A 61,383-nucleotide genomic window follows, 5' to 3' on the forward strand; every position below is an offset into this window, starting at 1 on the left:
TCTTCTGTGAACTAGGGATGAGCACAATGCCTGCCCTCTCAAATGGCTGTGGAAAAGTCATAAGTTGTAGGGCAATGGGCATTAAACTCTAGAGAGGTCTGGGAAGTTCCTCCTATAGTCTGGCCTCTCCCTGACACCCACAGTCCTGCCCACCTTGATAGTCAACATGATGTGTGTTTGGCCCTTCAGCACCTCCACGGCCTGGCTGTGGCTGATGTCGTCGAACCTGACACCGTTGGCCGCCAGGACCTGGTCCCCCACCTTGATGCCATTCTCCTCGGCCAGCCCACCATGATCCACTCTGGGGTCAGACAGGAAGCAGTCTGAGAGGCCACCTGGCCTGCCCTCCCTCACCCTAGACCAGACTCTTCCCTCGGATACAGGGATGCCCCAGCCAAACTCCTTGACCCTCTTCCTGGAGCCCCCCACTCCCCTCCAGACCCCACCCCTGACCTAGCCCTCCTTTGGACATGTAGTTGGCTGAGTCTCACTTGCCGACCCGTCCCCATTGCACGCCCGGCCCCAGCCCTCACTTGGACACATAGATGCCCAGGCCAAACTCCTTGCCCCCGCGGATGTTGAAGCCCAGACAGAAGTCGTCTGACGTGGTGTACAGGTGGACGATGCGCCGCACCCCGTCCTCCGAGCCGCTGTCGGACGGTGTCGAGCTGCACTTCTCCACTACCAGCCGCCGATTCACGACATCCACCCTGGGACAACAGCAAGGGGCTGTCAGTCTGGGCCCCCCCGCCCCGTCCACCACCACCCACCCCCTTTCCTTCCAGCATCTCGGACAACTGCACAGGTAAGGGGAGGTCGCCCTGGGGGACTCCCCAGTCCTGAGACCTTCTGTGGGATGTAGACTTCATTAAATTTGGGAAACCACCCCAATCTCCTCTTTTTATGGATTGGCTCCATTGGGCCAGGACCCATTTCGAATCCCCACAAGAACTCTGAGGGAGAGGTGCTGTTACTATGCCCAGGCTCCCAGGAGAGCATCTTTGGGGACAGGGCCGCCGGCGTCTGGAATAGAGTTGGGAGGAGAGCTAGGGGAGAGACATGGCCTTGTCTCATTTCAGCGTCAGGCCTTAGGATCGCTGTGCTTCCAGTGCCAAAGGACAGAGGGAGCAGAAGCCGTACATAGCTGAGTCTCAGGCAGAGCCCTGTGCCCTCAGCGCCTCCTGCCATGGGCTGGATAGGGTGGATGGGGTGGGGCAAGGTCAGGGCTGGGACCAGGCGTTCTCACCACGTGGTCTTCTCCTTGGAGAATTTGATGCCCGGCACGCGGCCCATGCGCCTCACCATCATGTGCAGGCGGCTGCTGCCCGTCAGCACTTTCACGGCGCTGCCCATGGTGGTGCTCTCCAGGCTCAGCCCGTTCGCCTCCGTGATCTTGTCCCCCACGCACAGGCCAGCCCGCTCTGCACCGGGGGAGGGGGCAGCTGCCATGGGCCCCTTGGGACAAGTCCCCCAGGGCAAAGCTAAGCCTTCCCCACCACACAAGGCTCCCTGGGGTAAAACTTCTTCCACGAGATTGGGGATCCCCAGGTGAGGTCTGGGTATTCCTTATTAGACTAGGGACTTGTCCATGAGCCCACTCCATCCTGGGAGGGGGCCTCCTTTCCCCATTGGATCAGGCCCTCCAAAGCTGAGGACCCTTGCCTGCCATCATTGATAATAGGCCTCCAGAGCCCCACCGAGGTGGGGGCTCATCTCCTAAGCCAGCACCCACTCCTGGGGGCCCTGCTCACCTGCACTGCTCCCCTCCTCCACTTTGCTGACGAAGATGCCCAGGCCATGCTCAGAGCCGCCCCGCACACTGAAACCCAGTCTCCCTGCTGGGCTCTTCTCCACCCGGACAGCGTGGATGATGTCGCTTTCATCACTGTTGGCTGTGTGGTGGTGGTGGTGGGGAGGGACACAGGCATGACTCCCGTGTCCTTTCTGGGCACAGAAGGCCCCTGGGTTTCCCAGTTTGGGTCAGGTTGCTCGGCACATATACCTAAGGCCCTACGGCCTCAGGGTAGCCGATTTCTGAGTTCCCTGTTGGGGATTTGAGAGTATGGGTCAGCAAGAGAGTATGGGAGCAGGCAGGACAGGACTCCATATTAGAAGATGCTGTTCTCCTTCCCTTATTATATAGGGGTGTGTGTGTGTGTGTGTGTGTGCACGCCCATGCACGTGTGTGTTTCTTATACTTACTAAGCTTCTCATGCCCACAGGCCCGGGATAGGACAAATTCCTAAAAACCCTGCCACTCTGAGGGTCAGATGGATAGAAAAGAGGTTCAAGATTCCATTCTATAGGGTGGAGTTGAGCAAGTTTGGGCTCTTCAGCTTGAGCAGAAAGGAGTATGCTCGCTCTATCTTCAAATAGTCAAAGAGCTATTATGTGAAAGGCATTAGATGTTCTTTTCTGTGTAACCCAGAGGGCAGAACCAAGCCCTCATAGTGGAGTTAGATGGAGGCCAATTTAGTAAGGAAAAACTTTTTAAAACCTTCAGCTATCGGACAATGGAATGAGGTTTCCAGGAGAGATAGTGAGTTCCTCATCTTTGGTGGCATACAAGCCAGCACTTGATAAATCCCTGTCTGGGATATTGTGGAAGGATCTCTGAGGCCCCTTCTATCTCTTAGACTCTGTGATTCTGGAGGTAAGGGCTGTAGAAGCTACTTGACTATATGCGGAGAGAAACCCAAAACACCACTCTGCTACGGTATATGTCCAGAGCCCAGAGTGGTGCTCTCCATCAGTGCTGGGGAAAGTCAGAGAAGCAGGGTCCCTAGGAGCTGCAGCTGATAGGGAAGGTGTTTGGGAAGACAAGATGGGTGGGATTTCAATGGGTGGAGCAGAAAGGGAGGGCACTGATGAGGAAGGGGAGGGAGTGAGCAAGGCTCTGAGAGGGGTCCTTGAGAAGGCCTTTGGTTAGAAAAGTTAAGAAGACTGGAGAGGGAAGCTGGGTCCCAGGTGAGAAGGTGAGATTTCTTCTTGGACAAGGCTTACTCCAGAGATATTTGAGAGGGAGAAATCTCTCTCTCTCACACACGCACACACACACACACTTCTGTTTGATCTAAGAGAAATCAGGTTACAATGCATGACCAGAGCAGCTCAGGAAGAAATCTCCAAGGGCAGCCTGTGAGTAGGGATGGTGCAGGACAGAGTTGTGGGGCATCCTGAGGCTTCCTGGCTGATTCTGTCTGCACACATCTCAACCCAGCCAACGAGTCTGTTGCTCTCCTGTCCCCCAACCCTCTTTCTTCTCAGTCCTTCCCTGGGGCCTTCCTAGGGCCCTGGGCCAGGGGGATGCCGATCTGGGGTTTTGAGCATAGGAGCTTGGGGCCTCTGAGGATGGAAACTTTTCTACCTCTACTGCCCTACCCCGGGCCACCAACCTCCCCCTCCAGGAGCTCACAGCCTCCTCACTGTCTCTCCACTTCCATTCTTGCCCCCTTTAGGCCATGCTCTACACAGTGGCCAGAGTCAGCTTTTATAGCAGATCATGCCTGCTTATTAAAAACTTCAATGCCTGCTCCTTCTTCTAGAAGGAACTCCACAGTCCCCTACGCCCAGTAAGGCCCTCTGTGGGCTTTCCTCTGCCCACCTCTCTCCCTTCACCTCTGGCCACCATCCCAGCCTCACTGAGCTTTGGCCACACTGACCTCTCTCCTGTTCCTCTCACAGGCTAATCACTTCAGTGTCCCCTCAATCTGTGATACCCTTGCCCACACCTTCGTAAAGCCAGCTCCCAATCTGCAGCCCCTCTTGGCTCTGACACCACGTTCTCTGAGAAGCCTTCCTGGACTACCCTCCCTGAAGTCCCTTCCCTTCTTCCCAGGTGGCCTCTATTAGAGTGGTTCTCAAAGTGTGCCCCCCAGACCACCCATGCAGCAACACTCAGGAACTTATTAAAAATGTGTATTCTTGGGGCGCCTGGGTGGCTCAGTTGGTTAAGCAACTGACTCTTGATTTCAGCTCAGGTCATGATCTCGGGGTCTTGGGATGGAGTCTTGCAGCAGGCTCTGAGCTCAGCGTGGAGTCTGCTTGTCCTTCTCCCTCTGCTCCTCCCCCTGCTCTCTCTCAAATAAATAAACCTTTTTTGAAAAAAGTGTATTCTTGGGGCACCTGGCTGGCTCAGACGGTAGAGAATATGACTCTTAATTTCAGGGTTGTGAGTTTGAGCCCCACATTGGGTGTAGAGATTACTCAAAAATAAAATCTTTTTAAAAAAGTCTATAAAAAATGTGTATTCTTGGGCTTCGCTGCAGATGCCCTGAATCAGAAGCTCTGGGTGTGGGACTCAGCAGCTTGTCTTTTCACAAGCCTCCCCCCCCCCCGGCAATTCTGATGTATTCCCACGTGTGCGAACCACTACTCTATCGTACCATCCAAATAAGTACCTCCAGGATTCTTACCATCCTTTCTCATTATTGGCTTACTCACATATTATTTATTGTCTGTCTCCTTTAGCTAGATTGTAAGTTCAGTCATGGTAGGGACTTTGTAATCCTTTTCTGCCAATATATCTCCAGCAAGTCGCACAGCACGTGATATCTGCCAAGGATTTTTTGAATAAGTAAAAGAATAAATGGATGAACGAGAGTGAGGAGGAAGGGCTGGTTTGGATTAGAGAATGCATTTTCTCTGGGACCAGCTGAGTTTGAGGAGCTGGTGGGAAGTCGTGGGGGTGATGTGGGTCCCAGTTTCTCCCTCCCCACTGGGTCTCCCTTATCTGTTCCTTTAGGCCTCTGGAATGGTCTAAATAGTAACAAGGGGGAGAGGTTCCAGGATGCGGCAAGTGGGGAGATGTTTGTGCTCAGGCAGAGGGGAAGATTCTGGGCTCAGAGGCTCTCAGCCCAGACAGGGTAGAGGCCATCTGGTGGAGGCCATGCCCCGATCCTCCCCTTGCTAGGAGAGGCTGCTCCCCTGGCTGCACTAGGGCTCTAGGGCGAAGCAGCGGGGCAGAGCAATCCCGGAACTTCTTCTGCAAGAGGATCTTCAGAGGGAGAGTGTACAGAGCCATCACATCATAGCTGGGGCATGGTCTATGTGGCTGTGTGAGGGGGATGTGTAAGTTCTTTTAATACAATGGGACCCAAAAGGGCCATGCCCCAGTGCCTTCCCTATCCTCTACCGTGTCTCCTACCTCCTCTGAGGACTTCTGCTTCATGACCCGAATGACAGTGGTGACTCTCAGCAGTGCCCTGCTGCTCACCCAGGGGGGAGACCCAGCATGGTAGATGATGGGAGTGAGCATGCTGGGCCACTGGTTCAAGAAAGCCTGCTCTCTGAGCAACCCAGCGGCCCGGGGAGGGGACCTGAGATGCCCAGCTGGGTCAGAGGGGAGGAGCAGGGTCTGAAAAGTCCTCTCTGGGATCCAGCCAGGGGAGTTCTGCTGGCTGAGAAACAGAAGGGGAGCTGGAGATATTTATGGCATCTGGCCCACAGAAAGCCCAGCCCCAGGGGGCGCCCACTCCCCCCCCCCAACTGGCACTCAAGGTCCTGCCTTGCTCACTGGCTCTTTGTCGCCTCACATCTGTCACTGCAGCCAAGCTGTCTCCTAATTGCACTCCTTCCCGCCCCCCCCCCACACCCTGTTCTCTTGGTTTCCACTTCCAGCCTTGTCTGGGATACCTCCACGCCAGCACCAGCTGTTCTCATTGCTCTGTCTCGAAGCCCTACTACACTGTAAGTTCCTGGAAGGTGAAGATTGAGCCTCCTTTTCCTCCAGGCCCCCTGCAGGACCTAACCAGGACTGGTATAGAACAGGTGTGCGATGTAACAGCATTAAACAACTATATAAGGTCAGGTAGCCCCCTCCTTTGGGGCCCAGGCCTGAGGGTCCCTTCCTGACCCTCAACCCTCCTTCTTCCCCCCCCCTTTGGAACATTTGCTACTCTACCTCTTTCCTTTCTTCTGCATCTGAAACCTTTTTTAAAAAATATTTATTTAGGGACGCCTGGGTGGCTCAGTTGGTTGGGCAACTGCCTTCGGCTCAGGTCATGATCCTGGGGTCCCGGGATCGAGTCCCACATCAGGCTCCCTGCTTGGCGAGGAGTCTGCTTCTCCCTCTGACCCTCCCCCTCTCATGCTCTCTCTTTCACATAAATAAATAAAATCTTTAAAAAATATATTTATTTACTTATTTTAAGTAATCTCTACACCCAGTGTGGGGCTTGATCTCAGGACATGAGCCAGGCGCCCCTGCACCTGAAGGCTTTAATTCTGTCTCCCCAACTGGGCACTGACTCTTCACAGCCCAGCACAGAGCTGGTCACACCACGGGTTGGTTGATGGAGTATATCCTTCTCCATCCTGCTCCCCCCAACCCGCAGGGCATACACAAAGGGACTGGAGAAAGGCAGAGTCCATAGGATGGAGCAGCCAATTAGCTACCCTGCCTTGCTTGGCTTGGGGGCTAGCATATCACACACACCTGTCCCTGCCTCCATACTCCTATCTCCCATCTCCGACCTCTCTATAGTCCTGCAACCCTAAAGCATTGGCCTGAACAGGAGGAAAGGGCTGATGAGGAAGAACTATGGCAAAACAGGGGCCCTCCATGCCCCACAGCCCCAAGACTCCCATCTCTCGAGTTCCTCCTCCCAGCTGGCCCTTACCCCAACCCTTAGCGCCAGGCCTAAGCTGGGCCCCGCCCCCACCTTCGATGGGGGAGTTGATGAGGATGACACGGCCCATGGGCGAGGAGGCTCGGATTCCGCGGGGGGGCCCGTTCAGCAGCCGCTGCTGCTTCTTCAGCAGGTATCGCATTGCGGAGCCCGAGTCGCTGCCCAGGTGGCCGCGGGAGGAGAGGGAGCTCAGGGAGCCCGAGCTGAGGTCTCTGAGGCCCAGTGGGTCGAAGCCCACTGCAGAACCCTGCGCCATCGTGGCGAGCCTGGAGCGGCGCCCTACAAGTCCAGAAGGAACCTGCTAGCCCTCGCGAAAAGGGCCCCGCGTGCTCCGGGCTCCATGAGCCTTCTGTGCGGAACTGGGGTCTCAGTGACTGGGAGCCCCCCACCTCTGCAGATTCTCAGGAGTGTGCGCTCCAGGCCTGTGGATGGAGAGCAGGGATTGGGACAAGGGTGTAAATGCTGCCCTGCTGCCCCCCAGAACTTCCACCCCCGCCCTGATTTGAGATCCTGTCCTCCCTTGCCTTAGGCCCCTGGCCCAGTCCAGGCAGCATCGTGGACTTTCGGAACCATTTATACAAGGCCAGTGGGAGCCTCTCATTCACCCGTCATTCCGGCTGTCAGCTGAGTCATCTACCCCAGTGTCCAGTCCTGGGTATATTGGAGATGGATTCTTGCGGGTCATAGGGCTTCAAATGGTGTAAGAGAAATTGGGGCCAGGACGATTCCCTGCACGCCTCTCCTTGCGTATGTGGGTAGGGGGCTCGGATCTCTAGGGCAGGGCTGCAGAACCTGGGACAGCTGCAGCCAAGGGTCCCAGAGATTCCCCGACCCCCAGAGATCCCCTGGTCCCAGGCTGCTGTCCCCTCCGTCCCCCCTCCTCTCCCGTCTAAAGAGGTTGCCTGAACCTCTCCCAGGCTTTGGCGGAGGACCTGCTGGCTAGAGTCCCACACAGCGCGCACAAAACCCGGAGCCAAGTCCCCCAGAGCAGCTCTTGGACTCAGCACGCAGCATCCCACCCTCGGGTCGGTCCTCTCGGCCCCCACCTCTCGAGCTTGGCTCCCCTCACCTGCTTGCTGGTGCGGCAGCCGCTCCCGCGGGCGCGAGCGCTCGCCGCCGCCGGGGGGAACCTCGCCCACGCTCCGCCCCGGCTGCTGGAATAGGGCTGGCCTGCGTAGCCGCGGGCCCCCATTGGCTGCGAGGGCCGCCAGTCACTGCCTCCGTCCCCTCCCTTGAGCGCGCAGGAGAGCCGTTTGTCACCTGGGCTGAGGCCGCTGAGTTCTGCCCGCTGCAGTTCGAGTTCTGATGCCCCTCCCCGCCCCACGAACTTAGGGTTTGGGTCACGCCTCGTCCCCTCCCGCTACCGGTTCAGCGCAGGGGAGCCCAGTACCGCGTCTTCTCCAGGCCGAGCCAGATACTAGGGCTCTTGGAATTGCCACCCCTCCGCGTCCCCCCCGAGGCCTCAGTGAGGGAATGCCACCTGGGCAGAGGGGGGGCGTAAGCATTCGGTGGGCAGGAGCGTGGACTGGCGCCTGGGTGTGCGGCAGGCGTGCTCTCTAAGGTGACTGGGTGAGTTGTGAAGTGTGTGTGTGTGTGTGTGTGTGTGTGTGTGTTGCCTTCTTTGACATGCATCCTCCTTCTGTGTCACTAAGTGTCTCTCTGGCCACTCAGTTCTGGAAAGGGCACAGGTGGAGCCGCTGGTTCCAGGACACTAGGGGGAGGAAGAATCTTTCTGATCCACTTGCCTGATGCACACAGAGGCACCTTGAGTCTTCTGCCCCTACACATCGCAGGGCAGGGACTAGGGCTAAGGTCTGTGGTGCAGGTGTAGGGATTGGGGCCGGAAGGAAACTGGGGACCCAATGGAGCTAGGGGTTACAAGAGGCGGGTGAGGAGGAAAAGGGTGGGGACATAGAGGGGGCACAGGCAGGAGGGAGACTGTAAAGGGCTGCGAGTGCCGAAGTGCTGTGACAAGAACTTGTGGGAACTGGGGTAGGAGCCCAGGGGGCCAAGGAGGCAGAGGCCACTGCCAAGGCGGCCATCTAGTAAACAAGCCGGGCGGTAATCCGAGACCCTCCGGGCGCACCATCAGAGGATGGCCCCTCCACGCCGCCAGCCTTCGTCCTGCGCGCTGAGAGCCTTCGCGCTGGGCACCTAGACCCGTTGCTGCCGAGGCCGGTGCCCCCCTCCCCGAGGCCAGCTAGGCCTCTGCTCTTTCTCCGGCTGGGGACTGGCCAGAACTGCTTCCCCGAGCCCCGATTGGCTCTGGGAGGCGGCGTTGGGCCAGGTCCCTGGAGCCCGGGCTGGGGGCGTCGCCCCAAATGGCACCCGCCGCCCCCAGGCTCTGCCAATCCCTGGGCACGCCCGGCGAACGCGCGGAGGCGGGGAGTCCCCGCCCCTCCGGCGGGTGAGCGTCACGCGTGACGTTACGCGTGATGTGTGGGAGGGCAGGAGCCGGGCGCCGCGCCTGGAGGAAGGCGGGTCTGGGAGCTGCAGAGGCCAGAAGCCCGGGAGCTCGGGGAAGCGTGAGTGCCGGCGGTCCGGGGCGGGGTTCAGCGGTCAGGGGAGTAGGGGATTGAGGGCTAAGAGGGAGGGAAGCCGGCCTTGAAGTGTGCTCTCTGTCCTCTCCGGATTCAGTATATTCGGTTCTAGGGAGGTTCTTGGGGCGCGAGGGGAGCTTGGTTGCGGGGAGGAATGTCAGGGTGGGGCCTTATGTGGTTACACATTCAGGTGTCTGCAGTTGATGGGTATGGGTTGTGTGTGTATGTGTGAGCGTGCAAGTAACGGTCTTTGTGGGCTAGTGTACGCAGGGCGTGTCCACTGTTTGTATGTCTGTGTAGGGCATGTATGTTTCCTTGTGTGTGGGTATGTTCGTGCGAGTGTGAGAGAGAGGGGAGGGTGTGTCTTCCAGGGAGGGAGGAAGTATGGTCGGAGAGGATTAGTCATATTGTAGGATTTTGCCTAACACAGCCAGATGGCTGCTTTGGGCTTTCCTCGATACTGGCTGGAGAGGGCACTTAATGACTCCTCCTTTCTGGCCGTAGGTGGCCTGGGGAGAGGTGGATGGGTGTTTGTGCCAGCCCTGCCCAGCTGGGGAACAAGGAGGGCCTTGGGCCATTCAGCGTGGGTTGAGGAAAATGCCCCTGAAGAGGAGATTGGTGCATGCCCCCTAGCACGCATGCCTGACAGGCATCAGAGTCCCTTACTTGAGATCTGGCATAGATAAGCCCTGGGGTGGCCAGTGAGCCCTTGCTCTCCTCCAATCAGGGGCTGGGGCGTGGGATGGCTTAAGCCATCTTCCCAAACAGCCTTGGGGGTTTGCAGCTAGGTCTCAAGGCAGCTGGGGCCTAAAGCTGACATGTACATATATAATGCATATAATATGCAATTTTGTGCATAGAGAGCACGAGAGTAGCTGCCCAGGATTAGTAGCTGCTCTTGCATCAACCACACACATGTAAATCCTCACTGATGAAAATCTGCACCAGGCCAGAGTGCAAAGGAGATCTGTTTCTCTGGTTGTGTTTCCCCCACCCCCCCTCCCATGGCTCTAGGTCTCTGAGCCAGAACATTGTCTGGAAAACAGCTCCTCCCCCCAGCCCTTGCTTACCTATCTGGAGTCACCTTGAGCTCTGGAAGGGATTGGTGAGAGGCCCAGAGACCAGGGCAGGGCTACCAGAGGTTCCCACAGGCAGAGCTCTTGGACCCCCTCCTCAGAGTCCTCAGACTCTGGTCTTTGCCCTGCAGAAAATGGGTGAGTTGCCCTTGGATATCAATATTCAGGAACCTCGCTGGGACCAAAGCACTTTCCTGGGCAGAGCCCGGCACTTCTTCACTGTTACTGACCCCCGAAATCTGCTGCTGTCCGGAGCACAGCTGGAAGCTTCCCGGAACATCGTGCAGAACTACAGGTAGACCGCTACCCCGTCTGACCCTGTATCCCAGGGCCTCATTCCCTGCCTTGAATACAGTACCTTTTGCATCTATCTTCCCAAACTTGAAAGTGACCCTGTCCCACTCCTCAACCCCCTTATTCCCTGGCCTTATGTGTTGGAATTACAGGTAACTATGGCACAGAGTTTTAATCCAGAGAATTTTAGGGTGTTTGGGTTGAGGAGGTGGCATTGATATATGTGGGCAGGGGACTGCTGTCCACTTCACAAACCCTCTAAAGGGGGGTGTCCCACTGCTAGGCCACCCTCTGCAAGAACAGATGGTCTCAGAGTTGAGCCCAAGGAGAAGGAGAGCATCCCCCTTGTCTCCAGGAGGAAAAGCCCTTGTGATGCCCCCGGCCATTTCAACCCATTGGGAACCATCATTACCCATGACCAAGCTTTGAGGCAGAAACAGAAGGGCACCCCTGTTTGTGTGGCTACAAGGAAAATAGAAATAGGAGCCCGCCTACTCTTCTGGGAAGATGTGGTTCTTCCCCCGAGACAAGGAGCTCCTTTATTCTGAGATTGGGGGCCAAAGTTCCTGGTCCTCTGTCCAGACTTCCCCTGGTCAGGGCTTGCAGGGGCAGATCTGCCGCCTAGAATTACCTGTCTCTTCCCTGTCATTCTCCACAGGGCTGGCGTGGTGACGCCTGGGCTCACCGAGGACCAGCTGTGGAGGGCCAAGTATGCGTACGACTCTGCCTTCCATCCGGACACAGGGGAGAAGATGGTCCTGATTGGCCGTATGTCAGCGCAGGTGCCCATGAACATGACCATCACTGGCTGCATGCTCACCTTCTACAGGCAGGTCCTGTCCCATGTGTCCCCTCCCTGAGCACTCTAAGCTAGAGTGTAGCTTGATGAGTAGGTGAGGCCCGCTGGGCAGAAAATAGTGGGCGGGTGAGAGCTTGTGTTAGAATCCCCTATACCTCTCAGAACTCAGCCCTGGGGTTCCTCCCAGCCCAGACACAGTGTGTGTGGCTGCATAAGTGGGGCGAGTGGGGAGGGTCGTGCGGGGCTCACCAGAGCATGTTCTAGGGTCATCAGCTGGGTCCCTCCTGAGGGTTTGGGAATAACCTCTGGGGTTTCCTTATCAGGGTTGGAGGATGAGGGACACCGTAGAGGGGGCAGAAGTAAGCATCTTTGTTCCCTCAGGAAGACCCCGACGGTGGTGTTCTGGCAGTGGGTGAATCAGTCCTTCAATGCTGTTGTTAACTACTCCAACCGCAGTGGCGATGCTCCCATCTCTGTGGGGTGAGAGCTTGTCCCCAGGGACTCCCCCGGGACCTACCATTGCTCCCTCTGGTTTGCTCCTATTTCCGGAGTGCTGCTCTCAGCCTGCCCCCCTCCCCGCTTTCCTGGCCTGAGGGCACGGCGTCCTCTCGCGTGTGCTACGGGGGCCCCTCTGCTCCTGAAAGGGAGGGATCGGAGCTTCCAGACCAGTCTACACTGTAGCAGGGAAGGAATTTCTCTGCCTTCCACGCCTCATGTATTGAGGATTTGGCATGTCCCTGAAAGCGAGAGCCGTTCACCTCCCACGTGTGTCCCGACTCTTCCGCCACAGGCAGCTGGGGACAGCTTACGTGAGTGCCACCACCGGTGCCGTGGTCACAGCCCTGGGGCTCAAATCCCTCACCAAGGTAAATGCCCTCCATTTCCCCGTCACTCGTCCACACCGACCTCCAGGCTCCCCACAGCCCTCCCCAGAGTTCCTCACCACCCCACGGCCCTTAGGGCCACTAAGTGGCGTCTTCCCTCCCGCAGCACCTGCCCGCCCTGGTCGGCAGATTTGTGCCCTTTGCAGCCGTGGCAGCAGCCAACTGCATCAACACCCCCCTGATGAGGCAGAGGTGAGGGGCCCCAGCTCCTGGCCCGCGCGCCCGCCGTGCGCACCGGCCCGGTCCTCGCCCTCCACAAACGGAAGTCTCAGTCTGACTCGGGGATCCTGGGCTGGGAGAGAGAGCCTCTGAGTCTGTGACACCTGAGGGGACCCCAGGGAATAGCTGCCCGAGAGGGCATTACCGGTAGGATTTAGGGCCCGTGGTCTGACCCCCACCCCCTTTCCTTTTCAGGGAACTGCAGGTGGGCATCCCAGTAACTGATGAGGACAGTCAGAGACTTGGCCACTCGGTGGCTGCGGCCAAGCAGGGAATCTTCCAGGTGGTGATATCGAGAATCTGCATGGCCATTCCTGCCATGGGTGAGGCAGAGGTGCCTGGGTGGGGCACGGGAGGCTCTCAGAGAATGGGGGGGCCGTTCTCCAGGGGTTTTGAGCACTCTGGGGGCTGTCACTCTGGGGGGAGTGGGAGGAGCTGTGAAGGGGGATCCACCCTCCTTAGGATCCCGACTTTCACTTCACTAACTCCCTCCTTTTCCGCCCTGCTCTCCCTGCAGCCATTCCCCCCGTGATCATGGACACTCTGGAGAAGAAGGATTTCCTAAAGGTAGGTCACTCTCACCTTTCCCATCGTGGAAGTGGTGGTGGCTGGAAGCAGAGGTGACCAGCCCCCGAGCCCGTTTCCAGCTTGGCCTGAGTCTGAGACGTGGCCCCTGTTTGCCCCACCTCTGTGCTGCCCCCACTCCCATCATTCATTCAGCGAGAAGGAATTGGGCTGGGGCGAAGGAACCATGAGGGAGCAGGAGGAAGAGATAAGGGAAGGAAGGAAATGGTTTCTGTTCTGAAGAGAACTGGTGTCACTCCAGAGGCCTCCGACACACACAGGGATGGACTACCGCGGTCACACCGAGCGTCACATTCATGCTGTCGCCTACCGACAGCCGTGAGAAACACAGGCTCACACGTGCACAAACAGAACAGAGACGCGAGGCGCAGGAGTACACGCTCACTCGCTGAGTCATTTATGCACAAGTATTTCCTGAGCACCAACTGTGCCAGTTGGAGGAACAGAATGGTGGTCCCTGTGGCTGGAGTGAATCGAGAAGGGACAGGTTCATGCACGCCACTGGGCCGGGAGGAAGTGAGTGGAGGGTTAGAGGAGGCTTCCTGAAGAAAGCAGCTCCCAGAGGAAGTGTGGAACCAATTCTGAGAGAATGGGTGATGGGACTCTAGGGAGGGTGTCAGCCAGCAGGCCTGGCCGACTGGAGGGTGGTGATCTGGAAATTCCTTCCCTCTTGTGGGCTTGGAAGAAATGGGGCACATACCAGAGGTTCAGAGGCAGGGTTGGAGGGATAGAGCTGTGGTAGGGGGAATGGGGTGGAGGGAGGGGACGAGGGGTCACAAGCCATTCCATTGTCTCTGTCTCCCCACAGCGTCGCCCCTGGCTGGGGGCTCCCCTGCAGGTGGGACTGGTGGGCTTCTGGTAAGTGTGTGGAGACTCAGCAAGGGTATGTGAGAGTGTCCTTTCCATGGTGGATGTGGTGGGTATTTATTGATTTTAAGATGTTTATGTACATCATTCATTCATACATTCGGCTGGTAGGGATCTTGGGCACTTGTAGGGCATGCTGTGTGTTAGGGGGTGATCTCCATCCTTGAGGGCCAAGAGTCCAGTTGAAGAGATTCTAGTCTTCGTCTTTGAGAGGAAAGCATGGAAATAGGCCTTTGGGTACATCCAGGAGTTTCAGGCACATTTGATTGCTGAATGTGGCACGCCCAGTCGCTGCTCTGGAGCCTCTTTCCTCAGCCAGAGCCTAATGTCAGCATTGGCTTTAATCAATTTCTACCCCTAGGGGCTGTCTCCAGAGATGGGGTGGGGTGCAGGGAGGGAACAACCTTGGGTCAAAACTTCACAAACCTTTCCAACGCTCTTCTCCCCAGCCTGGTATTTGCCACCCCCTTGTGCTGTGCCCTGTTCCCCCAGAGAAGGTAAGTGCTGCCCCCGGGCTGGCCTGGGGGCTCTGGATGGGTCTCCACATCTCTGGAACCAGCTGACCTTAGGGTCCTTCAGTGTGTTCCAGGAGGAGGCCTGGCCTGCCAGGCACTAAGCTTATTCTGGCGCAGGGAAATGATAGTGAGCTGGGCCTTCTGGCCATCCAAGGAGATTCTTCAGCCTGGGAGGAGGAAGGGCGGTGATCGCTTAGCCTGATGCAGGTTGGGTTCAGGGGATACTCAGCCCGCCTGTGCTGTTCTGTTGCAGCTCCTTACACGTGAGCAGGCTGGAGCCAGAGCTGAGAGCTCGGATCCGTGAGCAAAACCCTGACATCGAAGTGGTTTACTACAACAAGGGGCTTTGAGGGAGGGTCGGCCCCTGGCCCCCTCCCTCACCTCCTTGGGCTGCTGCTTTAGTGGCGCCTTCCCTCCCCTTACCTTGCCCATCTGCCTGGTACTGGGTGGGGGCTGCGTGGGGGCATGGCCAGTGAGACCAGCAATGCATTAGGCTGAGAGAGGTGCCCCCATCCAGGCTTTTTCTCTCCTCCCTGGTTTCAAAGAGCAGGGTCACATAATCCCTTTTTCCTGGGCTTCTCTGTCTACGTGCATACATACACAATACGTGTGCATAAGTGTGTGTGTGTTTACATGCTGTCCTGGAAGCTAGGAACAGACACGCTGTCCTAGGGTGTCCTGATATCTGGCTTCTCTCGGCATCTTGCCACCTGTCAGCCAGCCAGGCTACAGGACTTCCCTGCTCAACAGTTCTACCAGCCAAGTCATTTCTAGCAGCACCTCGCCCCTTCTGGACGCACAAGGAGCCCCGGGATCTCAGCACAGAGACTGAGAGACACTGGCAGGCCAAACTGGGCCGACTCCTTCAGATTTCTGGTTCCTAGCTCCCAAAGCTGACCCGGGAGCTGGGCTGGCAGAGGAAGACATATCAGGATAAGGGAAACAGGGTGGTTTAGGCATCCCCCACATCCTGAAATAGAGAAGTTCGTCTTCTCTCCTCTATGAGAACAAAGGGGCACCAGGATCCTGTGGCACTCCCGCCATCTTCCCGTCTCCCCGCACTGCAGGGTGGGCACCCTTATGTACAATCTTAGGAGTTCTTGGTCTGCTCTGACGTTATAACCTCAAATCTACACCTAGAGTCCCAACTCCCTCCCCACACCACAAAGCCATGAAGGCGAGCAAGCATTCCCCTTTAAGAGCTCCCACTGCCCCCTCTTACAGAGGGACACCGCTGTGGGAATGGTGCTTAACCTCCACAGGTATCTGAGTGGATGTAACTAGGACACCCTCAAGGGCAACTAGGCCCTGAGTGTACAACCTTAAGACAGGACATTTTGTGTTCTGTTGGCTCTTGTTAGACATTCAGCAGAACCCTGACCTTAGGTCCTCTTTTGTAAGGCTTAGCCCTGCTCCTACTCCTACTCCTACCCCCACCTCCCAAAAGGAAGGGCCTGGGCATCCATAGGTGGTCCAAAGGGGAGGTAGGCTTGGGAATGGAATATATGGTGGTACACTCATAGGATACAGGGCTGGACCTTGACTCTAACGCCCATGCACTCTGGCCGAAGCAGTGGGTGTTATAGATGAAGGCCCCAGTGGGATCCTCTAAGAGCACTTTCCTGCTTCCCCAGCTATCTGCCATAAGTGACTAAAACTATGATGCCGTTGTTACTCAATAAACTGAAAACCTGTCTACTTCCTTTTTTAAAAAATATTTTATTTATTCATTTGAGACACAGAGATACAGAGAGAGAGAGAGAGAGAGAAAGCATGAGCAGGGAGAGAGGCAGAGGGAGAGGGAGAAGCAGGCTCCTCGCTGAGCCAGGAACCCGATGTGGGGCTCGATCCCAGGACCCCGGGATCATGACCTGAGCCGAAGGCAGACGCTTGACGGACTGAAGCCACCCAGGCGTCCCAAAACCTGTCTACTTCTTGATCTTCACTTGATTCCATGTCCTGAGGGTCCAGGAAGAGCCAGCCTCCGGCCTACCCTTTGCCTTCCCTCCCCCCAAAATGTAAGTCTTAGTCTCTTCCCTCCCCTTCTGTAGGGAACTCCAGCTCCCAGCAGAGGGCGCTGTGAGATTAGAAAATCAGTCCATCAGCATCCTGAGTACTAACCAACCTAGGGGGGATGTAGATGCCTTCTATTCCCTTCGCAGATAGAGTCCTGGCTTCATTTCCTTGTTTGCTAGGAAGGCTGATCACACACCTGCATACCAACCCAGGCTCTGGGCTCAGGCATTTGGCATGGGTTGGTAGCTTCTGGTTCCCAGGGCAGCCTCTGGAGAGAGGAAGACTAGAGGGCTAAGGACTGTCCAGCTCCATCAGAGAGAAGTTGTGCACCAGCACACCCTCCATACCCCTCCACGCCCCCATCAGTGCAACACAGGAACAAGCCTGGCACAGACCATTTGCTAGTTAGCACCCCTCCCCCCCATCCCAGGGCCCTCCACCCTCCACTCCCTCTTTACGTAACCCCCCTTTTGTTCCTGGGAAAAATGAAGCCAAAAGTTCACGTCTATGAACAGATAACGAGAGCTACTATTTAACAGCTTACAGCTGTGTCTCTTACCCTAAGTCTTGGCTTTGGAAGATTCAAAAGAATAACCATGTATGAATCTACAATAAAATCCATTGCATACTCCTGGCAGGGCATACCCCTCATCTCCTCTTTTTCAGCTCAAAGCTCTCACACTAGGTGGTGGGGAGAAATCTTTAGGGCCGCATGGTCCCACAACAGCCGGAAGTGAACCTGGTACCTTGGCCTGGGCTTGCTCACGCCTCTTGGGCAGTAGAAGTTTACTTGTATGGGTGGTGGGGGTGACACCAGCCACTGCTCATTGAGCCTTATGTGTGGTGCCAGGCTTAATAAAAAGGCAAGTGCTTTAAGCCCATTATCTTTTATGATCTTCACAACCCACTGTGGGGCCAGACATGTTATGTCCACTCTGAGCAAAAACACAGGCCTAAAGACATGTAAAAAGTTGCCCACAGCTACACAACTAGGGAGTGGTGGAACCAGGATTCAAGCAGAGCCGTGTGACTCTGAAGCCACGATATTAAGCTTCTTCCTGACCTGCCAGCCCTCAGCCAAACTTGAAGTAGTTCTCCTGGTCCCTTTGACATTCTAGGGCATCTCCTCCCTGGGCCGTTTGTTTACAGGCCAGCAAAACTGAGGCCCACAAGTGTACTCAGACCTTTTACTAAAGCCACTGAGGAGTTTCCAAGCTTGAGGGTTTTATAGCTGAAGGAGCATGAGCAAAGATTCCTATTCTTTATTTTAAGATTTATTTATTTGAGAGAGAGAGAGCGCGTGCACACGCATGATGGGGGGGGCAGAGGGAGAAGCAGACTTCCCACTGAGCAGGGGACTCGGAGCCCTATGCGGGGCTGGATCCCAGGACCCTGAGATCATGACCTGAGCTGAAGGCAGCCGATGCTTAACCGACTGAGCCACCCAGGTGCCCCATCCTATTCTTGATTAAATATGCGGCAACATTTAGAGGGGGCCCCTAGCTGGCTCAGTCAGTATAGCAGGCGACTCCTAGTCTTGGGGTCATGAATTCATGACCCACGTTAGGCCTAGAGCTTACTTTAAAAAATTTTTTTTTAAGTATGGAGTGACATTTAGAAAACACGTTTCAATTCCATCCTGTCCTGCCAGTCTGGAGTGGTGCCTCCCAGCAAGCCCACGGGGCCCTGGGTCAGCTCTTCAAGCCTCTTTCCTTTTTTTTTTTTTTTTAAGATTTTATTTATTTATTTGACAGAGAGAGACAGTGAGAGAGGGAACACAAGCAGGGGGAGTGGGAGAGGGAGAAGCAGGCTTCCCATTGAGCAGGGAGCCCGATGCGGGGCTTGATCCCAGGACCCTGGGATCATGACCTGAGCCGAAGGCAGATACTTAACAACTGAGCCACCCAGGCGCCCCTCTTCAAGCCTCTTTCTGCAGGTACAGCTTTCCCCTTTGGTAATTCCCTTGAAAAGGGGCCTTGAACTTTTACTGGAAAATCCATATAAAATAAACCTACTTGGGGAGTGAGGTGCAGGAATCTCTGTTAAACAAAATCACTAAGAACATTTTATAACACACTTATTTGTGCTCTGCGGATAACACTAAACTGTATCAGAGAGACGACTGGCCAAGGCACCAATGGGGCCAGTTAGGAAGGAATGCTTTCCTGTCATCTTTCCTTCCTAGTTCTACCACAGCTTCTCAAAGCAAAAGTTAGCTTTAGGCACACTTCACAGGCTTTCTAGGGGCAAATCCTAGCCAGGTACCTTTTCCAGACTGCCTCCACATACTTGGACTTTTTCCTCAGAAGTCAGCACTTGGGCAGAGGTAGCACTTTTCTCGCTGGAAAGGAATCTCCCCCATTCTTGGGCCTCCCTTCCTCCTCTTCCTGCTCAGACTCTGGGAACCTTCTTTGGGAGCCTACATCTGCATCCTTGGTCTTCCTCCCCAGCCTTCTTCCCTTGGCCCGGCCTCATCTGCTCCAGAGCTCCCACCTTGCCCATTATGAAGACCACAGCCCTCCCTCTCTCCCAGCCCATGTTCTAAGGAGAAAAAGGGCTCCCGTCTGGCTTAGCCTGGCCAGAGGAAGGAGGCCAAGTGAGTATATCCTGTTCTTCTCTAGGGTCCCCTGCTCTTTTCTAGGGTCACTGAGGCCGGCATCTTAGGGGCAGTGGTGAGGGCCAGTTTCAGCTCCGGCCCTGTGGGCTCATGCCAAGACTAGGCTAGTCCCCGGTCCCCTACGAGTCACAGACAAGCCCCATTTCCTCCGTCAAGCTCTCCTCTCAACCCAGCCCCGCCCCGGGGGTGGGCGGGTGCCTGTCAGTCATGGTTAGGCCACGCCCCTCGGGGCGGGGCAAAAGCCAGTCTGGCGCAGAGTCCCGCCCCTGCTCTGGCCGTTGTCAGTCAAAGTCAGGCTCGGCCCCACCTCCTTCCCGTTTCCCAGGCAACGGCTTTAATCGCCGCTGGCCCGGAATGCAATTCATCTTCCCTGTCTGAGCGAGGGACTCAGATCCGCTTTCCTGGTGACCTCGGTCCCGGACCCTTAAATCCGCCAAATCGCCTCCCTCCTTTCCTGTTTCGAAGCCCACGGGCGCCTGAGCGCCCGCCCTTTGACTTGCTGCCCGGAAATCCGCGAGGTTTTCGAGGAATCGCGTGAGGCCTCTCCTTGGGTCCCAAGCCCGGGTTTTTCCGCGGCCTACGAGGTTATCGGCCCTGCCTCTTGCACTTGCCTCCCACGGTTCGGGAAACGTTTATTGAAGTCTGCTAAGAGTGGCTCTATGCCCGGCGCTGGGTAGAAATGTCTTGTTGGGTGAACCGAGGCCCTTCCCATCTGCAGGGACACAGCCTGTGCCCAGCAGTCATTAAGGTGCCTCTCCCTCCGTCCCCTCCACGTCAATCTCCCTGCCTGTTACAGCGATCTCGGCCCAATGCTGCTGCATTCTTTTGCTCGGAATTGTGGAGGGATCTTGACCCGGTTGCATCATTCCCTCCAAGGGAGCTTCCTGGGCAGCGCCCTCCCTTCTTTCTAAATGTACACACCTTTTTCCTCACGGGCAGTTGTCCCAACTCAGGCTGCCAGGGGGACAACAGCAGGCCCCAGCTTTGCGTCCCAGCCTCCTCCAGCTTCTCCTTCCTTTCTCCAATCTTAGACCAGCAAGGTTTTGCAACTGAATAACGACCAGGAGAACAGGGGAGGGAGGAACCCCGCATAGCTTGGGCCACACACACAACCCCTTCCTCCTCCCACCCCATACATCCAATAAGAGAGTAACCAGCTCCTGGTAACAAGCCACAAGCAGTTCCTTCAAGGTAGGGTGTTTGCTTATGGAACAAGAGTTTGCTATGTAAATCTAAAAACTAACCAATCAACCATCTATATTATTTTCTGACTGAAGACCTCCCTTCTTCTATCACCAGCAAGTTCTCAATCAGTTACAACTTTTATTTCCCAGAAGAAGCACTTCTGGTTTGGGTTTTAGTTCAAGTTATTTTTGTGGAAAGCAACAGAGAATGATTGTGGCTAGCTTCAGTCAACAGAGATGTATTGGAAGGAGTCTGCAGTAGCTCTCAGAACCAGAGGTGGGACTAACCAGCCTGGCTTTGGAACGAGCAGGGAGCTGGGCAGCTCTGGGGCCTCAGCAACTGGAGTTTATGGACACTGCCATTAAGGTAGCAGCTTCAACTAGCTCCAGTTTCCGATCTGTCCATTCATGTTTCAGAAATTGGTACAGATTAGATCAGTTGTCTCCTCCTAGGAGGTGGCCAGAGGTCAGGGTCAAGTTACAAGGACATTGGACGTCATTACTTCAGGTCTATCTCTATGATTGGGGCTGTTCCCAAAGTAGGGCAATTACTGTGAGCTGGGAATCTCCATGGTTGATATTTACTACAACATGTGTTATTATTGGTCCCATGCATCTGTAGTTCTCTCCAGTTTAAATGAAACCTCCCCTGAGGGCCAGCACCATATCTTCCCTTTTAAAAAAAAAAAGTGAAAAAAAAAATAACACAAAATTTACCATCTTGACCACTTATTAGTGTACAATTCAGTAGTGTTAAGTATATTCACATTGTTGTGAAACAGATGTTCATAACTTTTTCATCTTGCACATCTGAAACTCTATACCCATTAAACAACAGCCCATATCTTCACTTTTGTATGCCCACAACACCTATAATACTGCCCAAATCACAGTAAGTACTCAATACATGTTTGCTGAATAAATGAATGTGGAATGCAAAGTGCCCTAAGCCCCACTCATATGTTGGTCCTAGGGAAGATCACTAACACAGTGGTTCTCAATCTGTTTTACTCCTCAGCAAACCTAAAATATGTTACATATTCACAAAAGAAACAATGGCTCACGACTCTAGTGACTTTCAGCCTGGAGGATGGGAAAGTATATCCTCCCAGGGAGGTTTATCAGAACCTTGCGGCTTGAAAAGTCCCTCAGGCAAAGTGAAGCTGTCCCTAGATTGTCCCTACAGATGATGGCCAGTGAGAGGAGGAGCTCAGCCCCCTCTCTTCTGTGTCTCTCCATGAGTCCCAAATGAAAGGGGGTGAGGGAGAGAGTGTCTCACATGTAATCAGAGCCCCTGTCTGCAACTCTCTTGTCTGTTTCTCCGTGCCATGTCAATGCCTCTTTCCTGGGGCAGTTCGTGCCCCATGGTGCTGACCTACCCTCTACCTCAGCAGCTTCTTGGGGCTGGCACTGAGCTGCCATCATTTAAGGCATGCTGGAAAAGAGACACCTTCACCTTATTCTTGTCCAGTTCCCACTGAGTGGTCCCACAGCAGAACTGCTTGGGCCTCTGGCTGTATGGTTTCATTTTCATGGCCTGTTTTCCAGGGCACCAAGGCACAATGGGGTGGGGAGGTGCTGGGTAGTAGTGATGTAAGATTAAGCATCACCCTACAATATGCCTAAAAGAATTCCTTTTTATGATACTCAGGCCTTCTGCTGAGTCTTGCTCTTCCTGGCTGGACTTGCTTGTCACTGCTAGTGATTTTCTTTCAAGGCTCCATTTCTGCAAGCTGGCTTCCAACACCTAAACTAGCCTCAAGCTGTCAGACTCCCAGGCTTATATCTGACCCCTGAGTTGTGGATGAAATTCAAGTTCTTTTCCTTTGGCCAAATCAGATGACTTCCATTCAATTGTCCCAAACTTTCCAAGGCCACGAAAGAGGCTTGTTATGTAAAGGAAACAGGCAGACTCCCTAAATCTGTGGTTTCCAAACTGTGTACCGAGGCATCCCAGAGTGCCACAATGAATTCGCAGGACCACTGCAAGATATTTTCTGTTTTCGAGAGGACCCCCAAAATACTCCGCAATGGACATTGCACAAACTACTAACTCAAGTTCATGTTTTCAAAATTAGACTGTGCTGCATTATTTTCAGTGTCTTTGCAAAACTGAATTTTTGATGGTTGCTGTGACAAAAAGAGTCAATGTGGTACAGGCAATGAGGGTGGCAGGAGTCAAGCTGATTCTAAGTTTTGAGAAGTTATGCAGATCTCAATAGGTGCAACATCCCATTAGTAAGTAACAAAGGTTAAGAATTACATAAAAATGGGGGGCGCCTGGCTGGCTCAGTGGGTCATGCATGCAGCTCTTGATCTTGGGGTGGTGAGTTCAAGCCCCACACTGGGTGTGGAGCTTACTTGAAAGTAATAATAATAATAAAAAGAATTACATAAAAATATTCTTGGGGCACCTGGGTGGCTCAATCGGTTAAGCATCTGACTCTTGGTTCCGGCTCAGGTCATGATCTTGTGGGATCGAGCCCCACGTTGGACTCTGCGCTCGGTAGGGAGTCTGCTTCAGATTCTCTCTCTCCCTCTCCCTCCCACCCTCTCTCTCTCTCTCAAATAAATAAGTAAAATCTTTTAAAAAGTTCCCCCCCCCAATGTATGTGTATTCGTTTTTCAAACAGGTACAATGGAGTTAGGCCATAAATATGTACTAAATTGCTTGGACCTAACTACCTACAGGGAACTACTTGATATTTCTTTTGGCCTAGGGTACTGTGAAAAAATTACTAGAAAACTAAAGGTTCTGTAATTCTAGAAAGTTGGGGACCCTTGCCCTAAATGCACGAGGGAAGAAAAGAAGGCATGAGGAAATATCACTGGGGTGTATTGGGTCTCAGATCTACCCTCTGGAAACTCCAGGTACTGTGCCTTTGTAGGAAATTTTCTCATATTGAATTCTTAATAATTCTTTGTGGGAAGTTCTAACCTTGTTCACAATGTGATCAGAGGGTGGTAGAGAGTCCCTAGGGACTGGGGATGGTGGTGGGAACTTAGAAGCCACAGCCGCGTTGGCCCGGCCAGCTGAGATCAGAAGCAAAGGAGAGAATGGAGGCTGAGGACACTGGGGCCCCTCCACGTGGCCCGGCTCTGCTCTGCATCAGGGGGCTGGGCTGCAATCAGGTAGCCAAGTCTTCTTAGTAAACTCCACCCGGAGACCTGCCCCACGCTGCGGCCCCTGGAGGCCACACTGGGTGTGTTGGATCGGACCGACAAGCTATCGTCCGGCCACTGGAAATCTGGGGGCCTTTGAGCCCCAAGCCATCCCGTGGAAGGGAGGGGTGGCTGCCAATGGGGCCCCACTTAGGTCTGCGCTTCTCCCTCCTTCCCCACCCGCATCCTCAGGTGACTAGCGGACGCCTTCCCGGAGCGAGGACGGCGGAATCGGCGGGTCCCTAGCTCCCCGGCTCATACATTAAAGATGCGGACGCGCGGGGACTGCGGTGCCACAAGCATGAAGACAAATTTTTAATCCCGAGCAAGAAGATGCCGGGAGATGGGCGCGGGAGAAAAATGAATTAGGTTTTTATTATGTGTTTTATTATGCTGTAATTGAACAGGATTAGGTGAGAATACAATATATTTCTGAGGCGGCTGGAGGGGGAAGGGGGCGGGAGAGAGGCTGCCAGCGAGCGGGAGACAGCGAAGCCCGCAGAGCCGCCGCGGCTCCGGCACGCAGCGGTTCACAGGGGAGGGCAGGAGCGGCGCCGACCCGGCTGGGTGGGCCCAAGCGCTACCCCCACCAGCCCCCCTGGCAGTGTGGGCCACATGGGGGTGGGTGAGGCGAACTGTATTGGTGGGACCAGGTTGGCTGCAGGTCCTGCCAGGATATGCTGGTGGGGGGCTGGGGGGACGGACAGGAGAGGTGAGGGCTGGGAGCTCACAAACCCGCTCCAGAAGGGAAATTGAGTCGCCGAGGGGCAGGGGCGCGGCTACGAAAAGACAAGGCGCTCTGGAGTCATTAGGGTCCCGGAAGCCGGTGAATGCGCCCTTGCTAACGTCTCCGCCCTGCACACGTCGGGCACAGGCCTCGTGGGTCAGCAGCACTGCGGAGCGCCCACTTTGTGCCCGGCCCTCGCTTATTGCAGGGCGACCCCTCCTCCCCCCATATCCCGTCCAACTCCTGTCCCCTCTGCAAAGATCCGTATCTACTCAGGTCTAACCCAGCACCCTCCCCCAGCACTGCGCCCCCAGGAGGCCTCCTCAGGTAAAGGTGAGCCCCCGCGCGCGGCTGAGCCCTCCGCCCTCTCACCCCTGGAACCGCCTCCCTCCCGGGGGCTCGGGCCGCCCGGGCCCCGCGGCCTCATTAAGGGCCGCCGCCAGCGCCGCGTCTCACCTGCTGCAGCGGCCTCGCGCTCCGCCAGGGACCCGCTCCTGGCGGTGATGAAGAGGCCCATTAGCCGCTTCTACCTTTAGGGCGGACTGGGCCGCTCTCCGCACTTCCCAATTAGGACATTAGAAACCGTCAACCAAGATTAATAGTTGCCCGGCTCCAGGGCAGGGAGATGAGCCCAGATACCGCAGCAGCGCCGCACGCTCGGCTCGGGCCAACTTGGTGAGCGCCGGGCGGACCACCTGCCGCCGCCATCCCTCCCTCCTCCCCCCTCCCTCCGCCTCCTTCCCCTCTTGCCCCGGGCTCGCCCGAAACTCTCTCAGGTAAGCCGCACAATGGGGTCCGGGCTGGGCGCGCTCCAAGGCAAGGCGAGTTGGGGAGGAAGGGGCGCCCTCTCCGGGAGACTCCCCCAGCTTTCCCAAAAGACTCGATTGAAGGACTTCTGATCTTAAACGATGGACTGACCATCGCTTTCTCCGAGAGGCTTCCTTGACCCTCTCTTCCCCAAGTCAATTCCTCCTCTTATTCCCGCTCATTGCCCCGACATATTTTTCAGTATATGTACCATATGTGTGCTTTGGCCTTTATTTGTGATTATATCATTGCTATCTGTCGACCTCACTGGACTGTGGGCTCCAGAGAGAAGGGACCATCGTTTTGCTCACCATGGGCTCTGGAGCACCTTCAGGAAGTGTGTGTTGAATGAGTTAGTGGGCAACAGGCGTTCCCTATGTTTTTACTGAAACATCTGCTTCCTGCGCAATCTCCCACCGCTCCCTTCTTAAACAGCCTCATAGCACCTGCACTCTTCCTTCTCATTCATATCATAATTGTAACTTATTAATTATTTCCATGATTGTTCAATGTCTTCTTCCCCTTGAGGGCATAAGCTCTTGGGGGGCAGACAGGGGCTGGGCATACAGCTGCACCCCCTGAGGCCTGCCAGCCCGAGCTCAGCACTTTGTCTGACAGATTATTGCGTCTGAGGGCGCAGAAGCTTTAGAGCTCTTCCAACCCCATTCTTTTCCGGAGTCTGCAGCCTGAAGAGGCAAGTGACTTGCCTGAGGTTACACAGCTAGCTAGAAGCAAAACTAGGATGAAAACAACTTTTCTCTCTAACACGCTGTGATTTTTCTCCGAAGATCACATCATCTGGGACCCTGGGGAAGTCCCTTCTGAACTCTGAGGTTTCTAAGACTTGGGGGCCTTGGGGGCGATCCCAGGTATCTCTTCCTTTGGGGATGGTGGTGATCCAGAACTAGGCCGTTCCCACCTCCCTGCAGGGTAAGGGGTTTGGGGCCCAGGGACACCCTATACACTGTGTCGACAGGGGCAAATACTTGCGGTTTAGTTTCAACTTTAGTTTATCTTCCCCGGATGTAAAACTAGGGGAGTCCCCTCTACCGCCCTAGAGAGATGTGAACTATCTCTAGTCTCGGCCCCCCACCCCCCACCCCGGAGCATCGGGGAAAAATAATGATTTAGAAGAAGAAAATGAAAGGAACCTCAGAGGAAGTGCTAAGACCCAGAGAGTGGGGGCCTGAGGTCTTCCTCCACTTTGTCACACCCCCGGTGTCACCTCTCTAGAACCTACACACTCTAGAGGGAGGGCCTGGGACTGGGTTTGGGGGTAGGGGTAAGATCGATACTTCACTGGGTTTTGATGACCGCAGGCTTTCACCTTGCAGATAATGGGGTGAGCGGCGGTAAACTCTCACCGACCGAGCGGGCTCCCCCGGCCTTAATGAGATAATCAATACTTGTTCTCGGCTTAATTTCCATCTAATTGCTCTTTAACGACGCCGGATAATGGGCCGCCTCCTGTGAGGAGAGAGCTGGCTGGGAATCCGACCCGCCTCGGACTCCCGCCCCTCCTCCCCCGGGCGGGGTGCCCTCGCGCAGGTGGGCTGGGGGCGCACCCCGCTCCCGGGCGGGGCTGGAGCTCCCTCCGCCGGCCTCCTCGCCCCGCGCCGCCACCTGCCTGCGGTGTTCTCGGCCCCCCGCAGGGGGCGCACCAGGCCCGGGCTGCGGGATCGCAGGCAGGGCGCGGAGCTCTGGGCTCGCGCCGTTCAGCTGACTGGGCCACCGAACGGCGCGGTGCCCTCACCCCCTGACCGCGCCTCATCCCCCCTGCTACCCACCGGGCCAGGCAAGTCGCGGCTGAGCCCCCGCGCCGAGGTGAAGGGCCTCGGAGCGAGTCCTTTCCTCCCTGTCCTTCTCACGTCCTTGCACTGCAGGGGCTTGGTGGCCCTGAGGCGTTAGGTGAGTTGCTGCACCTAAGAAAGGCTCCAGGCCTATTTTTCCCGGTGAGGTAGCGGGGCTGCCTCCTGCAAAGGAACCTGGTTGGTTACCACAGACCACTCAGACAAGGCGGGGACAGGGGCAAGGAATAGGAAGGCACGGGTGGGACCCCTAAGCCCCATGGCTCAGAGGCTCCCATTGCCCCCCAGCTCAGACAGCCACCCGATTTCCGCTCAGCACAGCCCCCACCCCAAGCACCCATAGCCAGGAGAGTTCTGCCAGCGGCAGCGGGGGCGTCAGCCCTAACGCTCTCCGGTTCCAGCTGCCTGTCCTCGCTAGAGCAGCCCGAGCTTCTCCCCAAGGCCTCTCAAGGGTCCCGCCCTCCGCGGAGACTGACCTGCCTCCCCCGCAGCCCCAGCTCATCTCCCTTGTCTGCTCTAGACACTCACCACCAAGCACTTCGGCTTCAGGGGCCCAGATGCTATAACCAAGGATGTGCCCCATCACCTCCCACCTCCCACCTCCCACCTCCTGATTTTCTGCTCACTGGGTACACACTCACCTGCGTCTCTAGGACTTGGCTCGGAACATGGGGCATTAACACTCATAAACCGCCCGCCGCAGTTCTGGCGCTAGCCGCGCTGAAGTTAGGCTGACAGAGAGAACAGTGATCTCAGCGGGATAGTGTGATGGTTAGGATCATGCCTCAGACCTAGGCAGCCCCAGGTTCAAGTCTTGACTCTTGCTCACTGGTCAGTGTGACAGTGGGCAAACTTACCTACAGGTCTGAACGTCTGTGTTCTTATTTAGACACTAAGGTTAATGATCCTACCTTACAAGGTGTCCTAGGTCTGAAACAAGCTCATGTGTGTAAATTGCCGGCCGAAGACTGGAACCATTTGCTAAGTGTAGCTGTTGCTGTTGTTGTTGTTGTCGCCAGTTAGAGCCAAAGAACCATCTGGTTCAAGGATCATAATTGCAAAGGCTCCAGGGGTGGACAGGACTCTTAAATGAGGGAAGTTGGTCCCATCATCAGGACTTGGGGGAGGGGGGCAGACAGGGCCAGCCCCACTGAAAACAGCAACCAGTACTTATCTTCAGTGGTTGCTGGATGGACCAAATTCCCCAGGTTTTCTTTTCTTTCTTTCTTTCTTTTTTTTCTTTTGGCAGCAGCAGCAGCTTGATATTAGCTCTGACTTTTCTTACCTCCAATCTCATACTAAGAGCAGCTGGGAGTTCTCCCGCCTGCTTCTCTGAACATCCTGGCCTGATGACTCTGGCCCCCAAATTCTGGATTTTTAAATACAAATTCTCACTACAGAAATATTGGCAATTAGATAAAAACTCAAAAACACTGTGCCAAATACAACATGTCTGAAGGCTGAATTCACCCTCGTTCCTCAGAAGAAACTGAGGTTCAGATGGGTCGAAGCTGCTGCCAAAGCTGACTGGAAGCCCGGATTCTACATTAGAGTAAGAGCTTCTGTGAGGCCCTTCCTACCCTGTGGGGCCTTTTCAGCAGCCGCCCACTGCAGAGGTGGCCAGAGTTAGCCCTCGGCGTCTGCTGAAGCACAAGACCTGGGTCACAGCCGTCTTCTCTCTTGTGATAAACCCAAATTCTCTAAAAAATGTTGTAGAGGGCAGTGTGACATCAAGTCAAGTCTCGGGACCCTGGAGATCTCAACGTTGTTTAAAGCCCCATTTTCTACACATCTCTTGAGCCCAACTTCAGTGTGATTGTACTTAAACAATTCCCCACTTGGGTGTCCCTCAGTGTGGGGACAGAGCCAGCAGGAGGCTTGCTAGGCACAGTTCTCCTGATTGCTACCTCTTGGTAACTCTCTTCCTGTACCTTACTGCTGGGGAAAAGGACAGAATGCACAAAGTCATCTGGGGTTTCATGTGGCTGAGCATTTTGACATGTAAGACTTACGGGCTTCTGAACATGCTCAGAGGTTCATGCTGAGCCTCGTGTTTGTTCTTTATAGCCTACTCCTTCCTTCCTCTCTTTCTTCCTTCTTTCTTTTTTTTTTTTGTTTAAAGGTTTTATTTATTTGAGAGAGAGTGCACACAGTAGAGAGCATGAGTGGGGTGGGGGAGGGGCAGAGGGAGAAGGAGAAGCAGACTCCCCACTGAGCAGGGAGCCCACAGGGCTCCATCCCAGGCCCCTGGGATCCTGACCTTGGCCGAAGGCAGATGCCCAACTGACTGAGCCACCAGGAGCCCCTAGACAATTCTTTCTGACTCATCTGTTCAGTCAGTGCTGAGTTGCCCCCACTGACCAGAGAGGACAGCTCTTGTCTGCTCAGGATTATACACCCCATATTCTGATACTTGCCTAGGGCCCAGAGTTCTCTATGTGGTGAGGTTCTTTAAAAGCCAAGTAGTTCCTGCCTAATAGTGCTCTTTGTCTTCCCTAAGCCCTTGAGAAAACATCCCACCATTTCTTCCTTGGAGTTCTGAGCATACATTTTCCAGATTCTTCCTTGGTTTCAGGGAAATAGCCAGTTCAGAGGGGTCTTGGATGTTAACCTGTTGCCCAGCTCCTCACAGAAGCCAACACTGAACTGTTATATCTTAAAAGCAAAGGCTGAAAGTGGGATGTGAGCAAGGATACTGTCACAAACAAATGTAGTTTGGGGTCCGAGATCTTTTCCTAGTCATATGGTCTTGATGGGGCTCCCAGACGGATGACCTTTACAGGGGTTATCTTAGTTCTGGTTCCTCAGAAAGGACATCCTGGGACCGGGATTGAGTATAAATTGTTTGTTTGAGAACCCTCCCAGAAAACACAGTGAGGGAGATGTAAGGGAGGGAAGGGAGGAAAAGCAAATGAAGAGTGCATCAGTGAGCTAGGTACCACTGAGGGTAACTGGGGCTCAGTCCCACTGCAGCCCCCTGGAAGACTAGACAGAACACACCTCAGAATTATGCCATGGAAAGGAAAGGAAGCAGAGGTATTTATCCTTCAACTCCTGGCCCTCACTGGACATGGCTTGCTTTTGTGTTGACTCTGGCATTTTTAACCTGCCCTGCTACCCGAGCTCACTCTGGGGGCCAGAGGCCTCCCTCGGGCAGGGGGACCCATGAGATTGTACAGGAACTGCCTGCGGGTAAACTTTGGTGTGGCCAAGTGTAAATGGCTGGGACACTGACTGCGTCTGCTGCAGGGGGGGACTTGTGCTCCTGGATGGCCACGCGTTGGCCATGTCGTTAATTCTTGTTGAGCATATCACTCAAGCAGAGTCAATAAAATGTTACCCTGGATTTGATATACTGATGTGGTTTTTTTTTTTTTTTGTCCTGGGAGCCATAAATATATGCAGATGGAAGCTGTTTATGGCCTTCTTTCCTGGCTGCTTGGAAGAAAATATTAGAAGTGGATTCATCAGTTTGAATGTACTGGTGTGACATTCAGGAGAGAGGTCTGGGCCAGAGATAGAAATCTGGGAATCATCTGGACATATACAATCATGGTCAAAGGAACGAGGAATCACTGGAGAGGGGCCAGCAGGAAGTTATCTCATTGACCTCGCTTACAGAAAATTGTCTTCAAGTAAAAAGTAAGGCTAGACTGAAGGGCCTGCCACTTCGGAGAACATCACTTGTCATCACCAAATCATTCCTTCTGAGTGTGCCATAATGAACAGTGGACTTCAACCAGTGACCCTGGGGCTCTAGCCTTGCCCACAGCTGCCCCAACAGGTAGATGTAGACTGTGAAAATGTGTATTTAGCTTTCCCGACAACTAGCCTCCTTTCCCTTCAATGACTTTTTTCTTAAAGATTTTTTTTAAGTAATCTCTACGTCCAACGTGGGGCTCAAACAACCCCAAGATCAAGAGCTGCAAGCTCCACTGACTGAGGCAGCCAGGCGCCCCTCCCTTCAATGACTTTTGATAGTAATTTAAAAAGCAACTTATTGCCGCTTGGATGGCTCAGTCAGTCAAGCGTCTGCCTTCAGCTCAGGTCATGATCCCAGAGTCCTGGGATCCAACCCCTCATTGGGCTCCCTGCTCAGCAGGGAGCCTGCTTCTCCTTCTTCCTCAGCCCCTCCCCCCTGCTCTCTCTCTCTCAGTCTCTTTCTCAAATAAATAAATAAAATCTTCAAAAAAATAAAAAGCAACTTATATATTAAATGGCATTTGGTCTACTATTATAAATCTTTTTAAAAAATATTTTATTTATTTGAGACAGGAGAGCACGAGCTGGGGGAGAGGCAGATGGAGAGGAAAAGGCAGACTCCCCGCTGAGCAGGGAGCCAGATGTGGGGGCTTGATCCCAGGACCCCGGGATCATGACCTGAGCCGAAGGCAGACGCTCAACAAACTGAGCCACCCAGGTGCCCCTGTTCTACTATTATAGATTCTACAAGCTTTTCCCTTGGTATGAGATTTAGTCCCTCATACCCCAAAAGACCCATTTATTTACCTTATGGTCACACAAACCTATACATGTGATAAAATTTCAATTATAGGGGGGTGCCTGGGTGGCTCAGATGGTTAAGCATCTGCCTTTGGCTCAGGTCATGATCCCAGGGGCCTGGGATCAAGCCCCACATCGGGCTCCCTGCTCAGAGGGGAACCTGCTTCTCCCTCTCCCTCTGCCATTTCCCCCACTTGTGCTCTCTGGCTCTATTTCTGTCAAATAAATAAATAAAATCTTTAAAAACTTTTCAATTATAAACACACACACACACACACACACACACACACACACACACACACCATACAAATACATGTAAAAACTGGTGAAATCTGAATAACGTCCATAATTTGGTTAGTAGTTAATAGCATATGTAGCAATTTATGGGGCACCTGAGTGGCTCAGTTGGTTAAGCATCCAACTGCTGGTTTTGGCTCAGGTCATGATCTCAGGGTTGTTGGATCGAGCCCCGTGCTGGGCTTAGCGCTGAGTCTGCTTGAGATTCTCTCTCTTCCTCTCCTTCTGCCCTTTCTTCCCACCCACCCCTCCTAAAATAAATAATGTTTAAAATCTTGGTTCTGATAATCATACTATGGTTATATAAAATGTTATCTTTGGGGTAGGATGGGTAAGGGTACATGGGAACTTCCTGTGTTATTTGTGAAACTTCTAGGCAAATTTTAAATTATTTCAAAATAAAGTTTTTTAAAAATCCAGGGGAGGAATCCTTGTGGACTGGCCACGATCTCGGGGTCCTGGGATCGAGCCCCACATCGGGCTCCCTGCTCTGCGGGAAGCCTGCTTCTCCTTCTCCCACTCCCCCTGCTTGTGGTCCCTCTCTCGCTGTGTCTCTCTCTGTCAAATAAATAAAGTCTTTAAAAAAAAAAAAGAATCTTAGGCTCTAAAATATTTACTTAATGGCTAAAATTTAAAAGACTGACAATACCAAGTGTTGACAAGGATGTGGCACAATGGGAGCTCTCATTAATTGCTGGGGACTATAATTGATAGAGTCACTTTGGAAAAATGGTTTGGTAATAACTACTAATGTTGAGTGCATGTATATCACAGGAAGGAGCAATTCCATTCCTAGGTGTATCGCAATTTACATAGAGGTCAAAACCAGGTAAAATTAAAATACAGAATTAGAAATGGTTATCTGGGGGAAAAGGAGGGATTAATGGTTGTGATGGGACATGATGGGGGTTTCTGGGAGTTAACAATGTTCTATTTCTTGACCTGGGTGATGATCACATGAGTATTCATTTTATAATAATTAATTGAACTATATCTCTATTTTGTGCACTTTTCTCCTTGTCTGTTATACTTCAAAATGGAAAAAAAAGTTAAAACAAAAAGAGAACAAGAAATGTAGAAGGAGTCTAAATGATTTAAACATCCTTTCCGGGGCACCCAGTTGGCTCAGTCAGTTAAGCGTCTGCCTTCAGCTCAGGTCATGATCCCAGGGTTCTGGGATTGAGCCCCTCATAGGGCTCCCTGCTCAGCAGTGAGTCTGTTTCTCCCTCTTCCTCTCCCCCTCTGCCTGCTTGTTCTCTCTTTCTCTCAAATAAATAAATAAAATCTTTAAAAAAAATTAACATCCTTTCTAAGTTTATTAATACAAAAAACGGCCAAGTTATCAGGTCAGATGGAGCTACATTCTCCATCTCAAAGGTGGATGGGACACTGGAGGGTGGGGTGGGAGAGTTGACTCTTTGGATATAGGAAAAGTAAAGTAAAGAAATTTTCACCTGATTTTTCTCTGCATGCCTTAAAGCTCATTTAATCTGACTTAATGCCTACAGATATTCCAGACAGCTAGTCTCCTGGGTATTCCAGCTTTCATTTGGTAACATTATTTGTAGCTGAATTATGTTACTCTTCCCACCTGGCTGGCCCATCTTTCTAAATTTATCTCAACATCCTAATTTACCTATAAAAATAGCCTCTACTTTTTTATTATGGAAAATAATTTTACAAAATAAAGGAATAGTGAGCATTATACACAACCATTTGCCTCATTTCAAATTGTCTTTGGGTGGTTTTTTTTTTTTAAGATTTTATTTATTTAATTTTTTTTGAGAGAGAGCATGAGCCTGGGGGAGAGGTGGGAGGGAGGGGCAGAGGGAAAGGGAGAGGGACAAGCAGACTCCCCGCCAAGCCGGCTAGATCCCAGGGTTCTGAGATTATGACCCGAGCCAAAGTCAGACGCTTAACCAACTGAGCCACCCAGGCACCTCTGTCTTAGGGTGTTTATTGATGATATGTATGATAAAGAGTATCCATATACTTCTCCTTTTTACTTAACCTTACCTTTCCATACATATTTTTCACTTTGACTAAGTTCACCTATAGTAGGTATCTACAAACTATTCCATCTCAATTATCTACGTTGAGCTTTTTTTGACTTAAGTGATTCTAATGTTCACAGGAAGCACAGTTCTTCTGTGTCCATTTCTAATGGGTCGATTTGGACCATTTGTTTCACTTCCGCTTCTTCATCAAAATTGCAACCCCACTATTTTCACCAGCTGTGTCAAAACAGGGTTCATGAAGTGAATGTGTGGTCCTCCCAAGTAATTTTTTTAAAGATTTTATTTTATTTAAATATTTTATTTATTTGACAGAGAGAGAGAGAGCACAAGCAGGGAGAGCGGCAGGCAGAGTGGGAGGGAAAAGCAGGCTACCTGCAATTCCGGGCTCTATCCCAGGACCCCAGGATCACGACCTGAGCCTGAGCCACCCAGGCGCCCCCTTCCCAAGTAATGTCTTACCAAGTTACTCCCTGATCCTTTACACCTTTTTTCATCTTATGCTGTTCATCTGTGTAAGACCCATTTCATTCTGTCATTATATTTAACAATTATTTCATGGGTCAGCGGCTGAAAGAAGGTGAAGATATGATAACCTGTGAACTCCAGCCTATGATTCACAGTGGAAAGCAAACTACATTCTATATCTCATTCTCTCTCCAGTACAAGCATCTACAGTCAAGGGTGGGGAGGAGAAAGAGGCAGGACTATCTGTTCTTCAAGAAATTTTAACTTCACTCTCCTCATCTGAATCTAGTCTCCCTCACCTAGATGCAAAGGATTGCTGCCACCTGGCTTCTCTCCTTGCAGTACTCACATTATCTAAACTAGAGAATCCTTTTCTTGTGGCCCAACAGTCTTGCATGACCCAAACTGAGCCAACATTTTCAAAGTATGAATATGCAAAAATTGTATGGGAATACATGTTACTGAATGTGTTTTGCAGTCTGAATGGATAGTGTCAGATGATGGGGATCTGGGAACATATCTAGACTTTCAAATTGTCTTCTGCAAAAAATTCCCTTACAAAAATATTTTTACAATATGTGGTGTTTTTTACATATTTAAAAAATATTTTTATACTATGTGGAACAAATTTTTACTTAATAAAAGATCTGTATAGTCAACATCTTCGGTGCCTACTGTACGCACGGTCATGTTATTGTCACCAACCGCAAGCCCACCAGAGGGCGCTCGTTCCCCGTCTATCCAGCCTTCAATCAGCGACTCAGAAAACCCAAATTAAACTTGACTTTCACACACAGGAAGTCTTTCATATTTAATCCACAAATATTTACCGAGATTTTACTGTGCTGCCAGGCGCAGGGCTAGGTGCACAAGATACAGTGAAGAGTTAGGCACGATTCCTAATACCAAACGCTTAGAGCATAGCAAAGACTGAAAGTAAACAGACGGTACAATAAAGTGGGGTAAGTGAAGAGTTTCTAGGTCTGGGGAGTTTGTTGTTTTAAATACTGGCTCCAAGTCTTAGAAGCCGGTAACAATTCATTATGAGATGCCCGACGGCTTCCGCCTGGTATACTGGAAGTGATCTCCACCCTCAAGGCATTTTGTAATTCAGAGCCAGAAACATCCTTGAGTGGCTCCATTGGTCAGCTCCGCAATTTCATGTTCCTTCCTACCCCGCTCCCCCGTTTTGTTCAGGGCTTCCTGCAGTTCTCTTACAGTTCACTTCTGCTCTAGGTCAACGCTTCAGTTGACCCCAATGCCAAGGACAAGGGATTACCCACAACTATCAGCAATCGCTGGCTCCGCCCACTCTTTTTCCTGTTTGAAACCCGCGGGCCTTTCCTGCTTTGAATTCCTAGACTTCCTGTTCTGATTCTCGCGACAGTTGCGAGATCTCGCGTGAAGTTCGCTGCCTGTCTTTGAGTTGTGGAGACCAGGGGGACTGTGTGTATCTGCTTTCGCCCACCTCGTCAGAGTCCCCCTGGCCAGGAGTGACGTGCACGCGGCTAGGGGACCCCTAAGTGAAAGGGCTTGGCTGAGTTCAGGTCCGGAGGGAGAGTCCTGGACCGCATCCGGGAGTTTTGACTCTCCAGCCCTCCAATACGCATGCGGAGCCGATCCCCCTGGGCGGTCTGGAGGCCGTCGCCCGCCCTCAACTTCGCGACTGGTCAGGAGGCCCAGGCCCAGGTCCAGGCCGCTAGGCCGGGGGCCCGGTCCTTCTAGGACGAAACTGACTAAATACCGTCACCTCCCCGGCTGCAAAGCTGTTTCCGCCCCCTGCAAACTGGACTGCAGCGTGGCTTCTGTAGCCGCTTGGGGCAGGCTAGGGCGGGGCCTGGCAGACCCCCGGTAAGGCGGGCGGGCGGGCCTCCGGGAATGCTCTCCTCCCCGCCCCCAAACCAAAGTGCCACGGTGGCGCTGGTGGCGGCCGCGAGACCCAATGCCTCCGGCCCTGCCGGCCTTGCAAATGTAACCCGTAATCCCAACCCGGAGCGAGGTCGGCGGGGGAGGCGTCCCGCCCACCTCTCCCTGCGGCTGCTGGTCAGCTGGGACCTCTATAATCACTCGGCTCACCCGCTCACCCGCGGGCTGAAGCACCTGCCGGATGTGGGGAGGGAGGAGGAGGCCAGTTGTGGGGTGGCAGATGTAAGCGCCAAGTCTCTGGTCAGCGTCTTGGTAGGGAAGCTGGGTGGACAAGTCTGCAGTAGCCCCGGGGAAGCCGGCCCTGGGCTGCGGGGAGACTACGTTGGTTGGCCCTGCCCTCCAGGAGCACCCGGCTTGGCACCAGAGCTCCTGCCGCCTCCCCATTATGCAGCTGCTCTGGCAGAGCCCAGGGACTGTAAAGTCCGATGGAACAAGACCTCGACCTTCACTCAACTCTTCCAGCTTCCCAGCCACCCCCATATCCCCTACTCCCAACCCCCATCCCACCCTGTCCCTTGTCTTCTCCCAGCATCGGTGCCTGGTTACGGCTTCTCACTTCTCACTGTGACTTTGGCCCAGCCAGGGGAAGTGGCTCAGGAGGGTCCCGTGCGGCTGCATAAAATTGGCAGCTTCAGAACTGGAGGGAGGGGGTTGTGTGCGACGTCGAGAGGCGGGGAGAGGGGCGGAGGAGTTGCTCTCTGAGTCCAAGTCCGTGGGCTCTCTCAGAGATCCTCAAGCCGGAGCAGAGGTGGCTGGCAGGCCCAGCCGATTGTTGGCCTCTGTTTTCTTTCCACCGCCTGCTTCTTCCAACCGGAGACATAGCTGCTCTGAAGGGCTTAGTCCTGACACTAGGTGAGCACTCTGGGCCCCAGGGCATTACTTCTTCCCCATTCCCACCCTTGTTAACTCCTTAGTTCTGGGGCCATCAATTCTCATCCACCTCTAGGGCAGGAAGCTTCAGAGTGGGATGGTATGTGGTGCTGCGGCTGGTTGTGTGTGTGTGTGTGTGTGTGTGTGTGTGTGTTGGCGCTTGAGCTTTATTACTCTTCTCATCTCTCCCCCACCCCAGAAACACAGTCCAATCAATAACTGGATGACTCCTAGAGAGTCACCATGCCTCTGTGTTGAGGGTCTCCTTGACTCCAAGGCAGCAGGGGAGGGGGCAGTGCTCGGGTCAGACTTTGGTACCAGGAGCAGTGAGGTTGCTTCTGACCTCCCGTCCTGGCTTCCCTCGCCGGCAGGGTGCCACGATCGCGCTGATGCCCGGAGTGCTCGCAGGGCTTCCAGCTAACCATGCCACAGCCGCCCGCCGCTGCCCTGGCGCTGCCCTCGCTACTGCTGCTGCTGCTGGTGCGGACGCCGCCCCCGACAGGCGCGCCGCCGTCCCCAGGCCCCGATTACCTGCGGCGCGGCTGGCTGCGGCTGCTGGCGGAGGGCGAGGGCTGCGCTCCCTGCCGGCCAGAAGAGTGCGCCGAGCCGTGGGGCTGCCTGGCCGGCCGGGTGCGCGACGCGTGCGGCTGCTGTTGGGAGTGCGCCAACCTCGAGGGCCAGCTCTGCGACCTGGACCCCAGCGCCCACTTCTACGGGCGCTGCGGCGAGCAGCTTGAGTGCCGGTTGGACGCGGGCGGCGACCTGAGCCGCGGAGAGGTGCCGGAGCCTCTGTGTGCCTGCCGCGCGCAGCGCCCGCTCTGCGGATCGGACGGCCGCACCTACGCGCAGATCTGCCGCCTGCAGGAGGCGGCCCGCGCTCGGCCCGACGCCAACCTCACGGTGGCGCACCCGGGGCCCTGCGAATCGGGTACGCACGGCCCGCCCTACCCCCGGCACTTGGGGCACTTGAGGCACCCGAGGCATTGCTCCCCGACCTCCGACTGGATTGGTCTCTGGCCGGCGGAGAGAAAAAGATGAGGCCGGGGAGTCCTCGAGTCCAGTATAAGAGCCCGCTCTCGCCGCTGGTCCGCAGAGACCGGCGTCGCAAGGTGCGGGTCCGAGCTCTGTCGGCAAGCTGTGTGCCCCGAGGCACGTGAAAGCTCCAGACCCGGCTGGCAGGGACCAACCCTCTGAGGGAGCAGGCACAGAGCCAATGATTGGTCTCAAAACTGAGAGAGCGAAGAGACTCCCAGACTTTGCCCAGACCGCTGGAGCCCAGGCAATGAGACTTGGCTTCCAGAGAGATGCAATCGGGTTTCTCTTGGGCGGATTGGGATTCGATTCGTAGAGCAAGCTGTTAGCCCAGTCTCCCCACCTCCCTTCTGTTTCTTCCGTGCCTCAGGATTCGTGAAGGAGGGGGCTCTTCCAGCCCCTCCCTCCCATCCCAGGGGTCTGAGGGCCATTCAGGCCTCAGGTTTCCTTTGGCAGCGTTAGTCACTTTCACTTCCTGAGCCCCTTTGAGGGATTTGGCCTGGCTGGGGCTGCCAGGAAAACAAACACCGGCGGGGTCCCAACACTCTACCCCACAACTGCCGGCTTTCTGCCCGCTGCCCAGATCTGGTTTCAGGTTCTCTGGGGGAGGGCTGCTCTTCGGGTCCTTGGCAACTGGACCTGGTTAGGAAGGGGGGAGGGTAGGGGGAGGTTTTGGTTACAAGTATAGCAGGATAGGGGCCTAGAGGGTGGAATGAGGACAGGGGAGCTATGAGGGATGGAGTGTGGCTGCCAAGCTGTGGCATCTGTCTGCATGTACCTCGCCACTTCTGAGTTTGTACCGTGTGTGTACCTGTACCTACATTTATATGTACCCGTGTGTACCTGTCAAGTCACGTGTATGGATGTGCATACACCCCCGCGTTGATTGTCTTTCCCCACAAACACATGCATGATGGTTCATATATGGGCTGCTTGTGGGGCCGGATGTACCACCCCGTTCTCAGGCCTCCCACCTCCGTTCCCAGAGCCCCAGATCGTGTTGCACCCCTATGACATTTGGAACGTGACGGGGCAGGACGTGATCTTTGGCTGTGAGGTGTTTGCCTACCCCATGGCATCCATCGAGTGGAGGAAGGACGGCTTGGACATTCAGCTACCAGGGGATGATCCCCACATCTCAGTGCAGGTAGGAGAGAGGAGAGGCCTCCTTTGGGCAGCCCAGGGTCCCCCTAGAAGGACCCTGCTGACCCCTCCTCTGGCTCCAGTTCAGGGGTGGACCCCAGAGGTTTGAGGTGACAGGCTGGCTGCAGATCCAGGCTGTGCGTCCCAGCGATGAAGGTATCTACCGCTGCCTGGCCCGCAATGCTCTGGGCCAGGTCGAGGCCCCAGCTAGCCTGACAGTGCTCACACCAGGTAAGGGTGAACCCTGGACTCTGGGGACCTGTGGGGGCGGGGGGGACTGGTGGTGGAGTGAGGCCCTTGAATGTGTGTCCATGTGCGTATGTGCATGTGGGCGCACAGGCAAGTATGGCTTTCTCCCAGCCTAGGGGGACTGACAGCCCCTCTTTCCTTTTCTCTCTCCTTTACCCACATGTGTTTGCAGACCAGCTGAACTCCACAGGCATCCCCCAGCTGCCATCCCTGCATCTGGTTCCTGAGGAGGAGGCTGAGAGTGAAGAGGGCGAGGATTACTACTAGGTCTGCAGCCCTGGCCTATGGGGGTGGGTGAGTGGGGATAGTAGTCATCCCTGCTCTTGAAAAGACCTAAAACGGGGAGCAGGGCCCTTTCATTGCTTTAATGCCCTTAATAGGAGAGACATGGTGGTGGTAAGTAGGGAGACAAAAGTTGGTAGAGGGTAAGGAGAGAGGCAGAGGCTAGGGGAAGTGGGAAGCAAAGGGGCCCATGGAGGAGATGCCCTGGCTGGGACAGTCTCCAACGTGAAGCAACCAGGCAGAAGACAGCAGCTGCCTGCTGGACCCTAGGCTGGGTGGGAGTATGCAGGGGTGGGGGGGGGGGGAGTCCAGAGCAGACACAAAGAGGCGGCCGGGATCCTCCACTTTCCTGCCAGTCTTCCCTCCAGCCCTGCTCAGCCAGTCTTCCGATCTACCCTTTGCCACAACTCCTGCTGTGATTTTTCTAGTCCCTCACCTTTGCCTAGCCTCAGTTTACCCTCCTCGAAGCTCACCTTCTAGAAATTCCTCCCCTCACCTAAGTTCCAGTTGTACTTACGAACTGCAGTCCTCTTTGCTGTTGGCCATTTGTTGTCTGGAAAAACATAATGGAGCATGGTTTAGGTCAGTGCAGTAAGATGGGCATTTGGTCATGTCTAACTTCTGTCCTTCTGAAAAATTTGAGGCCAGGACTGTTTTTTATATTGGGCAGTTCCTAGAACAGGACTAGGCACAGTTGGTACGCAATAAAGATTTCTGAACAAACAGACACAGATGCACAGTGGTTCATGCAGGTGTGCACATGAAGACCACATTTCCCTGGGAGGCTTTCCATGGTAGAAGGGCACTGGTTTCCAGAAGCTGTAGGTCCTGCTCCCTAAGCACATGCCTGCCAGATGTATGGAGAGGAAGTTTGAGCTGGGGCCTACCCTGCCCTCTAGGGAGGAAGTCTGAAGCCATCTGTTTGGAGGGAGGGTATTCTCCCGGTCTGCACTCCATTTGGGCTGGACTAGAGTTAGATTGCCTGCCCCTGCAGGTGGGGAACCAGGTTGGTGTGGGTAGGGTCCCAGTGTAAAAGCACAAACTGGATGAAGGAGGGGAGAAGCTTGGCCACGAGTATGGGCTGCACCCTAGGATTCCCTTAGGAATCCACCCATTTTCTTGCTGAACCCAAAGTCAGGTAAGCCTGTTTCCTTATCTGCCAACTGTGAGCTGTCCTCTCTGGCTGGGGGTCACTGCCAGAGCCGCAGTTCCTGGCTCCCCACACCTCTCTCCACGCTCGCTGTACCTAGCCTACTGGGTGAAGCCCAGTGTTTATTGACTGAGTGAAGCAGAAAATGAAAACTTAAGTTCGGGAGGCCAAGATCTTGTGTGTGGATGGCGACAGTCTCCTACGCGCCCGGCCCCGCCCAGAGTCTGGCGCCACCGCAGGAGAGATTGCAGTTGGCTCAGTTGTCTGAGCTTGTCCTCTGGGGCCCAAGGCAGGGAGCCCGGGCTCTTGGGAGGGGAGTGGTCCGGAATCCCCACCCGAGGGCTTGGCCGCCCCTCCCGCGGGACTGTAGGGCTCCTCCAGAGGCTAAGCCAGAGGACAGCTCTCGTTGACTAGTCCTGTCTAGAGCCCAGCGGCCCCAAGACCTGCGCTCGGCAGCTCGAGCGGGTTCGATACTTGGGGTGAATTCCAAGACGACCGCGGAAGCGGAGTAGGGATGTGAGCGGTGTGCCAGGGATGGGGGGGGGGGGTCGTGGTTTTGGCGTCCGGACCAGAAGGCGGTCTACTCCGCACTGGAAGAGGGGACGTGGTATGGGTTGTTCGACCCTGGCTAGTTCTTCGCCGGGGACTCCCGCCCAGCTGTGCTCGAAGGCGCCCCCTGACGGGTCTATTGATACTACCGTGCCCACCTGCGGCGTAGAGGCTCCACCTGACCCAAGGAGGGTCACACGCACCCCCGGGAGTCCGTACTCCTTGATCGCTTTTGCAAACTTTGTAGAGTATTCGAGTGCCGGCTCCTTACAGCCTCAGTTTCCCCCTCCTGGCCCTGCTGGTTCCGGCCCCACAGCCTGGAATAGAAGGAATCCCCGCTGCTTCACACCCCGCCCCCTCCCCGCCTCTGCTCGGCAGACGGGCTTTAATAACGTCGCTGGAAAGTGACACGCGATTTATTATTAAAGTAATGCGGGGACGGGAAAGGTTTAATAAACGCGCTGCGATGCCGAGGATTATTCACCGCAAATAAATGAGAGCGCGGGCGGCGTTTTAATAAATAATTTCCCGCTGCTCCCAGGGGGAAGAGAGGGGAAGGGGAGGGGAAGCTGAGCCGCTACCAGAACTCCCGGCCTCGCCTCCCCACGGGTTTTCAAGCTTTCCCTGCGTCTTTCGTTCGAGGCTGCTCACACCCGAAATGTGAGGTTTCAGGAGAGCTGACTCGGAGTGGCCTAGGCAGGGAGGCGGGAAGACCTCTGTCCCATCCCCCTTCCCCCAGCTCCGGGATTTTAAGTGGTTTGCTTAAGATGAGCGAATGCCCTTCCTTTCGACTCCGAACCAGAGATCGGGAGTCTACACTGTACTGGTGCAGGAGGGGTTAACAGGGACCAGCCCCTCCCTAGCCGAGGGTACTAGGTCCCAGGGTCCGGTCATTCCCTCCGCTTTTGGCTGACCCCAGCTCGCCGTCCAGGGCAGGATGTCGGGAGTACGCCGGGGTTGGGGGGCTGTGTGTCCAGGTGTGTACGAATGACCCTGACTCCCTCCTCCGCCTTCGTGGGGAATCGGACTGCTTATTACTAAGAAGGCTCCTAGTAAAGGTCCTTGAGCCGCGCTGTTCTGAATCGAGAGAGTCTGGGTGAAGCCCAACTCTTGGCTCACTGATAAACACGGGTGGATTTGAGGGCTGAGCAGTACTGGGGCCCGGAGGGGGAGTCCGCCCCTCCAGCAGAAGCCTGGAGGCCCGAGAAGATTAGCCCGATTTGGGAGGGGGCCGAGATTGCAGATTTGGGGAACCAAGGACACGCCCACCGCCCTGCTGGGTAGGGGAATGAGAGGGAAGCTCCTGAGGTACACCGGCTCCGCAAGTTTTGTGCCTCGGCCGAAAGGGGCGACAGCTCTGGCGACACCCCTGGCCAAGCTTGGGAGCACGGGAAGTGGCAGAAGAGTGCCATCTGGTGGATGTTTCTGGTTGTGGCAGCCAGGCCTGGGCCAGGGGGCCTTAAGACAGTTAAATTGGAAAAATTTGAGTAAAAAGATGCTTCCGTTTATATTCATTTATGTATGTGAATGTGCACATGTATGTGTAGTATATGTGTGATATCTGTGTGTGACGTGTAATATCATTATGTTCATAGTAGTTCTGTGCATGTGCTTACATGTGTTGTATACGAGGTATGTGTACATTTATGTACATACATAACAACATGTGTTATACATGTGGATTATCTAAAAGCATATGTGTGTGTGTGGATAACCACGTAGATACATATATGTGCATAAGCATTGTAGAGATGACGTATAGTTATACATGTATATAGCTGTATGTATACATTTACTTGCAAGTATGTGTTCCATTATGTGCCCTTCTTTCAACAAATATTTGTCATGTGCCAACATTGTTGTAGGAACTGGAGATACATCACAGAAAAACACGTTGTCCCTGACCTTACAGAGCTTACATTCTGTTGTAACGTGTGCATGTGAATGTACATATACTTAGAATAATTATATATGTGTGTGTGTATAGGATTATGTGCACATGTATGTGTAACTCTTTCTACACATGTGAGGGGCAGACAGGCTTAAACCCTCCTCTGGTGGACTTGGAGATTCCTTGAGCTCTTTTTTGCTCAAAAGTTCAGGTCCCATCACTTAGGACTCTATTCTAAGTGTGCAGGCATCTTAAGGCAGAGAGAAAGAGGCTGGAGACATAGGCTGATTACCTTCTGGGATGTATTTTGGTCACTTCTTCAGCCCTCTGAATGACTAGATTCTTTCTAAACGGGTGAACATCTATGGAAGTCCACAGGGTAATGAGATGTTAATGATGTTATTCTCACATCTCAATGCAAAGCATCTTGGGAGGCAAGGATGATGGTTGGGATGAGTGGGAATGGGGTCTGGGAAGCTGGGGGTAGGAATGAGTTCTCTGAGGGCAGTGGTGGGGGCATGTAGAGACTAGGAGGGATCTGGTCTGGAAGGTAGTGGTGGGAGCTCTGGGAGTCAGTTGTGGATAATGGAGGGTGGTTTGAGGACTCTGGGAGGGATGGGCTGGTAGATAGAGAGAGAGGGGGCCCAGGGGGAGGAATGAGGTCAGCATCAGGGATGGTACAGAGATAGAGGCTCTGGTGGCAGTCTCGGGATAGAACCTGGAGGCCAGCTCAGATGGAGTCATCCCTGCCTTTCTCTCCAACCTTCCTTCTCCATGCTGGGGCCCCTGTGTTCTTTCATCTTCTCTCTGCTCAGGCTGGGTCCCAGATGTGCTGGTGGCAGAGGAGAACAGTGTAGGCTCCAGGGCTTGGCCTGGCTTAGGTGACTCACTGGTAGGCGAGGTGAGGCCCGGCTCCCAACACCACTGTACCATGAAACCTCATCCCAGCCACCTGGGCCACTGCCCGCCCCGTTGCCATTACCAGCTTTCAGTTTGGGCTCAGCGCAGGGGGTTCAAATAAGGGTGAGGCCTGGACCTGGAAAAGGTCACAGACTCCCCCTCCCCACATACACCCACACATTCCTGGGACTGAATTAGGAAAGGTGCTTCTGAATGATTTCTTCCTTCCTTCCCTCCTTTGCTAGATGTTTTCCAGATGCAGTCAAGACCAGAAGTCTTCAGGTACCATCCTCAGCCTTGGTCTGTGGCCACACCTCATTCCTGACTAGTTCACCCTAAAACCAGGGTTTCTGTCCCTTCATTGCCTCTCTTCCCTTCTTGCAGTCTCTCTTTTCTTCCCAGGGCTGAAGGCTTAGATCCCTGGGCTGTGTCCCCACTGGTCAGAGGAGTGGAGGAGGGGCTGAAGACATGGGTTGGCTCTTGGCCTGGATTTTTTGTTTGTTTGTTTTGTTTTTTGACATCTTCTCTGCCATGTGAGTGACTGAAGGCTCTCCAAACAGGGTGAACAGTTAGGAAAGCCAGTTTGGATGACAAATGCTACTCCACAATCAAATCTCACCTGTCCCTTGGTGGGTAGCGCCTTGGGAGGCAGCACGGGCTTGAGGGTGCTGAAGTGGGGTCTGGAGGTCCCTGGGAGAAGAGACAGAGTCTTTGTGAGAAGTGACGGGGTCTTCCAGGATGAGAGTTGAGGACCTAGGGACAAATATTTCCTACCTCCCACCCCCACTCCCATCCCAGATCACTGAAGCAGGGCTGAAGAAAGCCCCACAGGCCTCCTGGACTCAGCTGGCCCTGCAGGGACCCAGGTTCTAAGTCTGGCTCCCCCATTCCCCCTGCCCCTCCCCCACAGTGTGAACTGGTGTCAGAAGGGTTTAAGTTCTGGGGGTCCTGGTGGGGGGTCTCAGGGGCAGTGGTCTCTGAAGGCCAATGATAGGTCTTTGGGGGCAGAACTAGGGTTCGGAGGTCAAGGACAGCCTGGCCAGGGCACATCACTGACATTCAAACCTGTACTGAATGTCAGTTCTATGGCTTTCTAAGTGCATACCCTGGGTGATTTTCTTGGCTTCCCTTCTTCTGTGTCCTCCTCTGAAAAATAATATAAAACTTCCTCTGTAGGGGTTGTGATGACAGTAGAGATCTTATAAGCAATGTATCTGGAATACAAAAGGTGTTCAATAAATGGTCATTTTTCTACCACTGTTTCTGGGCAGGTAAGCTGCATGGAGATGGGGGTGGGGTACCTAGTACTGAGCTTTCTGCTGAAGTATGTGTTGGAGGATGGGGTGATCGCAGTCTTGGTGCCTGCCTGGAGGAGGCCTTAGGAATTGGGCCTTTGGAGGAGGGAAAAGGCTAAGGCAGGGTGGGGATGGGTAGGAACTGGGCTTCCAGAGAACTTGGCAGTCTTCACCCTCACCCTCAGCCCTCCTCAGGGAGCCCCTGTCACAGCCCAGGGCTCAAGCTCCGTGCTTGCAGGGAGGGGCATCCCCCAAACTCACCTCCATCCATCTCTTTTATCTGGGCTGCTGAAGGGCTGGAGCTCCAATGGGGCCTCTGATGGGGAACAGATACAGACCAGGCGGAAGCAGCCGGAACTGGGCTGAGCTGGAGCTGAGGACCAGGCCAGGGGGTCAGTGAAGACAGATAAAGCTCAGAGCAGCTGGGGACTCAGGGGACCTGTGGGGAGGGGCAGGCTATGTCCTGGGAGGAAGCAAGGGCCGGAAGCTTCTGATGGGGACCAGTGTCCATCAAGGAATTCAAATGTCCAGACAAGGCCTTTCATGACTCTTTGGGAGGAGGAAAGGAACAGAGCTTCCTCCCCTAGGCATGGCTGCAGGAAGGCCCGGGTGCCTGCCAGGGATGAGGGTTGGTCTCAGGGTGCACCTGAGCCTGAGAACAGGGGAGCCTCAAGTTCCTGGCCAAAGGCAGGGCTTCTGGGGGCTGCCTTACCTTTAAAGTGGAGATGGGAAAAGGGTTGGTAGACTATTCTGTGGTTTTAGTTCCTGTTTTAATTAACTTTGAAGGGCTTGGGGCCTCCCTGAACACCAGGGAGAGGAGCAGAGCAGACGTTTATTTTCCTCTTTTCCCCTTTAAAGACAATTTTATTAAATCACTTTGTTTTCATTCTGGCTTGAACATGGGGCATTTAAGTGGAAAAGTAATTATTTTACCTCGTTTGCTTATGGAGAGAAGAGAGTCAGGAAAGGGAGGGATGCCAGCGAGGCAAGAGACGGGCAGCTTCGGGCCAGCACGTGTGCGCACGCATGCGCACACAGACGCAATCGTGCTCACGTTCGCACCAACAGCAATGTCTACACACATCCCCTCACACAGGCACACATTGTGTACCCAGGGAAAGACGAGCCTTGTCCACACCCTCCTGGACATATCACCTCAGCACTTGCAAGCACACATCACACTGTCCTGAAGACCTCCTTCCCCACAGCCATGCCTGCAGGCCAAAGCTCTCCATCCAGGCACAAACATTCACAACACAGTGTGCTCACAGTACAGGCACTCTTGCAGATACCTGCAGACGCCCCTTAAGCATTGTGGTTTTGTGTGTGCATACACACACACACACACACACACACACCATATTCAAGTCCTTCCAAGCCTATGGAGTTACATCATCGCAAGTACACACAAGTTCAAACACACAACTCTCATTCTCAAACACCAAGCACACCCTGACCAGGACGCTGGGAACAGACTTGGGTGAAGGGGGGACATTGTCATGGAGAAGGTGGAGGAGTCCTGGAAGTCTCTCTCTCATTGGGGTTCCTGGGCCCCCAAATCTACCCATCCTCCAGGCCACCCCACGAGTCCCTTTCTCTGCACCTGTAGTGATCTTGGGATGACTGCTTGTGGCCTTGATTCTGCAGCCTCTGGGACAGAGAGAGCTACTCCCTGCCTCCCTTCCACCTCCCCTTCCCCCTCAGATGACCCTTGCAGGGCCAGAGAAGGCCAACAGGTCTCCGGGGCGCGGCGAATGGGCTGGGACCCAGGTTCTAACCCTGGCTTCCCCAACTCGCCCCGCCCCGCCTGGCTGTGTGGATCGGCATCGGAGGGGTTAAAACTTCGGTAGCGCACCCCCCCCTCCACTCCCACCCCTGGCTGGTACATGGAGGGCCGGGTTTGCAGAGCCGTACCTGTACTTTGTCTTCATCTGTCACCCCTTCTGACAGTCAGATACATCTTGTGGGAGGGGGCGTGGGGGCGGGGGAGCAATAATTAACCTCTCCCGCCTCATACCCCAAATGCCGCCTTCTTGGCCGTGGCTGCAGTGGGGTCTGCGGGAGGGAAAGAGGGAGGGAAGGGAGGAGATGGAGAGGGGCGAAGGGAGAAAGCAGGATAGGATTGAGAGGGAAGAGAGCTGAGAGGAAAGGCCCTGACATTTTTATCGCCCTGCCAACCTCTTTTCCACACCCTTCTTTCCACTCTCTCTTCCTGGGGAATGGTGGGCATTTGGGAGAGACCATTAAAAGAATGGGAGAGAGCCTAGTGTGCTCACCGACTCACCGCTCCCCCTCGTGTCCTCGAGTTCAGGCCCCTCGGGAAGCTCTGGGGGGCGGGATCTGGGGCACAGTGGTGTGGGGAGGGAGATTCCTCTGTCTGCTAGTTTAGCTCGGAGACCGAGACTGGGAGGATGAGAGGGCTTTGGGCCATGTAGCCCTGGGGGTGGCCATGCTGATATTTCACATTTATGGCAAATGGCTAGAGCTTATGTTAAGGATTAATTTTTGTTCTAATTAGTGAAGGGGGAGGGTCTTGTGTTATTCCTGGAGAGACAAGTGACTCCAATGCCAAGGGACCCTGGATTAAAAGCTCTCCAGATTTGGGGTGGGAGACAGAGGACGCTTCTTAAAAGTAAAAACAAAAAAAATCAAAAGCCTTAGGGTGGGGTGGCTGGAATCAGAGCTTAGATAAACAGAAGACAAATTTGTCTTGGGCTAGGTCCTCCCATGAAGCAGGTGGGACTCAGGGTCAGGCAAGAGTTGTCTGCAGCCAAGGAGATGAATTTGGATGTGGAGTATTCCCAGACAGACTGCTGTGCGTCCGAGGTGTCCCCAGGAAGGAGCTGGGAAACAGTCAACAGTCAGGACCGGAAGGAGAGGTGGTGCTGTCACTGCTGGCCTGCTGGGGGTGTAGAGAGACAGGGCCCTGCCTTTCCCCCCTGGCAGCCTGAGGGCCAGGGGAATCTAGCTTTTTCCATCTCTTTGAGAAGTTGTTAGTCAAATCTGTCATCTACAGTGTCTGAGAAATAGGACCTTTTCTCTAAAGTCTCTGACAGAACTGGGGACACGGCATTGTCCACGAGTCAGCATCCCTGGTTCTCATCCCGGTTCTGCCAACAGAACCAGTTTTAGCTAGCTGCATGATGGAAGATAAGGCATTTAACCTCTCTGGACCTCGCAGCTTGCTCATTTATAAAGTGGGGGCGGGGAGGACGGATGAGACAAACTATAGATACTGCCCATCCTGATGTCTCGTGATCTTCTAAGACCTGAGGACCATTAACAGGCTCAGACGCGCTCCCACCTCCCTTACACGTGCTCCCTCCTGCCCCTGAGCAGCATATAGGCAGCCCCAAAGGTGCTCACTAGCTGGCCTGCTCACTTGCTCTCCCTCCCTCTCCACCTCCCAGCCCTCCTTGCATCCCTGTGCATCCCTGGACTCCCAATCATCTATAAAATTTGCTGTGGTTGGGAAGGAGCCTGGGGCCAGGGCACCCCAACAGAAAAGCTGACTCTATGTGTTTCTGTTAAAAGGAAAAGAAGAAAGCCTAGCAGAGCTGGAGAGTGGAGCACTAAGGCAGAAAGCTAGCACTGGAAAAGACTTGCCAAATGGGGAGAGGGAGCATTGGAAACAGAAGAGAGCCAGGAAAGGTGAAGAGAGAGAAATAAGGCTCAGCTCAGCTGCAGGGGACTCATGTGGAGAGTGAGGAGTGAAACGTGCTGACAGCCCTGTCAGGAAATGGCCTCGAGGCATCCCACACCCTAGTCTGTCAGTTCCGTCTCCCCAGGGGAGGAGCCCCTGTGAGTCACTGCTGCCATTTGTCCCTTGGATTTCACCCCCCACCCCCCAAACACACAGCCCTCCTCCAAGAGGAAATTAATTCCTGGCTATTATTTTCTTCACCTGGGGAAGTGCTGGGCATTTTGGAAGCATGAGGGGAGAGGAGAGAAGCAGGAAGCCAGGGCCGCCTGGGCTGGGGCCACCTTGTGGGGGGCGCTGGGTCATCCAGAGCCATGTGGTGCCTCTGATTGAGCTGGTCTTCTAGGCAAGTGTGGCACTGAAGAAAGAAGTGGGCTTTTCTCTAACAGCATGGGGCCTGGAACAGCAGTAGGTCATCTAGGACACATCAGGGGCCCTGGAAGAAAGCTGGGCTCTTGTTTAAACTCAGTCCTGCTGAGGGGGAGGCTTGGAGTTTGGAGGGAATGGTTAGGCAGCCTCACGTGTGGAGTGCAGAGTCTGTCTCTCTCAGCCTTGGAGGTCAGAAATGAGTTCCACTTTCCCCAGGCACACTCTGGCCTTGCCTTCTTTCTCCTAGCTCCCTTTCTGTGGGTACAGTCCTCATGTTCCAGCCCCAATCCCGGCTCTCTCCCCCAGAGCTTCCCCCATCACCTTCATAAGGTACCTCCTCCTCTGTCTTTAAGAGTCCTTTTTATCGTTTTTATTTTTAAAATGTAATACATGAATATATGATTATAGGAATTTCAAACAATCGAGAAATGTGTAGAGTAAGAAGGAAAAACCCCTCTTCCCTCTTTCCCTCTAATCCTACCCTCTTCTCTATAAGTTACTGCTCTTAACAATTTGGTGTGTATTCTTCCAGGTCTTTTATATATTCACCACATACATTCAGTCAAACAGACACGTACACAAATTAGGTTTAAAAACAATTATTACATAGATTTATCATGCCATACTACTATTTTATTATTTGTTCTCTTCACTAGAGATATTTTCCAGGCCAGCATATAAGGATATACCTGAATGCATATAGATATATTTTACATGGTACTCCATAATAGATTTAACCAATTCCTTATTGGTGGGCCTTTATGTTATTCCCAAGTTTGTCTCTTACAAACAATGCCACAGTGAGCCTCCTTAAATATATGTCATTTTGCACAAGAATGAGTATTTCTGAGATTCAGATTTCTAAAAATGACATTACTGGGTCCAAAGACACTCACTGTATATCTAACTTGGACTTTTCTTTCAAGCTTGAAACCCACATTTCCAAGCAAGGGCCCATGGATGCTTGGAAGACAGTGATCTGCTGGTCATTTCCAGGTAAATGTCTCCAAACACTTCGAACTCAGTAAGTCCAATTCCAAGCTCATTATCCCCTCCCTTCTGTCCTGCCATTCTGCCTCCCAGACTGCTGGCTTGGTCAGCATCACCTGGTATGTCCTGTTGCGCAAGTGCCACACCAGGGGTCATCTCTGGCCAAGGCGTCTGTGTGTCCAGATTTGCCCAGGATTGTCTACTGTATGTCTACTATCCTAGTAAAATGATTAATAGTACTCTTTTCATGCTCAAAACCATTCTGGATTAGACAAATTATATGGCCATGCTATCCCTCCTCATCTCTGATTCCTGTTCAGCCCATCAGCAATTCCCACCAATGTCATTAGGCTTGAGGGACAACAGGCTCCCACACTAGCCTCCCTGCTCTGCATTTCTCCTCCCTTCAACTCCTCCTTCCACTTCTCTGCCACTCTTGTCTAGGTAGGCAATGACTTTTGTCATATTACTTTCCTGCTTCCCATTGCCTGTAAGACTGGGTCCACTGGAGACCCATCGTAATGCCATAGTTGACCGGAGCACATACTCCCATCCCCACAGGTCAGGAATCCGTGTCACGATATCTGAGGAAGGGCTAGTAATCAGGCACCGGAAAAACTGTTCCATGCCCCCCTGAATCTGCATGAGCTGGCCTGGCAAGAGGAAGACAAATTAATAACTGACGAAGAAAAAAGATTCGGTGTGATATGAATGAATCCTGTCAAGTGGCTTGGTGTCTCTCTGAATTTAGATCTGGGGTTGTCTGCAGAGAGAGATCCCTTGGGCAACACTCTCCCCTCCACCCCGATCATGCTTTCTCCCCCTGCTCACCTGCTTTTTCCCCTGGTTCCACAAAAATTCCAACCAGTTCTCCCCCATTCCTTGTTCCAGGGCTGGAGTCTTCAGGGACACCTTTTCATGTTTGGCCATTTCTGGTTGGCTCTCATCCAGCTGCTGCCTGCCTGCCACACTCCATGCCAACACCGAGCGGTATGGTACATGATCAAAGATCACAGGAACACCCAGTCCTTGGGTGAGAGGGAGGGTGGCCACATAGAGCCCATTATATGTATATGTGGTATTGTTAGAGTTGGCCTTCAAGCCACTTCAAGCTACATCCTGGGGGGAGCTATTCTAAGGAAACTGCAGGGTGGGATTGGTCAGCCCTCCCTATTCCTCCCCCACCACACTAACCCCCACCCACCTGAGTCTTCATGATAAGGCTCCAGAGTTCTTCACCAAAACTAAGGGCACCTGCAGCCTTTCCACTCCCTTCCCTGGCATCCCCTCCCCTCAGTCAGATGTTGCCAAATGGATGGTGAGCTTGGATGGGTCCTGGTGGCCAAATTCCAAACAAAGGGGGAGGCATCCTGGCCCCCTGCCAGTGTTCTGTCCATGGTAATTTGGCAGGAAAGCGCCAGCTGCATATTTCTGCACATCTGTTGATGCCTCTGGCTTGTTATTTATTCTCTGCCTTTCATGGGCAGGAGAGCCAGAGCACACCTCAACTCTTCCCAAGTTAGATTAACCAGGAAAGAAGGCTGGGACACTCAGTCACTGCAATTGCTGATGTTCACTGAAGGGTATGCCTTCTCTAGCAGCTGCTGCCACTTTTCATAGAGACACAGAGGAGAGCAGCAAAGGGGAAGGGAGGAGGAGGGAGAGGGTGGGAGGGGAGGAGAGATGAGGGAGGGCTATGGAGTTAGAGTTGTAGCTATGCTGGGGGTGCTTAAATCTGGTGGGCCAATCCCTGACCCCAGTGGAGATGGGGAGAGTTGGCCAGCCATTCTTTGAAACACAATCACTCTGACCTTCCTTCCTGCTAGACACCATGTTTCAGCGTGTGTGTGTGTTCTTGTATGGTGTGGGTGAGCATCAGTCCTGGGGATAAATAAGGCTTGTAAGAGAGGCTACAGAGGCTAGGCTTCTTGAGGTGCTTAAATAACTTTTCTTGAGAGATTCCTGGGGTGAAGTACTTGGTGGTGAAGAACCAGAGCCAGGCTCTGTCCCTGGGATTAAGAAGGAGAAGGAATGAGGAGAGGAGGAGGAGGGAGAGAGGGAGGGAGAGAGGAAGGGGAGGAGGAGGAAAAGGAAGGAGTGTTAAAGAATGGAGGAACATGTTCAGCAGGGAGGAAAGAGGGATGGGTGGAGGAGCCTGGAAGTTTGGAGATCCTTGGCACAGGTGCTATCCTTGGTCCTGACTGACAGGACGAGCCCAGAGTCCCTGACCCGGATAGGCCTCCAAACTCCCTACAACTTTCTTTGAAGGACACTGGATGATTTTGGAGTAGAAAGAAAGATCTGGAGCCTCATCTGGTGAGAACTGAGCGCACAGGTCTGACTTCTCCCACTATTACCCCATCTCCCTCTCCTGCCTTTTTCAAAGCAACTCCCCGTCCAGTCAATGCTCCTTGCAGGGGACAGATAGGTGTGGGCCCAGAGAAGCCTGGGCAGGGCTCCTGGGTAAGAGTGCAGGCATCTGAGCTCTGGGACCCTTGGCCTGAGTGGGGGAAAGTGGGGGTGCCCTAGGGTGGGGAGTGCTGGCCCGGTCAGATTTAAAGCAACTAGACCCTGCCGAATTCTGGACAGACATTTTGCTTCTACTTTCCCTCTGCTCCTTTGCAAAACCCAAATACCAACATCATTTTTTCCCTCCTTCAAAAAAATTACACGTAACGAGCTGTTCATAGGCAGTACTTGCACAGATGGGGGTTTAATCAGCTGGAGTCTAAGCGCTCGGGCATTCCAGCCTAATCCAATTCCCATCGGTTCATTAGGGGAAATAGTCATCACCCAGAGATTACAACAGGGCCAAAACTCTGAATGGATTCTAAAGAGCTGTCAGCAGAGCAGTAACTGTCCCGGCCAAGGCAGGAGGCCAGACTGCGCAGAGGGCGCCTGGCAGGCCCTGGCCACGCTCCGGGACCCCGGTCCTCTGAGGCTACTTCACAGTTCTTGTTTTTGTTTTTGAGAATCACTGTTCACAGGCCTTGGTGCCAGGCACTGAGGGGGAAGATAGAATGGAGATATCAACTGCCTTCGGGAATCCCTGTTTAGAGGGGAGAAACGTGGTCCCCTGCTTGGAGGGAACTCCCAGTTTAATGGGGGAGAAATGGCCTCCACCTTCTAGACTGCTCTCTGAAGAGTGCTAAGTTAGGAGTGACAGACATCTTTGTCCTAAAATATCTAGGAAGAGGAAAGAAACTGCCTCCTCGTGAAGGCACAGGGAGGAGCATGACTCCTACCAGTTCCTGCAGCAAATCAGAAACAGAAGTTGGGTGGGGAGGCAAGCTGCGGACTCCAGACCAGGGGACGTCATTACTTTCCTTCTACCATGAGGGGGAGGGGGTGGGGACTGGGACAAGTGAAGCCAGGGAGACAGGTAAGGGACATCTCCAAGGTTGCCTTCTCCCAAACAGATGGGACCCTCACTGGTGTCAAGTGACTTTCACCTTCTGGTGTTGAGAATCTTGAGTATTTCCCTGGAGTACCTGCCCACATCCTCATGTGAAGTTTGGGAAACCTGTTTGTTTATCACCACTGGCTTTCCTGGTGCCCCCTGTCTATCTGCCATTTTTGTCTCATCCATTCCCGGTAGTGTTGAAGGTTGTCTTGCCTTACATGGCACAAACTCATCCCAGGTTGAGTCTGACCCAAGGGCAAGGCATTCGAGGGCTAGACTTCGGTCTCAAAGCCTGCCGTGCTTCCCATCACCTTCAATCCTAGACATGGTGCTGTGGGCTGAGGAGAACCTGTCACCTGCATTGCCTGGGTCCTCTATTCTTCTGCTCACCCGGCCCGGGACAGAAGGAGGGGAGGGAGAGAATGGAGCATGTGGCCCACCCTCCTCTAGGGGTGGAGGAGAGCTTCCTGGAGGAAGTACACTGAAGCGGAGAGCTGAAGGGTGAGGGGAAAATGCCCAAGTGTGGGGCAGGATGGGGACTGTCATCCTGGTTGGCCCCTTCTGCTCCTTGCACCGCTTTTCTCCCAGACTTGTGGGACAACTTCTTGGCCTAGTGCCCTTCTGTGTGGTCTCTGTAAATCCTCCTCCACCAGCCACACCCTGCCCAGTGTCCAGCTTCCCCAGAGACTCCCCAACTCTGAGATTACACCAGGACACTTTCCTCCAAGGTTTCAGTTGAAAGACTTTGGACTCGGAGAAGATTCTAGAGGGATCTAGGTATTCCTCAAATGGAGCAACCAAGAAGGCACATGGCACTGCTGCTCCCAGGCCCACGTCTACGGGAGGGACTCAGAGACCTGGGACAGAGCGCTGGGGGCTGACAGGGATGAGATCCATGTAAGGGAGGAACAAGCAGCCGAGCCACAGGGACACTTGAGAGTTATAGGGTGTGGGGATCCACAGATACCTTCCCATTCGGGCACAGATGTAACCCACTCAGGACTTGAGACCTGGAGCCACATCCTGCTGCTGAATGGGAAGTGGTCATCTAGTCAGGTGCCTGGCTTCACACTTTGTTTTCGCACTTCCTAGCGACAGCATCCTGGGCCAGCCGCTGTTGTGTATCCGACTCCAGCTTCTTCGTCTCTAGAAGTCGGTCAGGTTGAGAACGCAGGACAGAGATTTATTATAAGGAAATTGGCTGATGTGATTGTGGGGGCTGGCAGCCTGGGTTCTCGATGCTCTGACTCCTTCTAAGGAGGTGGGCCAGAGAGAGGAGAGTGTGGATGTATTATAATACACATATATTGTATGCAGGAGATTTATTTCAAGGCATTGGCTTATGCAGCTCTGGAGGTCGGCTAGGCAAGTACAAAATCTGTAGGTTGGGCAGTCAGGTGGGAAAGAGAAAAGCTCCGGAATAAGCTGGAGCCCAGGGCACTGGCAAGGCCGTCCACAGCCCATCAGGAAGGGCAGTCTGGCGAGGGGAGAGCAATCGGAGACCCTGCTTCTGTTTGCAGTGTCCTGGGTCAGGGAGAATGTGTCCCTCTCAAGCATTCACCTGCTCAGGTCAGGCTCACCGGGAATACTCTCCCTAGTTTAAGGTCGACTAATTAGGGAATGTAATTACATCTTCCAAATCCCCTTTCAGCGGCCCTAGATGAGTGTTTCTTGAATAACCAGGGGAGGGTGTGTGTTTCCTATGAAGTGGTGGCTGCCTCCCTCCCATCCCCGTAGCTCAGCCTAGCCTGGTTGGCGCGTCCAAGAAAATCGTGCAGCAAAAATGATTTTTATGAAGATTAACTGTTAGGTACTCTTTGGGAAAGTTCCCGATGGCTAGGACTCTCTCCGTGTGCGTTCGTTGAACCGACCTACCAGGAATTTACACACTGAGGAGTTGAGGCTCCGCTTCTCTTAACAAAGGGAGGCTGAGGAGGCTCTGGCCTTCGCTGTCTTTGGTCAGAAGGGAGGGCGTCTCTATGGGGCTCCTGAGGTTTGTGGAGACAGTGCAGCCTGGGGAGGACCTCAGGGTCAACCAGGGCTCCGGAGATGCCCAGCCCCGGCTGTTGGGTCCACTGTAGAGCCACAGCAGCTGGTGACAGTGACGGCCTTCAGTGACCGGTGGGGCTGCAGCAGGTAATTACCGGGCAGAGGCTGGGAACTGACAGGGTAATTATTAGCTTCTAATTGCAGGGCAAACCCAGGCCGAGATCCTTCTCTCTAAAGCAGAGGGCATTACTATTTGCATAGCAATTAATTACTTTGGGAGCTACGGAATTTAATTACCCACTAGTCCGCAGGAGCCAATAATTAAATTACTCTCAGAAACAGGGTATTTATTTCCCAGTTAGGCTGAGCAGGTAGCTCCCACCTTGGGTGGGGAACCTGGGTGGTGACCCCTGAACCGATGATTGGCGCTTGGCCTGAGCAGGCAGAGAGGCAAGGTGAGTGGCCCAGGAGGGAGTGCCCACCTGAGGGGCAGACGGACACCCGACACGCACAGATGCGCCCTCGTGGGGCACACTCAGAGCTGGGGCCTGGCACTTGGATGCAGTAGCCAAGGGAGCTGGGCAGGTGCGCGCGTATGGAATCACGCACGGAGCAAGAAGGGCAAAGAGGGCTCCTGGGTGGCTCAGTCGGTTAAGTGACTGCCTTCGGCTCAGGTCATGATCCTGGAGTCCCGGGATCAAGTCCCGCATCGGGCTCCCTGCTCGGCAGGGAGTCTGCTTCTCCCTCTGACCCTCCTCCCTCTCATGCTCTATCTCATTCTCTCTCTCAAATAAATAAATAAATAAATCTTAAAAAAAAAAAAAAAAAAAGAAGGGCAAAGAGACCAAATAGGACACCTGAGCTCGGTCGTTTTGCCACAGTTGCTTGGTCTAACTAGTGTCAAAATGTAAAAATGTATTTTGAGGACCACATACTGGGGTCAACAGACTGATTCTGAGTCTGTCCTGGAATCTCTTTTCATCCTCGATGCCTCTCAGGGCTGAGTTGGGGACAGAGTGGGGCTTAAGGAGGGATTGAAGAGTGCCTGTTTTGAACATTACTTGATAATAAAAAAAATTTCAGAAAGTTTAATGTTCTGCATCAAAATGGCCATGTCAAAATGTCATATACTCCTGAGAGATGGGGGCCTCTGGAAGCTTCCAAATAGAGAGGGACCCCTTGGAGCAGACCTGCGTTAGATCCAGCCCTTACTTCTCCCTCGTCATAGAAAGCAAGGTGGAGCCAGGGTCATGGAGGTGAGAAAGAGCTGAGGGAAGGGGGATGCCACCGAGGGGGTGTCTGGGTCAGCTTGACCAGTGACTGGGATACCTGTCCCCCAGGCCTGAGAAAGCCTAGAGGTTGGGTAGCGCGCCCCGCCCTCCCCCCCCGCCCCCGCCATTGCTCGATGCTCTCCCCTAAGTCCAGCCGCCCTGCTCTCCACCTCCACCTTGGCTGCCTGGGTGGTCAGGAGCTAGTAGGCAGTCCACTCCATTTGGAGAGCGTGGGGTGATGTGTCAGGCCCTGAAGCTGGGTAGGGCAGACTGCTGCCTGGCGGTGAGTGGCCCTGTCCTTCTGGGCTAGCGGACCTGGGGTCTTTGTGCACCATCCCCCTCTGAGGAAGGAGGGAAAGAATAGGGCTCCCTTCCCTTCCTCTTCACTGTCTTTCCTGAGAAGAGTCTCAGGCGGATCAAGTGGGCTCTGGTCATTCTGTCCTTTTAGCTTCCTCCCTCCCTTTCTTCCAGGTGACATTAGTGAGCTCCTGCTGTATGCAGGTCCGGAGCCACCTCCCTGCCCCGCTGCCTTTGGGTGAGTTCTCGACGGATATGTGCTCCCAGCCCTTGACCCCTCAGAACCCCCTCCCAAGGCCTAGAGCTGAGCCCTGCCCCCACCCCTCCAGCTTGGCCTCAGGGCCTCCCCAGGTGGGATCCTATAGGCCCTTCTAATGAAGTTCTCCCTGACTCTGTTCAGGGCACCCACCACCCGTGGAAGAGCGGCGGGCCGGCCCTCAGCCCAGGCTGCTGACAGCAGTAATCCATCTCCATCACAGTAATGGCGTCCCCATTAATCGGCCATAAACTAATAAAGCAAGCACTTTCCACCCCACACCCCCCCCAACTTCATTAAGTCTTTAGTACATTAATATGTCTTACTTAGTGTCAGCTAAGCCTCTTTCTCCATTTGGGGTGGAGCATGGTGCGGTGGGCGCCTTGCCCGGTGGGTGGGTGAACATGACCCCTCCCCTGGCCTGGGCAGAGGGGCTGCTGACTCAGGGCCACCCACCCCCCTCTCCCTCCTCCTCCGTCCACTGCCCCCTGAGGGGCCCTAGAGGCCGAGGGAAGCCAGAGCAGGAGGAGCAGGAAGAAGTGGGGAGAAGCTGAGGCCAGGGGAGGAAAGGGAAGGAGGAGGAGGCAGGGCCGAGGAGGAAGGGGGCCGGCAGGAGAGGAGGAGACGGGGATGGGGGAGGAGCCGTGCACCTCCAAATTAAATTTGTGATTCAGGCATCAGATGGGCCGACAGCCAGAGATTAATTCGACTGATCGAGTTATAAAGAGCGGAAGGCCTGGGTAATCAATCTTGCAGCTGTCAGGCCGACAGGCAGCAGTATTAACCTGGCGAGACGGCACATACCGAGGACCTCTTCATTTCATTCACCCCACCCGCGTCCCTGACCCCCTCTGGCCCGTCTCTCCAAATAATAAGAATTGTGGCTGTTAACGATGACAGGGACAGGATGAGGACCCGGCTCCTCCACCAGCCTCCTCTCCCGTAACTGCTCAGTCTGACCAGAAGGCAGAGCAAGTACCAGCTGGGGGCCCTCTTTGACAGGTGGGGAAACCGAGGCAGGGACTCCAACAAGACCTACGGACAGGCCAACCTTGGGTTTGGGAAGGCACTTGGGGATAAGGGCGATGTCCTAGACCCCTCTTGCCCCCCAAGCAGCTGGCGCAAACCGTGGCACTTTCAGCTCTGGCCAAGGAAGCTGGGATCCAGCAGGTCAGCCTGACCCCTCCTCTGGCCTCTTCCCCCGGCCACGGCTCTGAGTGCTAGCCTGGTGGGTTGGCGGCCCCAGCCCAGGCCCAGGCCCCCCGGGCTGGGGCCACTGTTCTAGCTGGCAAGCCACCTCTCCCGCTCACTCTCCTTGCTCGACAGTGTCAGTCTACACCTGGGGCGGGGTGGGAGTCTCCCTGCAGAGACTTGTGGAAACACCATCCCTTGGGCAGAGATGGGGGGTGTGTGTGGGGGGGGATGCCGCCTTGAAGTTGATACCTCTCTCAGCTCCAGCTAATTTTCACATCCTTCAAACTCTAATATCTCTTTCTTCCTTGCTCCAGGGAAAGGAAGGGGGAAGGAGGAACACTGGGTGTGTGTGTGTGTGTGTGTGTGTGTGTGTGTGAGATGGGGGGCACGGAGAAAGATGTCATGGGGGACACCTTTAGGGCTTATCGGGAGTGAGCCGGACTGAGTCAGCCCTCTGAAATCCTCAGGCCAGGGTGGGCTATAGGTAGCGGGGCCTCAGATAGTCGAGGGAGTCCTCTCCTCCTTTCTCAGTAAGAACCAGGCATACGGGTTAGTGGAGGGGGTCGTGGTCCCTAAAGAGCTCTAACAATGTTATCTGTTATTATTGTTATTATTATTATTGCCAATCTAGGAACCATCCCACCCTGCAGACAACAATACAACTCTCGTTTATTGTGCTCTAAGTATCTCCAGATACTTGCTAAGCATTTTATAAATGTCACAACTTTACTGTTCACAAAAAGCTCTATGAAGTAGGTTCTATTTTTCAGCCCCATTTTACAGATGGAAAATTGAGGTTCAGAGAGGCTTGGAGGCTTGCTTAAGCTGGCACAGCCAGGAAACGATAAAGCCAGTACTTGGCCCTGCCCGGCACCTTGGTACGGGCTAACTTTACCCAAGGCCCCCCAGTTCACTGGCCCTCCACCCTGACCCCTTCTCAGCATTCCCTGTTGGCTGATTCTGGATAGCTCCAGCTGAGGTTACTGGGGCACCCAGATCCCTCTGGGTGTGAGGCAGGTGGGGAGGGTGGTGCTGTTTGTTCAGAGGGTGTGTGTTGGAGGGGGGGGCTTGGTGTCAGAGAACACTAATCCAGGGCAAAGAGAAGAATAGTGGCCCCACCTGGGGAGGACTCCAGTACCCTGCCCTAGAGTAACCCCAGGGAGTAGGATTGCCCCCTCCCCAGGCCCCATAGCCTTTTGGGAAAGGGGAGGGTGCTGACTTGCCCACATCCCCCCCCCACCCCTCCCCAGGGCTGGAACAATTGGAGAGGTGCCATGTGGGGTGTGTGTGGCAAGGAAGGATCCTGACTGGGATGGATCTAGAGAGAAAGCTCTCCCTCTCTCGCCTGACCCCAGCTGGGGCTGGGCCCAAGGAGGGGGTGGGGAAGTGGGTCTGACTTGGGGCGGCAGCCAGGCCAGCCCCTCTCCCAGGCTCCCTGGGACCCATTTCAAGTGGCTGCTTCCAGGCTGGGCCAGCCCGAGGGAGGGGGAGCGGGAACAGGCAGCCTGTTTCCAAGCAAAGGTTCAAGGGTCTCCCTTCCTGAGCCCCTGCCCCCTTGTGCAGGGCAGTCACTGATTCTTCCCTGTCAGTCTCCGCGTTCCCTCCTTACGCTCCGTCCGGTCTGAGGCTCCGGACAGTGTGTGCCGCCCCCACCCCGTCTTGAGGCAGTTCTTGTACTTGGGGTGGGGATGGATGAAGACCCCTAGCGTAGACTCTCAGGGAGCCGAATCCCCAAGTCTTCAGCTTTGGATCATGGGGGTAATGGAGGATTTAGCCTGCTGTGGTTGTCCTTGCACACCCCCGGCCCATCCCTCCTTCTGGTTCAGGCCAGCTCCTGGAGCAGGGCTTGGGCTCTAGCATGTCAGGGAACTCTTGTGGCCGTAGTGTTCGGGGGTGTTCTCTGGTTTCTAGCCTTCTCACCCCATCAAGGCGGGCGTGGGATGAGACCGACTAGGGCTGTCTTGTGATTCCCATCATGGTCCCTCGGATCTGCTCTGTGCTGTAGTTCCCCATCTAGGTAAATAGGGAACGGCCCCCATGATCTCTGCCTCTTCTGCCTTCAGAGGGGAAAGGTGGGCTGCTGGGGAAGGAGAGAGGAGAGATCTTTTAAGGCAAATCATGTAGAACACCTGTTTCAAAACTGGCTGTCTCTCCGAGCCTCTGTTTCTTCATCTGTGAAATGGGAGGAATAACGTGTACTTCCTTGGCTTGTGGTGATGCTCAAGTGAGATGTGAGAGCGGGCCTCGCACTGTCTCTGCCACATTGTAGATGTTGAATAAATATCAAAACCATCAGCCAAAGCAGGGGAAGAACCACGGGTGTGGTGAAGGCGTGGGCTTTAGGGGAGAATGACTCTTTCTCGCCCTCAGCCTTCCTTGCCTCCCAGCTCCTGATCCCTCCCTAGGTGACAAGCCCAGGCAGAGGCCCTAGACTTGGACGTCCCACTCTGAAGAACTCCTGGACAAGGCGGGGAGAACATCTGTGTGCTGGACAGGGTTGTGCTGGAGGACTGTGTGCAATTCCACATCCTCGTTTCGAGAAAGGAATTGTTTGGACATCAGCCAGGTGGGGTGTGTGTGTGTGTGTGTGTGTGTGTGTGTGTGTGTGTGTGTGT

The 61,383-nt window shown here is 54.0% G+C and overlaps 3 protein-coding genes across 4 annotated transcripts in view; 2 read left to right on the forward strand and 1 right to left on the reverse strand.

Moving 5' to 3' along the window:
* The window catches only part of PDZD7 (PDZ domain containing 7), an 11,413-nt gene extending 3,661 nt beyond the window's left edge, over positions 1 to 7,752 (reverse strand). Inside the window, exons 1-6 of the mRNA XM_032423470.1 lie at positions 7,699 to 7,752; positions 6,663 to 7,051; positions 1,752 to 1,892; positions 1,247 to 1,421; positions 534 to 710; positions 154 to 301 (exon numbers count right to left, since the gene is read on the reverse strand). Coding sequence (XP_032279361.1) covers positions 154 to 301; positions 534 to 710; positions 1,247 to 1,421; positions 1,752 to 1,892; positions 6,663 to 6,885 — 864 coding nt within the window. The 5' untranslated portion in view covers positions 6,886 to 7,051; positions 7,699 to 7,752. The remainder of the gene's footprint in view (positions 1 to 153; positions 302 to 533; positions 711 to 1,246; positions 1,422 to 1,751; positions 1,893 to 6,662; positions 7,052 to 7,698) is intronic.
* A 1,301-nt stretch (positions 7,753 to 9,053) lies between these two features.
* On the forward strand, positions 9,054 to 16,106 carry SFXN3 (sideroflexin 3). 2 transcript variants are annotated; one of them, XM_032423439.1, is made up of 11 exons: positions 9,054 to 9,154; positions 10,377 to 10,540; positions 11,198 to 11,368; positions 11,720 to 11,818; positions 12,129 to 12,204; positions 12,329 to 12,414; positions 12,637 to 12,764; positions 12,959 to 13,008; positions 13,835 to 13,884; positions 14,343 to 14,390; positions 14,662 to 16,106. In XM_032423439.1, exons 1-11 carry the CDS (start codon positions 9,065 to 9,067, stop codon positions 14,756 to 14,758), a joined length of 1,059 nt encoding a protein of 352 aa, XP_032279330.1. In that variant the 5' UTR covers positions 9,054 to 9,064; the 3' UTR covers positions 14,759 to 16,106. The 2 variants fall into 2 exon arrangements, with proteins under 2 accessions (XP_032279330.1, XP_032279331.1); XM_032423440.1 differs by having other exon boundaries at positions 11,198 to 11,321; positions 11,724 to 11,818.
* Positions 16,107 to 35,454: 19,348 nt separating this feature from the next.
* KAZALD1 (Kazal type serine peptidase inhibitor domain 1) lies at positions 35,455 to 40,511 on the forward strand. Its single transcript, XM_032423326.1, has 6 exons — positions 35,455 to 35,863; positions 36,665 to 36,790; positions 37,180 to 37,736; positions 38,827 to 38,987; positions 39,067 to 39,214; positions 39,405 to 40,511. Exons 3-6 carry the CDS (start codon positions 37,232 to 37,234, stop codon positions 39,497 to 39,499), a joined length of 909 nt encoding a protein of 302 aa, XP_032279217.1. The 5' UTR covers positions 35,455 to 35,863; positions 36,665 to 36,790; positions 37,180 to 37,231; the 3' UTR covers positions 39,500 to 40,511.
* The last annotated feature ends 20,872 nt before the right edge of the window (positions 40,512 to 61,383 follow it).

Source organism: Phoca vitulina, unplaced genomic scaffold (genome assembly GCF_004348235.1).
Source record: "Phoca vitulina isolate PV1807 unplaced genomic scaffold, GSC_HSeal_1.0 scaffold28, whole genome shotgun sequence".
Classification (NCBI taxonomy): Eukaryota; Metazoa; Chordata; class Mammalia; order Carnivora; family Phocidae; genus Phoca; species Phoca vitulina.

What these genes read in the sequence shown, in the direction of transcription:
- SFXN3 (XM_032423439.1), top strand. Translation starts at nt 9,065, where the DNA reads ATGTGTGGGAGGGCAGGAGCCGGGCGCCGCGCCTGGAGGAAGGCGGGT. An exon ending in GGCTCAAATCCCTCACCAAG is followed by an intron (nt 12,205 to 12,328) that starts GTAAATGCCCTC and finishes TCCCTCCCGCAG; the next exon opens with CACCTGCCCGCCCTGGTCGG. An exon ending in AGAAGAAGGATTTCCTAAAG is followed by an intron (nt 13,009 to 13,834) that starts GTAGGTCACTCT and finishes GTCTCCCCACAG; the next exon opens with CGTCGCCCCTGGCTGGGGGC.
- KAZALD1 (XM_032423326.1), top strand. Translation starts at nt 37,232, where the DNA reads ATGCCACAGCCGCCCGCCGCTGCCCTGGCGCTGCCCTCGCTACTGCTG. An exon ending in CCCGGGGCCCTGCGAATCGG is followed by an intron (nt 37,737 to 38,826) that starts GTACGCACGGCC and finishes CTCCGTTCCCAG; the next exon opens with AGCCCCAGATCGTGTTGCAC. An exon ending in CCTGACAGTGCTCACACCAG is followed by an intron (nt 39,215 to 39,404) that starts GTAAGGGTGAAC and finishes ATGTGTTTGCAG; the next exon opens with ACCAGCTGAACTCCACAGGC.